The following is a 72,089-nucleotide window of genomic DNA, read 5'->3' on the forward strand; positions in this document are numbered from 1 at the left end:
CAACCGCCAACTTTCTCCTCCGAATGCGAAAATATTTTGTTGTCACCGACCTGCATAGGAAGAAACGATCACCACGATAAAATAAGGGAAATCAGAGCTCGTACGGAAAGATATAGGTGTTGGTTCTTTCCGCGCGCTATACAGGAGTGGAATAATAGAGAATTGTGAAGGTGGTTCGATGAACCCTCTGCCAGACACTTAAATGTGATTTGCACACCCATGCAGATGCAGAAGTCTGCGTACTCGAGAGAAGCTCTCTGATCTTAATTGGACAGTTCTTCCACATCCACCTTACAGCCTGGCTTTCGTACCTTCCGACTTCCATCTCTTTGACGCAATGAAGGATTCACTTCGCTGGAAGAAGTACGTGGGTGATGGAGAGGTTATTGATGCAGCGAGACGTTGGCTCCGACGCCCACCGGTAGAGTGGTAACGTGAAGACAAAAAAATGGTTCAAATGGCTCTGAGCACTATGGGACTTACCTTCTGAGGTCATCAGTCCCCAAGAACTAGTTAAACCTAACTAACCTAAGGACATCACACGCATCAATGCTCGAGGCAGGATTCGAACCTGCGACCGTAGCGGTCGCCCGGTTGCAGACTGTAGCGCCTAGAACCGCTCGGCCACCCCGGCTGGCTACCGTGAAGACATACAGGCCCTACGAGTAAGGTGGCGTTAGGGCTCGCATTGAACGGAGGTTCTGTTGAAAAATAAGGCATTGTAGCGAAAAAAGCGGTGAATAATACTGTAAATCGGAATCCCGAATAAAACCAACATGCTATCAGAAAAAGAAGTGTTGCATTTCTTCTTGAATACCCCTTCGTATTCTACTGGGCTGTGACACAGCATGTGCAAGTTACTTTCTTCTAACGACGGAGAGGTTTCGTCGCCGCCGTAGCCCTCGGTGGTTAACAACCCCACAACAGGCTACAGCAGTCTTCTTTCGATTCTATTACACTGACCCCGACTGTATCTAGATTGAGCCTTTGCATTTAACTTTTCAGATTTTCTAGTTTTCCTACCATGTTTAAACTTATGACATTCCACGCCCCGGCAGGTAGAACGTTGTCCTTCCGTTGATTATTCAATCTTTTTCTCATGGTAACCTCCCCCTTGGCAGTCCACTCTCCGACATCCGAATGGGGGCCTATTCTGGAATCTTTTACCAATAGAGAGATCATCTTGACACTTCTTCAGTAGCAGGCCACATATCCTGTGGACATGTTACCGTGAATTACTGAAATTGGAGAATGTCGACTTTCACTGGTGAATGTCATCAGATACCAAATACGTTGGTGAAATATCGAATATTTCATTACATTGTTGTACATTCGGACCCTCTCCAGTCTGTGTCGACAATCACAGATGTGCTCTGGTGGAGGTCCAAAACAGAAGAGTCAAAGAACAAGCGACTGGCTCTCTCCAGCCAAATCCTTTGTTCTGCTCGGAGTCAATCAGCTTTGTCAGTCTTCTGCAAGCTTTGATAACGCGAGCAACGTTTTCTTAATTTTTTACCGATACCCTAATTTATACTAAATGGATACTGCAGTAAATCGTGACATTTTTCATGGAAAGTTAAATGCATTAATTGCGGGTAAACGAGAGACAATTGTTTTTATTTTTCACAAGAAAAGTATTCTAAAATACTTTCTGAAGTGGTTTCTGCTAAAATTAAATGCAACACACCTTTGGATTACAGACGATTAAGACGTTCTGATGTTTTAAAAATTAATGACGAAGAGAAGTTAATTGTACAATTAGAACCAGGGGAAACGAACATGCAATATTATGTTACCAACGAAAAATTGTACAGTATACTTTATGAAACTCACATCAGAATAGGCCACGGAGAAAGAACACGTATGCTTAAAGAGTTAAAAGTCAAATACAAAAATATCACATACGAAGTTGTATTGCTGTATTTAAATTTATGCAAACAGTGTCAAATGAAACACAGTGCACCTAAGAAAGGTACTGTTGTGAAGCCAATGATTAGTTCTGAATTAAACTCAAGATATCAAGTTGATCTGATAAATCTGCAGTCAAACACAGATGGCGAATATAAGTTCATAATGGTGCATCAAGATCATTTAACTAAGTTTGTCCAGCTACAACCTTTGAAAACTAAAAGAGCTGAAGAAGTAGCGCATCACGTTCTTTCAATATTGTTAGCATTTGGTGCACCAGCAATATTGCAGTCAGATAATGGTAGAGAATTTAGCAATCAAGTCATATCTGAAATATGCGCTATGTGGAAAGATGTTAAAATAGTTCATGGAAAGCCTCGTCACAGTCAAACACAGGGCTCAGTTGAAAGGACCAATCAGGATATATAGAATATGCTAAATGCATGGATGAACGATAACGATACAAATAAGTGGTCAAATGGTTTATCCTTTGTTCAATTTGCCAAGAACACTACATACCACGAAGGAATACGCCAAAGTCTTTATGAAGCCATGTATGGCGTTAAAGTAAAAAGAGGCATACCATCGTCTGTTTTGCCTGGCGAGCAAATCGCAAATATTGAAATTGCAAATACTTCTGAAACCGAAGAACTAGTTGAAGAAACTGTTAATGCTTATAAAAAAATTTGAGCGGTGGTCATACCGAAAACCATATTCCAAAGCAAAATATTGAAGAGGACCTACAACTTCTTCACATCAAATTCTGTCTGAAAAACACGAGTTGATTTCTACAAAAAGAGCGGCCGCGAAAGATAATCTTCTACTGCAAGCAACAAAGATGTTACGAACCTCACAAAAACAATTTCCTCCTGCTCAAATTGGTCATAATGTACGAATACAAGTCCCTGATGTTGACTGTGGTCGTACAGATAGCCGAAATGTGTTAGCGGTTGTTGTTGGAATAGAAGACTCCGACTTCTATAAACTGGCAAATAAAAATGGTACCCTCAAGCAGCTTTACACACGTAATCAGTTCGTTATTTGTAAAGAAAAGTTACTTTCCATAGATAAGATTTCTTTTCAAGAAATGTCGCTGAGAGAAGCAGCTGCAGCTAATTCGAGAAGCGGCGGACAACGCTATGCACGCTTTCATTGCAAAAGGAAGTGTTCCACAAATAAATGCAGTTGTAGAAGCAAGGGAGTCTTGTGCAATTCAAAGTGTCATAATAGTTTAAGTAGTTGCAATAAATAAGATTTGAATCACGTAAGTAAGTAATTTTTTATAACTATTATTTTCTTTTCTCATGTAGAATGTACTGTGTATTTTAAATTCTTGGTCATTGCTTTCAGAAAGAGAGGCGAAAAAGTTACGTCACCCTTGTGACGTTTTATAGCGACTGAACTACGGAGAAGAAAATATAAATCTCCAAAATGTTCAACATTCACCATTAATGCATGGTGAATGTCAGCATTTACCGGTGTAAGTTAGAAGTAAGGGTATTTAGAAAATATTTCGGACGTACACTAAGCGACTATGTGAATGTTGACATTCACCGCTGAAAGTCGACATTCTCCAGATTTCGGTGTTTCACTGTAACATATATATGTTAAGTGTCATTAATACAGTGGTTTCCATTGCCTTCTGCATCCTTATGCCGTTGATCATTGCTGATTCTTCCGCCTTTAGGGTCCGTTTCCCACCCCTAGGAGAAGAGAGTGCCCTGAACCTCTGTTCGCTCCTCCGCCCTATTTGATGAGGCCGTTGGCAGAATGAGGATGACTACTTGTGCCGTCAGTCTTCGGCATCCAATGCCGATTAATAATCAAAAGCTAAGTAGTGGCGGGATCCGAACCCGGGACCGAAGACGCTTTGATTGTGAATCAAACACGCTACCACTTTTTTATTTATTTTTTTAATTTTTAAATCTCATTTTGTTCGTTGCATCTGCTCGGGGCGGACGTCGTAGGACATCCGTTTAAGTTTGTTGTTGATCGATTAACTCAGTTTTTTTTTATTACAGAGGGAACTAACCCTCTGACCGAACACGCTGAGCTGCCGTGCCGGCGTAAAATGGTTCAAATGGCTCTGAGCACTATGGGACTTAACATCTATGGTCATCAGTCCACTAGAACTTAGAACTACTTAAACCTAACCAACCTAAGGACATCAAACAACACCCAGTCATCATGAGGCAGAGAAAATCCCTGACCCCGCCGGGAATCGAACCCGGGAACCCGGGCGCGGGAAGCGAGACCGCTACCGCACGACCACGAGCTGCGGACTGCCACTAGACCACGGGAATTTATGTAAGAATACGCTGTAAATGGCAGCTGCAATTTGTGCAACGTAGAACTAGTTCTGAAAACGGGGAAAGGAAGGAAGCAGATTTTTCTTTTTTCTTTTTTTTCTTTTTTTGTGAACTGATTTGGGAACGCTGTTTTGAGAGACTGCGCGTTCAGAAGCATCTGCTGACATGTGGCACGAGTAGCCTTTAGAAATTATTCCTGGAATTTCAATGTACCAATCGTCTCTGTTTTTATAGCGTCGGCAAATCGCTTTATTGCCAAGTAGTTTATTGGTCTGGCGTTTCTATTTCTGTTTGAGCTCTCTCTCTCTCTCTCTCTCTCTCCCTCTCTCCCTCTCTCTCTCCCCCTCTCTTTGAATTTCTGTGCTCATGTACACTATCAGTCGACTGACTTAATTCTTGTATCCGTCGTCTGCATTCGCTTCGACTCAAAGAGACTCCTCGACTGGCATCTTTCACCGCAGCGAGGCACTGGTCTGAGAGCGACGCGAGACACATCGCATCGAACGAACCGCAGTGCGCGACGCTCATCTGGTATTCTTTCTGTTCCTGACGCCCACACCGTGCTGGCAGCGGGCAGGTCCGCTACGACAGCTAAACAGCAGCGGAGAGAGGTACGGCGTTACAAAGAGGACAGCAGCGAAAGAGCACAGCTGCTCAAAACACACGCAACTTACGTGCTTGCGGCGAATCAGTGTTTTGCCTCTACCCACGCTGAGAGAAGCTAGTTACATTTTATGGTACGTAACGACGTTTCCCGCCATTCCGACTTTGCTACTAACACAAGACTTGAGTACCTACGTCTGGTAGCCATCAACTTTACTAATTATATTATCGAAGGAAATTAATTGGACAACTCCCACAATCCCATGGAGGAATTTCTATTAGGAACTAGTGGCCAGCAAAGAAAAAAGAAAAAAAAAAACTATCTGTTAAACGTGGGTAGGTCTACAACATTGGTCAGTGTGAGGACTCGCACTCTGAAGTTTCAGTGCGAAATTATGTGTATAGACAGTTCATCCATCCCGGGAATCTAGAATCGCGATGATTTTTGCCTGTCATTGACATTGACAATGCCAAGATATCGGTTCTGCGAATTCCAAGTGTTTCGAGAATGTTTTAACTCTAAGTTTGAAGTCAGGTAACAAATGAGAAAAGAACTAATTTTCATTTTCGGTTTTTTTCTTTCGTTTGTTGTACTGTGAAGTATTGCTTCTTGCCAAGTATCACGATTATAGGTCAACGGGAAGTGCGCCATCATTGACTCAGAAGGTAAAGTTCATTACATCGCCAAGAGACCATGGATCTTAGTATGTGCTATAAATTTTATCATGATACATCTACGTGTTCCTGAGAAATGGGGTCTTAACAGACGGAAGGACAGACAGAGAATTGGATAACAAATGACCAAACCTTTTTTTTGTGTCGTATAATTAAAAAATAATCATTTTTCGGATTTTTTCATTTAGTAGTACTGTGAAACATCATTGTAGGTGAACGAGATGTACCAGTTTGCGAGTATCGAAATATGAGACATAAATGGCTGTTTCTTTTGACTGCATTGACGTAGAAGCTTCAGTTTCTTACATCAGTAAGAGACTGTAGATTTTAGTGTATGAAATAAGTTTAGACTAATACGTCTACCGGTTCCGGAGAAAAAGGTTGTTTAACAGTCGGACAAACTGACAACAATGTCACGCGATTAGGGTTTTTTTCTACCGACTGAGGCACGGAATCCGAAGAATAATGTGTTCATTAACTTTAACACTAATTATGTATACATGCCCTGTAAACTATCTCGTTCCACATCATTTCGATAAAAGAATCATTCAAATGATCTGCGAAACATGTAACTAACTGCGACCACTCAACTTGCTCTCCACGTATCCATCCTTCAGTGCCACAAATTTCTTCCAACGACGGATGACTCGTTGTTGAAGCTAGCACTTTGGCCATTCAAATAGTTCTGTCTCGAAAATCACCTCGGCATCTACATCTACATGGAAACACTGCAAATCTCACTTAAGTGTTATTCGAGCCGGCCGTGGTGGCGGGGTGGTTCTAGGCGCTTCAGTCCGGAACCGCGCGACTGCTACGGTCGCAGGTTCGAATCCTGCCTCGGGCATGGATGTGTGTGATATCCTTAAGTTAGTTAGGTTTAAGTAGATCTAAGTCTAGGGGGCTGATCACCTCAGATGTTAAGTCCCACAGTGCTCAGAGCCATTTGAACCATTTTTTGTTATTCCAATCTCGAATAGCACACATAAAACGAACACCTAGATCTTTCTGAGCGAGCTCTCATTACTTACTTTATTATGATTGTTTCTCCCTATGTAAGTCCTAGAATATATTCTAGGCTCAAACATGGCGTTCGTGGAGGAAGACAAACTCCTCTCAAAGAATCAGCTCGACTTCGGGAAATACTGTTCATGTGAAAAACAGTTTGCTTTAGTCTTAAATGACAACTACAAACATTAAATGCCACTGAAGTGGTGGATTTAGTTCTCACAGAATCCGAAAGCCACTCGACGTTGTCACATAGTCGACTACTAATCAAGTTGGGACCACACGGATTAACTTCGTAAACACTTGATTAGACGATGAGTGTTACGCTAATTGAACCTAACACTCTCTACTGGACGGTGAATGTTCCGCAGAAACTTAAGTCACATCCGGTGTGATCCAAGGATGTTTAATACGACTCACCAGGTAGGATCAGCACCTCTGGAAGGTTTCTCACTGATGAAGCTGCTGTGTAAAAGATTGTATCTTTTTTCGACGATTGTAAGGAATTGCAGAAAGATTTGGGAAAAATTTGAATTTGGTGTAATTAATGGAAGCTTTTTTTCTCTTTAAAAGTAAGATAAAGCCACTTCGGTGACTAGCAGTCTGTTAACGTATCCCTGTAATCCTACAGTACGTGGAATCATAACCATATGTCGTTCCTGGAGTATCTTCACATTATTTAGACATGAAGGCCAGCGTAAAGGCATACTGAAAAATTTCCATGGCCCCGCTGATTCGATCTCGCGGGCTCTCGTTTTGAAATCTCGCGAGCTACCACTTTTTTCGAGCGGTTGCCTTATTAATTACTAACCGCTTCTTGTTGTGCGCCTATCTCCGTATTTACGTTAAAAGAAAAGGAAGAGAGAGACAGAAACGAAAGTCAAATCTACCTCGACTGGTCACCACCGCTGTTACCCTATACAGGGTGTTACAAAAAGGTACGCCCAAACTTTCAGGAAACATTCCTCACACACAAATAAAGAAAAGATGTTATGTGGACATGTGTCCGGAAACGCTTAATTTCCATGTTAGAGCTAATTTTAGTTTCGTCAGTATGTACTGCACTTCCTCGATTCACCGCCATGATTTCATACGGGATACTCTACCTGTGCTGCTAGAACATGTGCCTTTACAAGTACGACACAACACGTGGTTCATGCACGATGGGGCTCCTGCACATTTCAGTCGAAGTGTTCGTACGCTTCTCAACAACAGATTCGGTGACCGATGGATTGGTAGAGGCGGACCAATTCCATGGCCTCCACGCTCTCCTGACCTCAACCCTCTTGACTTTCATTTATGGGGGCATTTGAAAGCTCTTGTCTACGCGACCCCGGGATCAAATGTAGAGACTCTTCGTGCTCGTATTGCGGACGGTTGTGATACAATACGCCATTCTCCAGGGCTGCATCAGCGCATCAGGGATTCCATGCGACGTAGGGTGGATGCATGTATCCTCGCTAACGGAGGACATTTTAAATACTTCCTGTAACAAAGTGTTTGAAGTCACGCTGGTACGTTCTGTTGCTGTGTGTTTCCATTCCATGATTAATGTGATTTGAAGAGAAGTAATAAAATGAGCTCTAACATGGAAAGTAAGCGTTTCCGGACACATGTCCACATAACATATTTTCTTTTTTTGTGTGTGAGGAATGTTTCCTGAAAGTTTGGCCGTACCTTTTTGTAACACCCTGTGTATAGTGTGATGTCATTCACAGGTGTTCAATGTCGCGGCGACTTGCTGATGCCAGCCAGGGTCCTAAAGGTGTGTTACATTCATCTTTTGAAGGCCGTTACTATACCAGAGACGTAAATAAAGTCATTGGCCGGTGGCCACCACTCCCTGTGTGAGACCTGACATGTACATACAATCCAGTCGGCTCTCTCAATGTCTGGTAAGATGTGTGTGTCCAGAGTTACTGCTGTGTACTCTATTCCGTGTGTCGCACAAGTGAAGATCTTGAATCATGATATGCAGTTCCAGACAAGCCGTCAAGTGCGGGATTTGGTCCTTGGGATGAAGGACACAATCGACTGTCGAATTCTGTGAGCGCTAATCCCCGAGAAGAGGAGAGTCACGTGATGCTGGTGGCTTCAATGATGTTACTCAGTAAAATGGCTACACTGGAATCTGTGGGACCACTAGGCGTCACATACGTTGCATAACCATAAAAGTTCAGAAGTGCGTTTGTTCACATTTGTTGCAGGAATGCAAAGTCCACTGCTGTGGCTCATATTGTTTTTCTCAGGAGTTGGAGCTTGGCAGGGGAGTTAACCGGGTTGATATTCATGACGTCCAAACAGTAAGCCTGGTGGTTTGGTCGGTGGGCAGGGTTATCTATGGTGCGGATGTACAGAAGTAGACATAACGAGCAATGTCGCATATCCCCCCCTCCCAACCCCCCTCGACCACAGTCCTCCCGGAGTGCTTCAGACGTCAGCAGGCTCCTGATTATGGTCCTGTCCAGTCTCGACGTCCCCAGCCCATGATGTGGGTGAAGAAGTCTGTTCATAGACCATAAGGTCGTGATGGCTCATAGGCAGCGACTGAGTGGTTGCACTGGAGCCTCCTGACCACTGTTCGGCACAGAGGACTGGTGAATGGACTCCACCCATCCTTCCATCCATTCTGCATGGGCGAAGTCAGTGACAATGGTGTCAGCCTCATGGTCGGAGTCTTGCAGTATCAGTTCTTCTTCCTCCTGTGAGTGGACCTGATATGTTCCCATACAGTTCTGCGGCGTCGATTCCAGAGTTTCTGTGAACACTGTTTTCGTGCATGGCCTTACCTGTCGGACGATGTCAATGACTCACACTTCACCAGCACAAAGGCTTCTGTTGGTATTACACTGCCGGAGCACATTGTGGCTTGAACTCGTTTAATGTCTGAAGTAGTGCTGAATGGAACTTAGAACATGAATCCTGCAGGACAGTCCATAAATCTGTAAGAGTACGTGGGGACGGAAATCTCTTCTGAACAGCACTTTGCAAGACATCCCAGATATGCTCAATACTGTTCATGTCTTGAGAGTCTGATAGCCATCAGGAGTGCCGAAGTCCCCACTTCATCGCTACCTCGGATATGCTGGGTCCCATCGCTTGTGCGCCGACTATAACATCGCGTTCAAACTCACTTAAATCTTGATAATCTGCCATTGTAGCGGCAGTAACCGATCTAGCAACTGCGCCAGACACTTGTTGTCTTATATAGGCGTTGCCGACCACAGCGCGGTATGATGCTGGTTTACATACCACTTTACTGGAATACCCATGCCCATACCAGTTTCTTTGGCACATCAGTGTATTTTCAGTCATTTTACTATACAATACAGTTAATATGGGTCACAATACTAGCCCAACACATATATTACTCGTGTTCCTAACTCGTACTCCAAACTCGTACTGAACTAGAATGATGATTTCCTCTAAGAACATATATACACATCAAAAAGTTTTGCATCACCCAGGTTCCCAGAACTCCTGAAGATAGACATTGACTGTCGATATTGTATCACAGACACAGTCCCTTTGACTGTTCATATATGTCACTAAACCTGCCCAAAGATGTAAACAACTATGTATGAGCAGCGCCTATTAGACGGACGCGGTCCGACAGCCGATCAGTTCCAGTCATTCCACCAGGAAGGAGGTTGAATAATGCTTTTCGTGCAGCCTCAGGACGTCGTGTTACGACTCACACTGTGCGCAATAGGCTGCATGATGCGCAACTTCACTCCCGACCTCATGGTGAGGTGCATCTTTGCAACCACGACACCATGCAGCGTGGTACAGATGGGCCCAACAACATGCCGAATCGACTGCTCAAGGATTGTCATCACGTTCTCTTCACCGATGAGTGTCGCATATGCGTTCAACCAGACAATCGTCGGAGACGTGTTTGGAGGCAACCCAGTCAGGCTAAACGCCTTAGACACCCTGTCCAGCGAGTGCAGCAAGATGGAGGTTCCCTGCTGTTTTGGGGTGGCATTATGTGGGGTCGACGTATGCCGCTGGTGGTCATGGAAGGCGCCATAACGGCTGTAATATACGTGAATGCCATCCTCCGACCGATAGTGCAACCATATCGGCATCATATTGACGAGGCCTTCATGGACGACAATTCGCGCCCCCATCGTGCACATCTTGTGAATGACTAACTTCAGGATAATGATATCGATCGACTAGAGAGGCCAGCATCTTCTTCAGACATGAACCCTATCGAACATGCCTGGGATAGATTGAAAAGGGCTGTTTATGGACGATGTGACCCACGAAACACTCGGAGTCATCTACGCCGAATCACCCTCGAGGAGAGGGACAATCTGGACCAACAGTGCCTTGATGGAATTGTGGATACTATGCCACGACGAATAGACATGCAACAATGCCAGAGTACGTGATACTGGGTATTAGAGGTACCGGTGTGTACAACAATCTGGAGCACCAACTCTGAAGGCCTCGCTGTATGGTGGTACAACATGCTACGTGTGGTTTTCATGGGCAATAAAAAGGGCGGAAATGATGTTTATATTGATCTCTGTTCCAATTTTCTGTACAGATTCCGGAACTCTTGAAACAGAGGTGAGGCAAAACTTTTATGATGTATGTAGCAAAGAAAATACGATCCTGTATCGATCTGTACATGCAGAATCATCTTTGGAACATAAATTACAAAAATGTAGTACAAATAATTGTTCATCATTGTTTACCTCTTTAAGAAGTCCATAATCAACATAACAACTACATTAAATGTGTATATATATTAACGTTTACACATTTTCGTATAGCTATATTGTAGTGGATTTCTGGATTTGAGTCTTTAACTTGGGAATCTGTCATTTCATATGTTTCATGATCGGTTAGTACCTTTGTCACACCATAAGCAGTTTTATCACAGTCACCGAACCAATTCAGATGTGTGCTGCTAGACTGGCTACCGGTAGATTCGATCAACAGGTGAGTGTTAGGCCCATACTTTGTGAACACAAACTGAATTCAGTGGCGGGAAGACGACGCTCATATCGCAAAACGGTACTGCGAAAATTTAGATAAACGGCATTTGTCGGAGACTGCAGTGCGAGTCTACTGCCGCCAGAGTACATTTCTTGTAAGGACCGCGAAGACTAGATAAGAGATACTCGGGCTCGTACGGGGGTATATACGAAGTGTGTAACAAAGGCAATGGGACTGACAAGAATGAGAGTGATTTGGCAACGCTGTGTTTTTCTACTCGTGTAGACCGGTGTGTCCATCGTTTGCAGATCCTCAGTCCGAGCTTCAGTTCTGTGCGGCCATCACGTGAATTTTGAGTGCGCCATCAGTGAAGCTGTATTTTTTGTTATATGCTACGAAAATAGAACAGTGGAATTTAGATCAGTGTCACGCATTCACGTTTTGTGTTAAACTTGGACAATCCGTTCAGAAATGGTTCAAATGGGTGTAAGCACTATGGAACTTAACATCTGAGGTCATCTGTCCCCTAGACTTAGAACTACTTAAACCTAACGAACCTAAGGGCATCACACAGATCCATGCCCGAGACAGGGTTCGAACCTGCGACCGTAGCAGCAGCGCGGTTCCAGACTGTAGAGCCTAGAACCGCTCGACCACAGCGGCCGGCGCGGACAATCCTTAAATGTGATCTTTGAAAAGTTGAAACAGACATGTCGGGAACATTACTTCACAAGAGTACAAGTTTTTGAGTGGCGCAAATAATTTCTGGAAGGGTGAGAACATTTTTAAGATGAACATCCCTCAGGGAGACTTTCAACTTCGATAGCCGACAAAAAACGTCAGATAGGCGGGTGCTCGTGTGAAATGAGACCGACGTTTGACAATAAGGATGAGGGATGGTCTGTTTAACTTAAAGACTTTCAAATTTCAATGGACGATTTGCATATACAAAATGTTTGTGCCAAAATGGTGCCGAAAAACCTCGCACCTGAGCAGAGGGGCAATCGAAGAAACACGAGAGTGTTGTTCTTGTGAGGATTGGCAATGACCCGCTAACGGTTTTGTCATGTGATGGCATGTGACGAATCTTGAATTTTTGAGAACGATCCTGCGACAATGTGGAGAGTAGCATACTGGGATATCTCCTCGGCCGAAAAAATCTCGAATGAGCAAATCAGAGAGCAAAACAATGTTGATATTCTTTTTGACAATAGGGGAATCGAGCATAAAGTGTTTTACAAACGTGTCTGAGAAGCACAGGAAAATGGTGAATAAAGAGAGACCGGGCATCGACAAATGGATGTTGCGTCATCACAACACCCCGTGTCACGGAATTTTTGATCTCAAAAGACATTTCTGTTGTTCCACAGCCCCGTACTCATGTGATATGAATCCTTGTGACTTTTTCTTTCCCTAAAATTGAAAAAATGCTTTAAAGAGATGTAATTTTGGGACTATGGAGATCATTCAAAAGGATGTGACTGACATGTTAGAGGCCCCACCAGCTGAAGCCTCTCAGCGCTGCTATCAAGACCGGGAACGACTGCGTTGGTATACAGCTGCGGAAGGGATGTACTTTGAAGGAGACCATATTATTATTTGAAAAAAAATTAAAAGCTTTGGTAGATAAAACATCAGTCTCATTACTTTTCCCACACACTTCGTAGATAGTGGTTTCTCCCTCAATCAATTTATTAATGGAACAGCAGTGGGAACTACTAGTAGTGCTACAAGATACGCTCCGCCACGCACCGTATGGTAGTTTTCGGATTATGTATGTAGATGTAGATACGTGCCTGTATAAAAGATATCGATCGTTTCAGAATTGTCTCTTATCGTTCTAACACTCAGCTGAATCGAGCTGTTGTAACAATTTCTCAAGCGTAAGAGCGGTTTGGGGGGAGGGAGGGAGAGGGGGGAGAGGGAAAGAGTTTATGAGGAGACGGCGCAGAAGACAGGAGTAGGAGAAGCGCCCCTGGCGTATGAATGGGGGCTGTCTTTGTGCGCGTAGGCAGACGGCTGTGGCGAGAGGGGCTCTGCGCGGCTCGGCTCGGCTCGGCGCAGCTGGTGGTGGCTGGCGTGTTTTCGTGTGACGCGGTTCCGCGGCCGGGCGACCGGAATCGATATCTGCGCGCCTGGTGCTGCGTTAGGCGGCGGTCCTAACCGGGACGTTTAATAACGCCGGCTGCGTGCGTGTGTGTGCGTGTGTGTGTGAGCGCGCGCGCGGCTGGAAGTGGCCGGTCTGCCTCCGTCGTCACCAACAATCTCGACCTCCCCGCCAGCTTGCTAGCTGCTTAGGAGAGCAGGTGGTAAAGCGACGTCTCTGCTCCCAGCTGCTGTAATGGGAGAAGTTCTCGCAGAAAAGGTAAACAACGGTTGTCATGTGTACTGACATGGCGGGTGTTACGCACTGTTTTACATTGCTGGCCATTACAACATCAATAGTATTTTTTTTTCTTTATTGTTATTTTCAACACCTTGTACAAAGGTGGGCTGTCAGCAGCATAATACGCTGCTCTTCAGCCGAGAGTGATACAATATAAAACATAACGGTGGTACAGATGATAGAAGACAAATGGAGGGTAAAAAACTGTAGACACTGAAAAACAATATACACGAAGCCGTTCACGCTGGACAAGAAAAGACACTAAAACCTGTTGACACGGCGCACATAACACGGATGACTGCGGCGGCACACGTGAACAGTGGTGGTGGGATGGCGAAAGAACACTAAACACAAAACGAACGCACACACACGAGACACTGATGGCGATGATCTCCGATGCGCGAATGTCCACTGAGTGTGTACGAGTCTGGGGACCTGTCAAGAGGGGGTGGGGGTGGGAGAGGGAGAGGGGAGAGCAGAGATGCCACGGGCAGGGGAGATAGGGGAAAGGGAGGAAGGGGGAGGGGAAGCCCAGGGGAAGAGTGGTGGACGAAGGGGGATGGGGGGAAAAGGAGAGAGAGGGGAGGGAGGGTGCCCAAAGGAAAAGACAGAGGAAGTGGGAGGGGAGGATCAAAGTTGATAGGAGGGGTAGATGGAGGGGAGGAGGACATCATCAGAGAGGGGGAGCTGGCGGAAGCCACCTTGGGAGAGGGTAAGGAGGGTGGAGAGTTGGAGACCGGGTGGGACGTGGGAATACAGGCACGGCAGCGGGCGGGGGTGGGAGAGGATGGGTGAGACAAGCGGGTGAGGAGGATCGAGTTTACGGGGGGTGTACAGGATCCGTATCCTTTCAAGGAAAAGGAGGAGGTGGGGGAACAGAATGAGGTCATACAGGATCCGCGTGGGGGAGGGGAGATGGATGCGATAGGCGAGGCGGAGAGCATGGTGTTCAAGGATCTGAAGGGATTTATAAAAGGTAGAGGGGCAGAGATCCAGGCCGGATGGGCGTAACAAAGGATAGGGCGGATGCGGGATTTATAGGTGTGGAGTATGGTGGAGGGGTCCAGACCCCACGTATGGCCGGAAAGGAGCTCGAGGAGACGGAGTCGGGAGCGTGGCTCGGCTCGGATTATCCGGAGATAGGGGGTCCAGGAGAGGCGACGGTCGAGGGTGACGCCAACGTACTTAAGGGTGGGGGTGAGGGCAATAGGACGGCTATAGATGGTTAGATAGAAATCGAGGAGGCGGAAGGAAGGGGTGGTTTTGCCTACAATGATCGCCTGGGTTTTGGAGGGATTGACCTTGAGCAACCACTGGTTGCACCAAGTGGTGAACCGGTCAAGATGGGATTGGAGAAGGTGTTGGGAACGCTGCAAGGTAGGGGCAAGGGCAAGGAAGGCTGTGTCATCGGCAAACTGGAGAAGGTGGGCGGGGGGTGACGGCGGCGGCATGTCCGCCGTGTACAAAAGGTACAGAAGGGGGGAGAGGAGGGAGCCTTGGGGGACACAGGCGGAGGGAAAAAAGGTGTAGGAATCCGTGCTATGGATGGTGACGTAGGAAGGACGGTGGGGCAGAAAGGAGCCGATCAGACGGACGTAGTTAATGGGAAGGGCGAAGGTTTGGAGCTTGAAGAGGAGACTGGAATACCAGACGCGGTCATAGGCACGTTCGAGGTCCAGGGAGAGGAAGATTGCGGAGCGACGGGAATTAAGCTGTTTGGACAGGAGATGAGTGAGGTGAAGCAGTAGGTCGTCGGAAGAGAAGGACGGCCGAAAGTCACACTGGGTAACGGGAAGGACGCGGTGCTGGCGGAGATGCTGGTGGATGCGGCAGGTGTGGATGGATTCCAGATCAATAGTAATGAAACGGGCGCTTAAGTACAGTTTCATTGTGATTGGAGCCGTTGATAAAATATCGATATATAGATATACTTCAAGAAAGATATCGCTATTCATCGGCGACACATTTTTCACGGATATACAGGGTGATCCATTGATCGTGACCGGGCCAAATATCTCACGAAATAAGCGTCAAAACAAAAAACTACAAAGTCCGAAACTAGTCAAGCTTGAAGGGGGAAACCAGACGGCGCTACGGTTGACCCGCTAGATAGCGCTGCCATAGGTCAAACGGATATCAACTGCGTTTGTTTTAAATAGGAACGCCCATTTTTATTACATTTTCGTGTAGTACTTAAAGAAATATGAATGTTTTAGTTGGACCACTTTTTTCGCTTTGTGATAGATGGCGCTGTAATAGTCACAAACATAGGGCTCACAATTTTAGACGAACAATTGGTAAGAGGTAGTTTTTTTAAATTAAAATACAGAACGTAGATACGTTTTATTTCGGTTGTTCCAATGTGATACATGTACCTTTGTGATCATTTCTGAGAACGCATGCTGTTACAGTGTGATTACCTGTAAATACCACATTAATGCAATAAATGCTTAAAATGATGTCCGTCAACCTCAACGCATTTGGCGATACATTCCTCTCAACAGCGAGTAGTTCGCATTCCGTAATGTTCGCACATGCATTGACAATGCGCTGCCGCATGTTGTCAGGCGTTGTGACTGGATCACGATAGCAAATATCCTTCAACTTTCCCCACAGAAATAAATCTGGGGACATCAGATCCGGTGAACGTGCGGGCCATGGTATGGTGCTTCGACGACCAATCCACCTGTCATGAAATGTGCTATTCAGTACCGCTTCAACTGCACGCGAGATATGTGCCGGACATCCATCATGTTGGAAGTACATCGCCATTCTGTCATGCAGTGAAACATCTTGTAGTAACATCGGTAGAACATTACGTACGAAAGCAGCGTACATTGCCCCATTTAGATTGCCATCGATAAAATGGGGGCCAATTATCCTTCCTCCCATAATGCCGCACCATACATTAACCCGCCATGGTCCCTGATGTTCCACTTGTCGCAGTCATCGTGGATTTTCCGTTGCCCAATAGTGCATATTATGCCGGTTTACGTTACCGCTGTTGGTGAAGACGCTTCGACGCTAAATAGAACGCGTGCAAAAAATCTGTCATCGTCCCGTAATTTCTCTTGTGCCCAGCGGCAGAACTGTACACGACGTTCAAAGTCGTCGCCATGCAACTCCTGGTGCATAGAAATATGGTACGGGTGCAATCAATGTTGATGTAGCATTCTCAACACCGACGTTTTTGAGATTCCCGATTCTCCCGCAGTTTGGCTGCTACAGATGTGCGGATTAGCCGCAACAGCTGCAAAAACACCTACTTGGGCATCATCATTTGTTACAGGTCGTGGTTGACATTTCACATGTGGTTGAACACTTCCTGTTTCCTTAAATAACGTAACTGTCCGGCGAACGGTCCGGACACTTGGACGATGTCGTCCTGGATACCGAGCGGCATACGTAGCACACGTCCGTTGGGCATTTTGATCACAATAGCCACACATCAACACGATATCCACCTTTTCAGCAACTAGTAAACGGTCCATTTTAACACATGTAATGTATCACGAAGCAAATACCGTCGGCACTGGCAGAATGTTACGTGATACCACGTACTTATACCTTTGTGATTATTGCAGTGCCATCTATCACAAAGCGAAAAAAGTGGTCCAACTAAAACATTCATATTTCCTTACGTACTACACGAATATGTAATAAAAATGGGGGTTCCTATTTTAAAAAACGCACTTCATGTCTATTTGAGCTATGGCAGCGCCACCTACTGGGCCAACCATAGCGCCATCTGGTTTCCTCCTTCAAGCTAGAAGAGTTTCGTTCTTTGTAGTTTTTCGTTTGATGCTTATTTCGTGAGATATTTGGCCAGGTCACTATCAATGGACCACCCTGTATAGATGTCGCAGTGGCGATAGTGAGTGCCGATATTTTGATTTTATATTATATATTTTTTGGAATTTTCGGTAAATATTTGAAGTAGTTAATTTGAGATCGTAGTAGAACATAATTTTGCTTTCAGTGTATGAAGAAGTCTTATCGGTTTTTATAGCTTTCATCACGTCCAGTCTTTCTCTTTGACTGTGTGAAGCGAGTATAGATGGCACAAAGAAGTCTGACTGTACTGGGGGGTGGGGGGGTGATGGTGTGAATGGAAGAAGTAGCACACCAGTTGCGTTAATAAGCAATTTTCAACGCAACTGGTGTGCTATTTCTTCACATCGGCATTGTTCAAAATCAGTTGCTGAACCAGATGAACAAAAATCTAAATGACGAAATTGGTCTTTGCGGTGAGCGGGGACGTGTGAGAGGAAATGCCGACGTAATCGGTGATCGGCAATACCAACAGAAACTTCAACGTTTGGTTTCATCATGCAATTTTGACACTACACCTTTTAATAATTTTTTTTTTTGTGGTATTCAAAAAATTTAAAAACCTCTCTCACACCGGCCTGATTTAGCTTCACTGATCAGGATAGTAAAAACATGCGTATATTAAGGGAATTTTCATTCACAAAGCAGGCTTATCACATTCACACAGTTCAATACTGTTCTATCCTGATTAAATTTAGCTTAACTTAAATTTCATAAGGCAGTGAAGCAATTTCGAAGTCTCGGTGCGACGAAAATTGTCAGTCGACCTCCTGAAAATATTTGTAATAGTTATTAACTTTCGGTGATCGCATGGGGAAGACCGGAGATCTACTGGTAAGACCGTGTTAGCCTATTTATTTGAAGTAACTGGATATCTTGAGCATACTAAACGGCAGGTTCGTCCAGTGTAAATCAGACTTTCCCCACTGATCCCGTGCAACACAGCGCAGTAAGCAGACACTGTCAATAATAATCAGTTAAGTAATACGCGAACACACTTACTTTAGTTTAGTTCGTGTATTAAATTCATTCTCATACAGAATCTCATCAAGATGGCGACTAGCTCAACAATACATACACATACATCCTCCTTCTTTCACGGCTAATCGGCAAGCTTTGCCTCATTCTTTTTATAAGAGAAAACAGATAGCAGAGAAGCTATCCCATGGAATAAATGGACGCTCCAAGGAATAATAGGGCTTGAAACTACTTTGCATTGATAATCGCCGTATATTAAAGTTTAGGAATCGGTAAGATAAGAAGAGATAATTCGAGATATGTACTGAGTTATATAATTTATAAAATTTCTGAAAAAATCGCGGAGAGACCGCTGCAAGAGACATTACAACCTGCTACGTCGCTAGCTCTGGCAGAAATGGAAAAACAGGGAAGCCGACTTGAAATGTTCCAGGCAAATCCGATACATGACGAAACCGAACGATGGCCCCATCGGACACCTTTCAGTGTGCCACTGACCTGCAGTTAACATTTTTAGCAAAGTGGTTATCGCCAGGTGTGAACGTGCATCGTTTTCCTTTCAATTCGTGCTCTGAGGAGGATAAGCCAACTGCTAGCTTGTTGATGTACAGAGTATCTAATAATAAATCAATACTTAAATATACAGCTCTAAAACTGGCAGTATATTTACAACGTGCAGCCGATATTGTCAATGTCAATGAAATTCACTAACAGCTGTGTAACTTAAGATGTTATTTTATTTTATTTTGAAGGCTACCAATTTCAGCATTTCGTTATGCCATCTGCAGGCCACATATTTATCTCTCCAAATAAACGAAAATTACATATACAGCCATAAATCACTGGATGTCGTGAATTCAGTCGTTACACTAGTGCTTCATTCGAAGACTTGATGACAAAATAAAATAAAATAAAAAAAATATCTTAAGTTACGCGGCTGTTGGTGCATTTCATTGACAGTGACAATTACTTACCAGCCTGATGTCCCTTGTCCATAAGGGACCAACAAAGATATTTATTTCTGGCTGGTATATCGACAGTTGTTTCGTCGATATATCGATGTATCGGATTCCCGATATTTTTAAAAATATCAACTGTCCTAATTGTGATTACATTCTTTGAAGCAAGCTGCGTATTTGTCACTCTCATTTTCATTTGGTGTAGAGGTAAAGGTATAAATAAGTGCATCCTCTATTGTATTTGACATAAAGGTACCTTCTTTTGGAAAAATTGTATATTTTTTACTTACGTTAACAATTATAAAAATTTGAAAAATGACGAGAGGCAAAACAGTGATCATAGTTTCTATTAGGAAACGAAGGCACACAAAAAGATTGTAAAAGGAAGACAAAAAGGTGGTGCAAATATGGGCATCCAAAAAACGGTGCAAGTAACCTTGTAAAATATTTTAACGAGATAAAACCATACAAAAAGTAGACTAGTCCACGAAAAGAATGATACACACATTTAATAATTTTAAATGAACATCAGAGCTAAAGTCATTTACAGAAATTGCAAACGTCAGTATCTTCCTCAGCGCTGGCACTATCTAAGTGTGCCTATATTTGACACATTACACTTTTAATTCACGTCTCTACTAGAGTGTCTTGAGAAAAAAATTTCATCGCGAAAGATGCAATTTGCATCGCTTGAGTCTGGTGTATTCACATCTTTCATATCCAAGTCATTATTTCTGTGCATCCGCTATTGTATTTGACATAAAGGTACCTTCTTTTGAAAAAACTCTAAGATTTTTTACTTTCATAAAGCTGAGTTTGTTGTATCTTTCGTATCCAAGTCATTATCTCCGTCCACAAGGGTAGGCTCGTAAGAATCTGACGAATCCTATGCTGAACCAGGTCGTTTCGTGGAACAAATTTTCTTTTTCTTAAGGCGTTTGGACTTTCCACCTCTTCCCGCAGGGCGGCCTTTAGCCCCAGGTAAACATGACCTCTTCTTGGCAATACTTTCACCAAGCAACTTGGCCAACTTATCTCTGTATAACGTCCAAGTGATAAGGCCGGCGGTTGCTGATTTGCTTCAGCGAGTGGTGGTTCTTTTGTTAATGTTGGGGACAGGTGACGCTGCATTTGCGGAAGTACAGAACTTCGCGGTGCTAAAGCGGCCTCATCAAGTGGCATAGCTAGAGCTTGATGTAACTGTATATAAGGAGGGGCAGATGATGTCGATGGTCCAGACACAGCAAGTAGAGGTACTTTTGGTCTGTTTTCTACGCTGGAGCAAGTTTTTCCTGCAAGCAACTCAGCAACTGTGAAGTCAGCGTCGGTGAAGATGTGGCGCTTCATTTGGTATAACCCATTTACTTTGAACAAGTTTACTACTAACTCAGCTGATTGCGTAGGAAATTAAGATAGGTCAAAAACCCCCGTAGCGTCATAAGGCGTGAGAGGACGCCAATTCTGATACAACCATACTGCGCTGCCTCGCTGTAGTATGTTTTGAGAGGACCCATGAACGTCTTATATAGAGGCCGTAGTTTGTGGGAGGGGGCAGTGAGATGATAGTCTCATGGTGCTCTTTCGCCCAGTGAACCACATCTGGATTTCGAACGTGGCGATAATGACCATCCAAGTTGAGCAGAAGAGGCCTTTGTTCAGTAAGACATATTTTCTCAGTGAAGTGAACGAACCAATCGGTAAACAAATTGTTTTGAACCAATCCTGAAGGATGAGCTCTACCAGTTGCACCATCAGGGTAGCCTCGTACTAGAGCTTTGGGTATGTTGCTTCTAGATATTAGATTAGATTCAGTTTTAGTTCCTTTGACCCAAAAGATGAGGTGATTCTCGTTGGCGTGGGATATGTCAGAAAGTATAACATAAAAAACATAATGCATTTGAGTATAATACATATTACCCTGAAAATTTGTCAGGATATTGTCGAAATTGGTGAATACAATACAGTATGGAATAGCTAATATGTACAGAATTAGCACTGAGTCAGAATGAAACATTGTTATGCACTATTAATAAATTTATCATACACAAAATACCTAACCTTGACTGTTATGACCAAGTACTGTCAAAACCGACGTATAATAGACATTTTTACTTAAGCTGGACTAACTGTCTCTCTTAAGATATTCATCTATAGAGTAGAAGGAGTTGCCTGTCAAAAAAATCTTTCAATCTTTGTTTAAGCAGTGCTTTACCTGAAACCAAGTTTTTAGTTGTTACTGGCAATTTATTGAAAATGTGTGTTCATGAATATTGGACCGCTTTTTGGACCAAGGTGTGTGATTTTCGGTCTTTATGTAGGTTGTTCTTATTCCTAGTATTGATACTATGTATTGAGCTATTTGTTGGAAACAGAGATATATTACTTGCAACAAATTTCATTAAGAAATAAATATACTGAGAAGCAGTGGTTAGAATACAAAGTTCCTTGAACAGGTTTCTACATGACGTTCTTGAATTTACACCACAAATGATACTTATTAGACGCTTTTCCACGCTAAAAACGTTTGCCCAGTTTGATGAGTTCCCTCAGAATAAGATTGCTTATGACATAGTCAAATGAAAGTAAGCAAAGTACGCAAGTTTTTTTATATTTATGACTGCTACGCCTAACATCTTCTCACTGCAAATACAGACTTACTTAGGTCTTAAGCAGTTATGTGGTATGTCCTTCCCAACTGAATTTATTATCGAGTTGTAATCCCAGAAATTTAACACTGCCAACTTCTTCGATCTGCATGTCTTCATATGATATACACATGCTGGATGGAAATCTCTTACAGGTTTTCAACTGCATATAGTGGGTCTTTTCAAAGTTTAATGACAGTGAATTAGCTTTGAAGCATTTTTTAATGTCAGTGAAAATTTGATTAGCAGCTATTTCTAAATCTGTACTTGACTTGCTGCTTACTGCAATGTTTGTATCATCTGCAAACAAAACAAACTTAGTATCTGCCAATGTAACAAACGAGAGGTCATTAATGTTCACAAGAAAAAGCAATGGAACCAAGACGGAATCTTGAAGAACATCACATGTAATTAATTCCCAATCAGAGAAAGACTGACTGCTTACTGCACAGGTATTTTGTAACGACACTCTTTGTTCCCTCGTAGTTATAGAAGACTCAAACCATTTCACAGCACTGCCGTTGACACCACAATATTCTAATTTACTTAAGAGAATGCTGTAATTCACACAGTCAAAGCCTTTCGACAGGACGCAGAAAATGCCAGTAGCCTATAACTTGTTATCTAATGAATTAAGTACATTCTCACTGTACATGTAAATAGCCTTCTCTATATCATAACTCTTAAGAAATCCAAACTTATTTGCAGTCAGATGCTCAAGGATACGCTTGAACACAACCTTTTCAAATATTTTTTGAGAAATCCGGCATAAGTGAAATTTGGTTGATTGCTTGATGGTATCTCTTTATCCCCCTTCTTGTAAAGAGGCTTGACTTTAGCATATTTTAGCCAGTCTGGAAATATTCCACAGATAAGAGGTTGATTACACAAATAGCTTAAGATAGAAGTCAACTGCAATACGTAGATTTTAAGGATTTAAGATAGAAGTCAACTCGCATGAACACCGTTTGATTAAATTCGTTGATATGTTTTCATGTCCACTGCAATACGTAGATTTTAAGGATTTAAGATAATATTATTACTGGATGGACATAATGCCCTGAAGCACTCTGGCATGCGATAATTGTGATTGTAGCCCCTCTTTCTGTGGACGTTAGACCTGAACTTTTTTTTCCTTTCATCCATGTCACTTTGGGATTTTTGCTCTGGACACTGGACAGGCCTGTCCACGTTATACACTCGGTCTGCTGGGTATGAGTGTTTGCTGAAAGCGTATGCCAATAAATGAAAGAAAGTCATCACATTCTCTAGCCTCTATCATATGATATTCCACAGGGTTTGCGCACTGGGTACTGATCCTGGTGTCTCTCAAGAAAAATGGCAGCCCAAGCTCGTCCTTGTCGTCCTTCTTTGGACGAGGATGTCAAGCTATATCTCTGGAGAGGTAAAAATGCCATCCTTCTCAAATCCAACAACTTGTAACCAAAGAATGTTTGCTCCATCTCTCCGAAATGAGAAATTAAAAGATTTTTGAGCACTGCATTCAAAAACGGTTTCCTTGAAAACATTGTTTCTTGAACCGCTTGCTCAGGAGTATAATCAAGTTCAAGAAATTGCAAAGTGGTTTGAGGAACTCAGAACGTTTTTGCAGCACTTTGCTTTCACAGTTGCTGTGACACGTACCAGCTGAGATTTATCACGCTGATGTTTCTGGTTCTTGCGTTCATAATGCTTGTTCGTTCTCGGAATTCTGCAAGTATCAGGAAAACATTGTTAGTGCAGTTTGAAAAAATCTATTCTTTTGTTGCTGTGTGAGTTGTAAATATCACATTCAAACAAAATTCGACTAGCCATATACCTATAAAAATTACTGAAATGTTTAGTGTTGTTCAAGAGAAATGACAGTGTGATTATAGACTCCCCTTTAACTAAGTACCCAACCCCACAGGTCCACATTTACATCAACCAAACTTAAGGAGCATGGCCACTACCACAACCAACCTAAAGGGGTGTGTGACTAAAAACGTGCTTCTAAACGTAGCTTAAGATTAAGTTTTTCTGGCTATCACTCAGAGTATATTTAAAACTAATGGCAAGAACGTGAATAAAAAGAAAAACTATTTTACATATCTGTCAAACGTTTGAACTACAGAACCAATACCAGTTCGCACGATAACCGGCGCAGTAACCACGCAGCTTGAAACAATGGTTCCAACTGCTCGCTGCTATCCTGTGTCACTAGGCACCATTTATAGCACTTATTACCAAACTGTAGCACTTCCCATATCCTTTTGGTGAGTGCGATAGTACTTAACGGTTACTGCTGAATGTAGTTGGTCTTCCAAACGGCAGTCCATACAAGCAAACCAGTTGTGTCCGAGCAATGCGCGGCTAGCGGTTATGCCGTTTATTGCTCGTCATTTTTGTGGTTCTGTCGCCTCGTTTTTCGTTTAATTCGATTTACTGGCGTCACTGTGTTGCTGGTTTGCTTGCCCGTGAGTGGCAGCAGCAGCGCTTATTGATAAGTGCGCGCTCGTACCATCTCTGGAGCGACCGCTAGTATTTTCCCGGGTCGTCGTCGTGTGTCGGGAGTTCAGTCGGGGGACGGAGCGCTAGTGAGCCGCGGGCAGCCAGTACTTGCCGACCGCTGGCCACACACATGAACTGTCCGACGGAAAGAGATTGGAGCGGGAACGACCGCTGGTTGGTAGTGTCATTGGGCGACGTGTATTTGGTCTTTTGACCGTTTCTGGGCATCGTCAGTTGGTCATCTTGCCGGACGTGGGTCGGTTCCTTCCTTCTGCAGAGATGTCGTGGCCAATGCGCAACAGTTACCTCTGCATAGTTGGGTTCGTCCCAGTCTGCCCGGGTCGCTGTGTCTCCGAGTTCCCAATGGACATAGAGTTGAGTCGGGTTGGAGGTACAGTCAGCTCCGGACAGCCAAGACTCGCCCGACCGTTGTCGACACGCATAATTTGAATGGGGACGACCTTGGTTGGTCGTTCGGTCGGTGGTCTGATCGGACGACGTGTATTTGGTCGCCGACCGCTTGTGGAAACTCTGCGTGTGGACTGTTGTTCCACGTTGATTGGTGTGAGGATTGTCGGAGTTCTTGGTGGAAGTGTTTACGCGGAACTGTTTGTAGCTTCTGTGATTTCCTCTGTTGGTTGTTGGCTGGTTCTTCGGCCGTACCTAGGTCGTGCTACCACTCGATTACTTAGATTTACGCATGGCTGTCCTTCTCCTCCCCAGGCCGACCCTTGGAACACTTCTGAGTACCACTGTTCTGTTCTTTGTGATTGTGATTTTCTTTTTTCACAAGTACTGTGCCGGGCCTTTTGCCGTGTATTAATTTTTATGTTCAGTATATGGCCTTCAGCCGAACCTTATGTGAAGTATTTTAAGATTAGGCCTTCAGCCGTGTTTCATTTAAAATTCTTGTTTGCCCTGTATTTAGGCCTTCAGCCGCGTTTGTTCTAAAATCTGTAGCTTTCAGCCGTAATGTGTAAATTTATGTCTGTAAGGTTTGTCTTTAATTGTCTTGAATTCTTAAAATGTCCTTCAGCCACACTGTGTAAATGCTTATCGTAAGGTTTGTCTTTAATTATTTTGAATAATTGTTTGGGCCTTCAGCCGTCAAGATATTTAAAGTTTTCTTAAGATGGTTTTCTGTTGGACTGTGTAAATGCTTGTCTTTAAAGGATACCTTTTATTATGTTAAAAAAATATTGGGCTTCCAGCCGAGGGCTTAATTTAAATTTTCCTTAATATGGCTTATAGCCGAGATTTGTAAATGCTTGTCTTTTAAAGAATTTCCTTTGCTGATCTGAAATACTATTATGCCTTTGGCTGAGAAGATATTTTAATTTTACTTAAGGATTTCAGCCGTTTGTCTAAATTCTGGTGCCTTAAAAGGAATTATTTAAGGATATTTTAATTTTGCTTAAGTAAGGACTTTAGCCGTTTCTCTAAATCGTTGTGTTTTAAAAGGAATTATTTAAACTTTATTATTGAGAAGTTACTTGGGCCCTCAGCCGTGAATTGATCCTTGTTGTTTTAAAGACAAAACTGTGCATTGATTTTCGAGCAATAAAGTTGTGTTGTCTTGTGTGATTAACAGTAACTGGTCTTGGCCTCTTTCCATAACCTGATCCGCTCTGTCCTGCGCAACCGGATTTCAGTGTCCTTACATAAAGCTACCCGTAATTTACGTACTGGGGTTATGCACGGGTCTGTTTAAAAAGAATGGCTCGATGTAGTCATAGGGCAGAGCTGCGCACGTCTACTTTCATGCCCCACAGCTAATTCGCTGCAAATAGTAACACGTAGCTGTGATCTCGCAGTGAACTAGCCTTTGCATTGGCTAGAGTTGCGAATTAATAAAATACACAGAAATATAACAGATAAACAAATAATTTAATAAAAAGGTTTCTATTATAACGTCTATAACTGATGAAGACGACAGAGAATTATGCTGAATAATGTTTATCCGCGAAAGGACATCTCAGATAAATGGGAAGTGGTCTTGTGATATTCACAACATGATGATTCACAGATTAACACACACTATAGACAGAATAGCTCTGGAGCACATTCAGACCTCTCGAAATATAAAGTCCCTTGAAAAATTAAAGTATGGTAGCGGCAGTTCACTCCCCATAATTTCATTTAGAAGTCCGAATCACGCATGTTACACAGACAGGTCTGTCTTCTTCCACCTCAAGTGTCCAGAATCGCTATCTTGAGCTCTTCACTCCAAAAGTCACAGTCTCCACTTGTCTCCTGAAGTGTTCAGATATTGTCTGGCTTTCCATTGGCTGAAGACCATACCCACCAAAACTACAGCGTTCTTATGTGCTACGTACATAATTAATTAATGTCGTGTGACGATGACCTGCCCTCGGGTAGACCGTTCGCCTGATGCATGTCTTTCAATTTGACGCCACTTCGGCGACTTGCGCGTCGATGGGGATGAAATGATGATGACTAGGACAACACAACACTCAGTCTCGGAGCGAAGAAAATCTCCGACCCAGGCGGGAATCGAAACGTGCCCTTAGGATTGACATTCTGTCACGCTGACCACTTTTTTTTTTTTTTTTTTTTGAACTTTGTGTTTGGTCGTTGCGGACGTCACATGACATCCGTTAAAGTTTGTTTGCTGATCGTTCCACTCAGTTTTTTTATTACAGAGGCCAACCAGCTCTCTGACCAAACACGCTGAGCTACCGTGCCGGCAGCACTGAGCTACCGGGGGCTACATACATGATTTGACTCAATCTTGAAAGTCTCCTCGGGTTTGCTACCGGATCTTAGAACCGACTCGATTCGATATTTCGGGGATCCAACTGGCCGCCATCTTCAGGAGAACGCTGCTTCTGCTGATGAGTCCCGCTGAGAACTGACGCCAGACTGCTTTTTTTTTTCTTTATTGATTTTCAATTGCCCCCGAAGGGGGCGGGCCGGCAGCAGCTTACTACGCTGCTCTACAGCATATAGATTTTTTTTAAATAAAGGAAGAAGAAAGAAACAAGGAAAAACAGGCGATAAAATGGCGATTTAAAGTGTAAAATGGCGTAAAATTGCGGAAAGTTAAAACAGAAAGCAAAAGGGGTTGGCAATGTAGATAAAAGACACAGGAATCAGACAAGTAACATAGTAGACACACAAGTAAAAAACATGGTGACAGTCTGGTTTCTGTTCGCAAGAGATAAAAGGCACACCCAGCGACAGTATGATGGCCGTTCGCAACAAGTCCCAAAAAACACAACACGGAACACTCAATGGAGAACACTCACTGTAGAACACTGCACGAAAGTGGCAGCACAAAGACGACACTCCCGAGCCAAAGGCAGATGGGGGGGGGGGGGGGAGACCTGCAGGAGCGGGAAAAACAAGGAGGGAGGAGAGGAAAAAAAAACCGAAAAGGGGGGTGGGGAACCAAGGAGGGAGAGGACTAATAAAGATGGGAGAAGGGCAGACGTGAGAGGGAATGAGAGGAGGCAGAGGAGGGAAATGTAAAAGGACGTGGGGGAGAGAAGGGGGCAAAGAGAGGGGAGGTGCGGAAGAAAGTGGATGGAAGGGGGGGGGGAGAGGGAGCCCGGGAAAAGGACAGAGGAAAGGAGGGGGAGTGAGGATCAGAGTTGAGAGGAGGGATAAACAGAGGGAGAGAGGGCATCATCCGGGATTGGGAGTTGATGCAAGCCACCTTGGGAAAGGAGATGTAGGGTGTATAGATGGAGGGTAGGGGGACACAACGGTGAAGACGTGGCAGGGGGCGGGGATCGGAGAAGAGAGGAGCAAACAGGGGGTGAGGGGGTTCAAGGCGGCGGGAGGTGTAGAGGATGCGGATATGTTCGAGGAATAGGAGCAGATGGGGGAAAGAAATGAGATCATAGAGGATCCGCGTGGGGGACAGGAGGTGTATGCAGAAGGCGAGGCGGAGTGCATGACGCTCAAGGATCTGGAGGAACTTACAGAATTTGGGGGGGGGGGGCAGATATCCAGGCAGGACTGGCATAACAGAGGATGGGACGGATTAAGGATTTGTAGGTGTGGAGGATGGTAGAGGGGTGCAACCCCCATGTCTGGCCGGAGAGGAGTTTGAGGAGTCGGAGGCAGTTGTGGGCTTTGGATTGGATGGAGCGGAGATGAGGGATCCAGGTGAGGTGATGGTCAATGGTGAGGCCAAGGTAGGTGAGGGTGGGGGTGAGGTGGACGGGATGGGCGCAGACAGTAAGGGAGAAATCCAGGAGCCGGAAGGAGTGAGTGGTACGACCTACGATGATTGCCTGGGCCTTGGAAGGATTGAGTTTCAGGAGCCACTGGTTACACCATGCAGCAAAAAGGTCAAGGTGATTCTGGAGAAGGCGTTGGGACCGTTGGAGGGTAGGAGCGAGGGCGAGGAATGCGGTGTCATCCGCATATTGCAAGAGGTGTACTTGAGGGGGGCGGTGGGACCAGACTGCAAATCGACGTCCTATATAGGCCGCCGTACCGTACACGGCGCATGCGCCGTCCATTACGATTGCTGCCGTCCAAAAGTGGACAAGCGCCGCCTCCCTTAGTAGAACACTGGCGGCAACGATTCATATGTTTGAATGCTTACACAGGTGACTACAGAAGCACGAGGAGGGTATATCCATTGCCTACCCGAAGTCAGGAGCAAATTTGGCAACGGTTGAGGACTAGAAGAGGAATCAGAGATATACGTGAGGTTAGAACTTTGTTGTACGATAGTTGGTCAGGCCCAATGCGTCCTTTCCCCCAAGCACTCTTTCTAAAAAGGAGGCGTTTCTCAGTGACTGTAGTGATCCTCCTCCGGCTCTCATGTGGCAAGTTGACAGACATACTCTGTAGGGCTGTCGTGTCTAAGCTATAGACACCGATATTAGTAGTAGAATAACCTAATTCTTTTGCTTTCAATACAGGGCATTTCCAAGACGACTTTACGACTTTACAACTTTAAAAACTCGTATAAATTTATTGAAAAAGGATATAGAGCTGGGTTTAGCGCTATTTTGTAGGGAAGCACATGTCGTTTTACCTTAAAGATGTTTTATGTGGCTTCCGTTGGTTACCCTGCACACACCCCATCGAAAGTCAGTTTCTTCCCAAACTCGATGTAGCATTGCAGGCCTAACTTGCTCAGTGGCGGCGTAAAGTCTTGCTCTAGGTTCAGGTAGAGAAGCGTGCACAGGAAGTACAGACGCGATATCCTTGACGAATCCCTATAAAAAAAATCGAATGATGTTAGGTATGGTGAACGTGGGGTTCACGCAAATGGCGCATCACGGACAATCTATTGACCTGCAAAACGGTCACTGAGAAAATACCGGACGTCAGCCCAGCCACCTAGTTGGGTGGTGCACAATCTTGCATGGAGTAGACATTTCATTCTGGGTCATCCTCATCTACCTGTGGTATCAAAAATTGTTGTAACATATCCAGGTACACTAGCCCATTGATGCTTTTCTCGCCGAAAAAAGGGCCGTACACTTTGTTCCTGCTCAGTACACAGAAAACGTTCTGTTTAAGGCTATCAGGAACATGTTGCAATGTTTAATGTGGATTTTCACTGCCCAAATCCTACTATTATGTGTGTTAACCTTGCCACATAAGTGAAAAGTCGACTCGCCAGAAAAGATGATTTTGTCCTCATGTAATCGATTTAACATATCCGTACAGAAGTTCTTGTGAGTCAGTTGGAGGCGGTGTAGGAAAGGTAAGCGGTCTACATATTGCAGTTCAGTGATCAGATCTCGGAATCTTTCTGAAAGTACAGAGTGTCTATAAAATACAAATTTTAATAGTTTTAACTGTAATCATTGTATAGTGTTGGTTCTAGATCACGATTAAAGAGTAACTGAGAGTTTTAGATAAGCGCGAGTTCTGGTTTGTAGTTTTCCCGCGTGCAGTGCCTCATACGGAAATGTCGACTCCTGAGCGTAAAGCGTTTTGCGTTCTGTTTGCTAAGCTATAATCTTTAACTACATTTCAACGTGCTTTTCGGTTAATGTTTGATTGCGATCCCTCGTGTGGCAAAAACATCCGTCGACGGTATAGTCAATTCGAAACGACTGGTTGTGTGTGTAAAGGGAAAAGCACGGAACGTCCAAAAGCGATTGAATGATGTTGATCGTGTCTTAGCATCTTACCTTCGTAGTCCTAACAAGTCAATTCGGAAAACAGGTCTTTAACTTCAGTTTCCAAAAACGATACTGTGGAAGATTTTAAGAAATCGCTGACCAGGTGCAGGGTGCTGTGTCTAACGTTAATCAAAGAATGTATAAGGTAGCACGTAAGACGTCTGGTAAAGCGCAACTAATCGTGGAAGAGCTTACTGTCAGAAAGCGTGTCACGCAAGCCGCATGAAAACGATTAGACACACGCATTGAAAACAGTCTCGAAAAAATCAGAAACAGTATGAAGACCTTCGTACAGAACTCAAACAGTGTATCGAGAATCGTACAGAAAACAGTAGCGATGTGACGGGATCGGTGGTATCATCCGAGATAGTGATGGACAGAAATCCACAAGTAAACAAGTCAATTGTGCAATGTTCCGTAGCAGTAGCGGAAACACAAAATGTCTTGAAATTCCAGTCATATCTCCCCAAGAGGTTGCGTCCATATTTACGGAAGCGAAACAAAAGCAAATAGGAAAAGAACAGCAAACAAAGGTGAGCGAAGCAGATAATGTGCGGTCACAGCAGACAAGGGAGCGAGAAACGGTGAACGCACGCATTCCACCATAGCGGCAGCCGACCCTCCGAACGTACGCGAGTGACGCGAGAACAGAGCAAGTTGCAGCGACACGTGTACCACTTGCGCAATTTCCAAATTACAGCACAACAGGTTATAGACCCCAAGACAATATGAACCTAATAGAAAGGCAAAACAGTGAACCATTAACGGGAAATGTAAACTAGTCTTTCAATCCGATACACGAGGAACGGTACGGTGTAGATAACTGCACACCACTGTGTAGATACGTTGCTAAATGGGACATAAATATGTCAGCTCAAGACCCAAATGTGGTAGAACGAGTACAAGAAAATATGACACAAGTAAAAGAAACGGCTCATGTTGTGCAAACACAAACGCCGTATGGTGGAAGAGAAAAATTTGACAACGATCACTTTTTGACAGTCAGAAAATTCCAACATTACAAGGAAAACGGGAGCAGCTTACATCCACGCACTTTTCTAAATCAGTTTCAGATCGGTTTGCGAGAGCATCTGCTTCTTAGCCATAAACTTTACTTCATTTGTGGGCGTATGGGTGGCGCAATAGCGGAAACCATGCAAAGAGTAGATGCAAACTGTCAATCGAATGAGAAATTTAAATCCGCATCTTTGGAGCGATACTGGTCCACATAAATACAAAATAGAATAAAGTATGAGTTATTACAGAAAGAGTCGTTAGAAAATTCGGGAGAAAAGAAACCAGTTCGATTTTTCGAAGAAATGACAAAGAAAAATCAGTGTTAGATAATCCATACAGTGCTGGGGAACTGATAAGGATGTGCACAATGAAGTTACCGTTAAGTTATCATCAGTCATTGGTTCATAGCACAAGCATTTAAACAAATTCTAAGAGAACTTGAATTCATTTTCAGTGAAGATGACGCGAAGAAACTACGTATAGTGAGAGAAAACAATAGTAGGGGGGATAACATCTACCGACCAGGCTTTAATAATAATTACAATGGCAATAGTAGCGTAGGAAAAGGTAATCATTTTGGAAGGAGTGGTAATCGCCCATGGGATAACAATAATAACTATGGTTATAGAAACGCACAGAGGGCAAATAACAATTATGGTTTTGGTGGGCCGCGGAATTACAATGGTGGATTTGGTACTAGAAACTATGGTAGTAACTATGATCCGAGATACAATCACCGTGCAAACGAAGCCGGAAGGTTTAGAGGTTTTCAGCAACAAAGTCCAAGTTATTGAGGTGTAAATGGAATGGCCAGGACACAGAAAGGTTGGGAAAATCAAGCTTCAGAACGACAAAACACTCAAAATGAAACGGTAGAGGAGGTCAAGTCGAGACCACCAAACCCAGGTAAAAGACAGAATTGACGAGATGGACGATACGAAGACCATTCATAAGTGATTCGATCGAATAATGGAGTTAATTTTGTAATCAAACATGTAAATAGACTCAGTTTTGATAAGCAAGATTTTGAAGTAGGTTTAACGGGAGACCGAATACAGACACCAGCATGCTGGGATTCAACTGAGTGGGAATCGACCGACGATGATGAGTAACAGGAGTTATTAACGGTGAATATAGACTGTAGTACAGAACCTGATGAGGACCAAATGGTAAAATATGTAGCATATTTATACGAAGCGGAGGAAGATATGAGGATAATGCAGCATTGATAACACCTATAGTGGTGCCTAAGTTAGAAGTGAAATCCCACCAGTACCTAAAGTAAAACAGCGACATTTTGTAAAATTAGCACTGAGCAATTTGGAAGCTGCTGCGTTAAGGAGAAAGAACCGAGCGGACGGAAGGCAAACACACGAGTATTTTCACTAGGACAAAAGATACTAGTAAAAACCCACAATCTCTCTAGCAAGAGAAAACACCAGAGCCATAAATTCTTTTCTATTTACAAAGGCCCCATGGAAGTAAGTAAAGTAGTACATAATAATGCAGTCGAACTGATTAATCCAAAAATCATTAGGTATGCACCATGTGAGTCATTTAAGAGTATATGAAGGTTAAACAAAAGAAAAAAGAGTAAGCCCACATGAGAATTAAGTCGTATTATATGTCCAGAAATCAAAGAGTATGAAAGATAGCCAAACGCACCCAGATCAAACTTTGAATTTATACTTATCTCAGTTAACTAAATAAAATAAATTTCGTAGGAGAGTAAAAAGAATGATGATGACGAAAAGTTAGGAAAGTGAGAACTAAAGTAACTCTTCTACAAACTAAATGTGTTCTGGGGAAAGAGGTGAAAGTAAGGAGAAAAATAAAGGTCAACCTGTGGATAGTTTGACGAAATAGTAGTAGATTTTCTCTTAAAGATGTAGTGTGAAGGAGGGGAAGTTGATTTTTGTAGACGAAAGGAAGTGACGAAGTAGAAAGGAAGTAGATAATTAGGTGGGAAGGAGATAGGCATTTTTAATTTTTTCCGTTGAGGGCGGTGAACAAATAATTAAGGAAATATTTTTGGGGAGTATGTGAAGTATATACGATTTGTGGAAGGTACCACAAACTGATATTGAAATAGAAATATGAGGGAAATAAATATAAGACGTAGTTAGGAGGTAATAATTAGGAAAGAGAACTCAAATATTAAGCTAAGCAAGAAGCATGTTATTTCGTGGAAGGAGGTAAACAGTGGGAAGAAAAACTCCAGAATCATAGTCATAGAGAAGTTATGGGCAAAGTTTAAACTTGTAAAGTTCTCGGTTTACTTGCCGCGTCCTATCTCGAGCTTTCGATGACTACCTCCGTCATCTTCGTCAGTTTTACCCCTGACGAAGATGCGCCTAGTAAGTGGATTAAGGACAGGAAAAACCCACCGTGGTTTAATAGCGAAAACTGGAAAATGGTGAGGAATCAAAGGCTGCTGCACTCTGTGTTCAAATGAGGACGCGCAAATGACATAAAAAGATTAGTGGAGATTCGTACGCCTGTGAAAAGATCTATGCACGACGCATACAACAGCCACCACCGTCATACCTTGGCTAAGGGTCTGGCGAAGAACCCGAAAAGATTGTGGTCTTACGTAAAATCGGTAAACGGGTCTAAGGTTTGCATCCAGTCACTTGTTCACCAGTCTGGTTTGGCAGTAGGAGACAGCAAAAGGAGGGCTGAAGTTTTAAATTCCACGTTTAAGAAATCGTTCACGCAGGAGAATCGTACAAACGTACCGTCGGTTGACCATAGCAGAGTCCCGTATGGATGACATAGTCATAAGCATCCAGGCTTAAAGAAACAACTGAAAGAGTTGAAAACAAATAAGTAGCCAGGTCCGGACAGAATGACAGTTCAGTTTTACAAAGAGTACTCTATGTTATTGGCCTCTTACTCAGTTCGCATTTATCGCGAATCTCTCGACCAGCGCAAAGTGTCAAGGGCATGTGACTCTTGTATACAAGGCGGGTAAAAGAACAGAACTACAAAATTACAGACCATTACCATTCTGGAGCATATTCTGAGTTTTAGAGGGAGTCTTATATCATTGTTCCTGCCAAATAATGACACGTTCAGGTAAAGGTGATGGAGTAGACCGCAAAGTCTCAGTGACAAAGATCATTAATCCTCGTGGTCCCAGAAACAGTCCTGGACCACTTGAGCCGTGTTAACAGCGGCCCTGTCGTCTTGAACTTGGCATCACCATTGAGGAACAAAGATTGTATCATAGGGTGGACCTGATCAGCCGAAATGGTCACATGTTCCTTGGCAGTAATGCGGCCTTGCAGAATAACCATGGAGTCACTGAAACACCACTACATGGGTGTCCAAATCGTCCACCATATATTACTCTTGGGACTCAAACTCGGCCGGAAGAGGGAAACAGTACGAAACAAGACTTAACCGAAAAGACTATCTTCCATTGTTCCTTAGGCCAGGTCTTGCCGCTTCGGCACCACGCTTTGCGGTTGCCACCGATGAGTAGTTCTGAAATTCCACCTCGCCCTACAGTTCCCTGCTTATGGAGGCCCCGTTGTGTTGTTTTGGTGCTGACAGGGTTCGCGAGTGCGACATTCAGTGCTGCAGTGACTTTTGCAGCTGTCGTATTCTTATTTTTTGTCAGAATCCTCTTCAATGACCGTCCGTCACGGCCGCTCAAACCACGCTCTAGTCCGTGTTGTGACTTAGCGGATGATGTTCTTGTTCGTGGCCTGTATGCGGAATTAATGTTAGATACGGTGGCCCTTGAAACACCGAACACCTCGGGTCCCTTGGTCACGGAAGCACCCACCATATGAGCACCAACACTTTGCCCGGGTCCGAATCCACTTAACTCCGACATAACGCACACACAAAACACTGTTCTGACTACGAGTGACGCTTGCAAAATGTTGACGACTCTGCACAGGTGCCGTTCGTGGCCAAATACAACTGCGCAACCTGCAGGCTTGGCCAACATCTGTGTTTATGTTCAAGCATGCATTTCTTGCGGTGTTTTCATTTTTTGTTGAAGTCCTGTATATTTGAGGCAACGGCCTTGCCGCAGTGGATACACCGGTTCCCGTCAGATGACCGAAGTTAAGCGCTGTCGGGCGTGGCCGGCACTTGGATGGGTGACCATCCGGGCCGCCATGCGCTATTTCCATTTTTCGGGGTGCACTCGGCCTCGTGATGCCCATTGAGCAGCTACTCGACCGAATAGTAGCGGCTCCGATCAAAGAAAACCATCGTAATGACCGGGAGAGCGGTGTGCTGACCACACGCCCCTCCTATCCACATCCTTATCTGAGGACGACACGGCGGTCGGATGGTCCCGAGGGGTCACTATTGGAGTGCTGTATATTCGCCTTTGTTATTTATTCACTAGCTCTCATGTTGCATATCTCTACTGGACAACTGAACATAAAACATGTGTGAATATTGATAGACATAGCTTGATATTCGAGATCTCAGTTTTGGAAAGAAAATGCCTTGTGTTGTTACTGGTATTTCATATCATTAACTCTGATAATCACAGCTCTTATCCAGCGCAATTCTGTGTATACTGTTATTGTTGTTATTTACACCATTATTACACTAGTTGGAATTCGCATCACCGCTGTCCACCCATTCGCTAGCCGAGAATGCGTGTGCTTTGAAGTGAGATTGTTTGTAGCATAGTATTAAATGATGGAAATTAATCTTCGAGCTAAGCATTTGTTTAGCACTGCTGAGCTACATTTGTCTTCCGATATTACATTTCTGCTTCAGTATTTGCCTAGAGCAAGCAAGGAATGTCCTTGTGCTTCCCCGCTACCGACGATGAAATGAAATACTGCGGATTATCTCCTCCTCCTCCTCTGTATCCAGCCGGGGTGACCGAGCGGTTCTAGGCGCTACAGTCTGGAACCGCCCGACCGCTACGGTCGCAGGTTCGAATTCTGCCTCGGCCATGGATGTGTGTGATGTCCTTCCGTTAGTTAGGTTTAAGTAGTTGTAAGTTCGAGGGGGCTACTGACCTCAGAAGTTAAGTCCCATAGTGCTCAGAGCCATTTGAACCTTTTTTTTGTCTATACTATGTTTCTGTGGAGCGCCACGTTGTTTCCATCGGCGAAGAGTAAAACCTAACATACGTAAAGTGGCTGTCTTTCACTTAGCCTATAAGCACTACGCCACTGTGTTCTAGCATGTGTCATACGGCCAGAGTGAAGATGCTCTTTATATAACCGTTATGTGCTTTTGGGGGTGTTGGTTTTTTTTATGGAACTTTACTCACCATAGAATACGAGTATCTATGGAGGGAACATAGGGTACTATTCATGTATCCAACATCAAACTCGGATTGTTGCATTGCAGTCGTATTACACTAACTACTTAAATTTTTGCGCTAGGACCGAAACTTTAATATTAAACGTATTTGCCTTGTTTTCACACATTTATTCATTAGTAACTGCGATGGCGAATAACTGTTGCTGCTACAGATGGAAGTCGAAATTTATGTCAAACGAGGAAAAATGACTTTCCACGGATAAGTAGGCTACCATAAATGTCTAATTATAGTTATACTGGTAAGGAGCACTTTGTGTTGAAAAATATCAAGCGCTTGTAATAAAGAACTGAGACTACAGGCCAAATTTATGTAAATGTATGGAAATTTATTTACGAGAGAAGTTTAAATTCTGTTCAAAAATGGTTCAAATGGCTCTGAGTACTACGGAACTTAACTTCTGTGCTCATCAGTCCCCTATAACTTAGAACTACTTATACCTAACGAACCTAAGGACATCACACACAACCACGCCCGCGGCAGGATTCGAACCTGCGACCGTAGCGGTCGCGCGGTTCCAGACTGTAGCGCCTAGAACCGCTCGGCTTAAATTCTGTATTATTAGAGTATGCTGCCAGTCAGTCCGTAGAATTTATACACATTTCGATCAACGTTCAACTGCAGATAAGATTTGTATGTAACAGTTTAAGTAATTTCCTCTGGACTATACACATATCCAAGACATTCTGTTTATTTTAAAACAATCAAAATAGGAAACTGTAAGCTACTTGTACTAGTGGCGTGAGAATGATTATGTTCGATTGATATTTTAGTTTCTCTAAAGATGCACGGAGATGGAAAGTAAACATGGAAGAATTTGGACCTAAAAATATTTCAAAGTGTGATAAACCGGTAATTTGTTGCATGTCATAGCTCTGAATTCGGTTTTCCGGGACACTTTCAGTTTTGAATACTAGGAAGTTATTTTGCACTACACCACTGAAACTCGCATAAAATCTGAGTCTCAGAGACAGGCAAAGTGACATACGAAACGGAAAAACTGCAAATGATTTCCGTTCTCTTTCTGCAACAAAAAATGATTTCTGATCTGTGTTACTTGTTGCAAAAAAGCGAAACGCCGCTGCATTTACCTCTCCGAAACTTTAACCGAATTAATTCTAGATACAGAACGCAATTTCATGATTCACTTGAATGGGAGCTGTGTGTACTAGCTGTGTAATTACATTCAAAGTCAGCAGGACGGTCACTGGCAGACGTTACGCCATGCCATAGTCACTTGACTGTAGAGGCGAGTTATGCTGGCCTCTCCATAGACATTCCAAATTTACGATATTCAGAGGTGACGTTATGCTGCCGGCCTGTAACTAGAAAGAACAGCTACGACGTGATACAATCTACTCTTCGTACGTTTTGCAAAACATCTGATAGCTGTGGAATCAAGTTATTTAAATAGCTTTTCACTAATAGTTACTGTAAGTGAAGTTGTTTGTATAAAGTACCTCGACACGACGTAGTCTAGAATATATATTGATTGTTGTGCTATATCCGTTTGATTTGGTGCTTTACTTATGTGGTTTCCAAAGAAAAACTGTGTGTAAGTGAATTTCTGGTGTTCTACCAAAGTTCTTACAGTTTCATACTTAAAGTAATTGTTCTGTGTGGCAGGTCTACTGTGTTGAAAATTGTCTAACTTCGAATGGTCATCACAAATAAATACGATATTGGAGATATATTGCTTAAGCATCTATGGAAATTTTAGAGTGTCAGTCAAAACTTTAAAAAGTTCTATTACAACCATTCCGATCTAGTGAAAATAAACAGTAATATAGTTCTAGACCTCAAAAAAGTAATGTGAAAATACGTTATTCTTCGAATTACGTCAGGTATAATATTACGAAAAAAATTACTGTTCTATTTTTATCACAGTTTTACTTACTTAAAAGCTTATAATTTACACTTGGTGTCTGCTGTTGCAGCTACAGTGTTTTATTTTTATTTTTTAAGTTTGGCAAATGCTGATAACGATCATACCTTTGACTCTCTTTTCCTCAGTATTAAATTTAATGTCTTTTGTTGGTACTAGTGCCTGCACAAGTTGTAAAAAAAAAAAAAAAGTGTACAAAATCTGAGTGTTTAGAGGAGATAAAGAGAAACACTTTTCTGTGGCAAAACTGTCGGTGGTGCACCGTTTCCCCACAAGGAGTCAATGCAAGTATGAAAGTTTTGACGCTAGTGATATTCAGAGATAATGTTCACGTGTTAATGCTGCAGTGTAATGAAAATTGTTCTACACATGTTGCTGAAAACGTCATCCGTTTACATTACGCTCAAAAATACTAAGTGTTTCACAAATAATAGCTGCACCTTCAGGCAAACGGTCAGCCCCCAGCTCTTCTGGGGTGGTCTATCGCTGTCTCGTACAGCAAATGCTTATTCACCCCCCCCCCCCCCCCGCTCCTCCCCCCCCCCCCAAAAAAAAGGAAAGAAACCAATAGAAGTTGGTGGCCTCATCGTTGCCTGACTGTCAGCAGGACATTTCCAACATTTGAGGTAGTGCTTCACTGAATGAGATACGGTAATTTGCTCAACCGCCCGTGTGAGGCAGAAGATACGGCCCAATCAGATAGCCGTGAACAATATCAGGCCACACATTTGTGTGAAACTCTGTTGATGAAGGGACACAGACAAAACTATTTGCGGCTGTTGAATGTTACGTCTCTTGTGCAGTCACCCTCATCAGTAAACAAAACACACGTTTGGAAGTCAAGGATATTTACAGTTTGTTGTACATACCACTGGCAGAATTCCACGCGCTTGGTAAAGTTATCTGCTGATAGGTATTGTAACTTCTGATAAGTGAATGGATCCATGCCCGTCTCGTGCAGGACGTTCCACACATTGGTTTTGCAGGTATTTGGCTCCTTGGCTATTGGTCGTTTGCTGGTGTTGGGACTCTCCACAGTTAGCTGTAACACAGCTTCCTGAAACTGCAAGGCCTAGCAGATTACCGTCGGTCTGGTCTAAGATAACCTGTTTCGCGAATATCACCATCGAGTCTTAGTAATGTGACATCCTTGGAAATTGTTCTGCATGCACTCTTCTTGCTGGTTAACTGTTGTGTCGCGTCCCCCCATAAATGATGTGCATGTTAGTTGAACCGATTGTAGTGTAATCAGAAACTGTAAACACAACACAAGCTCAATATAACATAACAATAATAATATCATTGTTTATCCAACGACGTGGACATTGACAGCAGTAATGACAATCTATCCTTCCTCGCAGTAAGATGTAGCTGCGTTACAGATGAGATGCCAAAAGCAACGGATGCCATACGAAGCAGCCAAAACCACCGTGACCATTGGCCTGATGGAAGTCCAATGTTAAACCCTTCAAGGGCCCGTAGCCTGGGAACACTACACTTGTGACATCTTTATGACATAACAAAAGTGTTTCTTTTTCTCTCTTCTACTAACTCTACAAATTTGTAAATGTAATATTTTTACGCCCTGTAAATGTGTACGTGGTTTTAGAAGTTTCACAAATTCAGGACGATGGCTTTTTATATAGTCAGAATTTGTAGTTCATTTGCCCAGAGCTACGGTAACATTCTTTTCTTGTGGGTTTGGTTGATAATTTTTCGTTTCCTACACTGTTGTCTATTTCGTTACGCGAGTGTGGTGTGTTGGACTCAACACAGCGTCCTTCGTAACTCCACAACAGAAGTGTTAATTTTACAGTTGCTCAGTTGTGAAAGCATTATAGTCTTTCTACTGTCATTAGTTGGTCGATGATGTAGCGTTAGTTCTTTTCTACTTGATACCACTTTAAGAAAAAAAAAGAAAAAAAGAAAAAACTGACGCACAGCGAAGGAATTGTCAGAATGGGACAGAAATTGGTAGATATTATGTACATGCCCAGACAAAAAAATAAGTACAATTTCAGAAAAATTAGATAATCTATTCAAGAGAAAGATCTCCACAAACTGAGCAAGTCAATAACGCGTTGTCCACCTCTGGCCCCTCCAACCAGCTCAGGGTTTTCACAATCTAAGGTGCCAATTGGACAGAATTTGGTACAGTATTGGTCAGGAGGGCATCCATACAACTCTTTCAATCGAAGTCAAGCCGAATAATTCTCGCTCGCGGGCAAGACGTGGACCAACACGTTACTGACTTGCTCAAATTGTGGAGCTCTTTCTCTTGAATAAGTCACTCAATTTTTCTGAAATTGTAATCATTTGTTTGTCTTTACATTTAGGTTACATCAACCGATTTCCGTCCCATTTGGTAAATTCCGTCGTGGTGTGTCGTTCGTTTTCTTTCTTTTCTTATACAAGGCAGGAAGGCGTGCTGCAGTGTACGCATAGTACGTTACGACCAAGTATCGCTCTGCGATGATTAATCTGTTACTGTTGGCCATATTAGCCTCGCCAGTGTTGCTCGAGCGTCCTGCTGCACTGGTGCAGCAAAAGTTGTGTATTCACATATAGTGGTTGCACTAGTGTATGCATGGAATTCTTTTATCATGCATTAGTCTAATTTTCTGAATGACGTAACTGAAGCTAATCTTAAGCCTGAGATATCTGTGTAGATGTACTTCCAGTATCCAAAAGCATCTGTCTTATTTTGGAGTGGTTACCACCAGCAGAAACTGAAAATGGACGGATCGTTCTTCACACATTGATGGATTGCTTTCTGGAAAAAGATCTGTTGTGAATTTGAGTTTTGTATTGTATTGTGTGTTGTGCTTCGTCCCGCCATAGCCCTCAGTGGTCCACAACCCCACAACAGGCCACAGCAGTCAACCCACCACAAAGCCGCCCCACACCGAAACGAGGGTTACTGTGCAGTTTGGCCACCAGTGGACCCCCCACCCCCCTCTTCCAAGTCAACGTCTCATACCAGACGAGTGTCGCCCCAATGTTTGCGTGGTAGAGTAATTATAGTACTCATTTTACTAAGGTTTGAAGCTCCTCTTTTCGTTTTTCCGTGTTCGCGATTTGAAAACTGGGTTGTTTCGGAAATCAGCCTTATGCAAACACAATTTGTTTATTTTTACATTCACCCAGACATGTTTGGACACCAGTGTGTAATCCTCTGTGGGTCAATTTTTTTTCTGTGAAGTACAATATCATATTTGTAATAATTTAACTGCTGTAGGCCTAAGAAATAAAATATTTGCAATTTGAATCGTTTGGCTTAGACACTCGCCTTAAATTTACACATCTAACTGAATTGCATTATCATACAATTGTATTATTATACAATTCAGTTAGAGATGTAATTTTAAGGTGCGTGTCTAAGCCAAGAAATTCAAATTGCAAATTTTTTTTTCTTAGGCCTACAACAGTTAAATTATTACAAATGTGATATTGTACTTTATAGAAAAAAAATTGACCCACAGAAGATTACACATTGGTATCGAAACATGTCTGGGTAAATATAAAAACAAACAAATTGTGTTTCCATAAGTCTGATTTCTGAAACAACCCAGTAATTATGGTGTACGCGTACGTGGAGACAGTGTTCGAGCAGCAATCACCGACATAGCGTAACTGAGGCGCAATAAGGGAAACCGGCCTGCATTCGCCGAGGCAGATGGAAAACCGCGTTAAAAACCATCCACAGACTGACCGTCACACCAGACCTCGACACGAATCCGCCGGGCGGATTTCTTGCCGGGGACCGGCACGCCTTCCCGCTCTGGAGGCAGCGCGTTAGACCGCGCGGCTAGCCGGGCGGGCAGAAGTTGAGTTACTCCAAGACATTCAACATGGTAAATGCGTTCGTTTTAAGTGCAGTCGACAAAAAAGTATTTAAGGATGGTATTGTTGAATAATAATCAGCATTGGCGGCCGAAGACTTCCGGCACATGAAGTCACCCTCCTTCTGCCAGCTGCCTTGTCAAAGAGGATGGGGGAGAGGATAGAGATTCAGGGCACTCTCCTGTCCTAGGGGTGGGAAACTGCCCCTAAAGCAATTCTCAATGGCATGAGGATGCAGAAGGCAATGGAAACCACTGCATTAATGACTCGTCACGTGTATCCCCAGGATATGTGGCCTGTTTTGAAGAAGTGTCATGATGTTCTCTCCATTGGCAAAAGGTTCCGGAATAGTCCCCCACTCGGATCTCTGCGAGGGGATTGCCAAGAGAGGAGGTGGCCATGAGAAAAATATTGAATAATCAACGAATGGATAACGTTCTACGAATCGGGGCATGGAATGTCAGGAGCTTGAACATGGCAGGGAAACTAGAAAATATGAAAATGGAAATGAAAAGACTCAATCTAGTTATAGTAGGGGTCAGTGAAGTGGAATGGAAAGAAGACGAGGATTTCTGGTCAGGTGAGTATAGGGTAACACAACAGCAGCAGAATTCGTTATGAATAGGAAGGTAGGGCAGAGAGTGTGTTACTGTGAACAGTTCAGTGATATTGAAAGGGTAATACAATACGCAAAGGGAGACTAAAATCTAATAGTTATGGGGGACTGGAGTGCTGTTGTAGGGGAAGGAGTAGAAGAAAAGGTTACAGGAGAATATGGGCTTGGGACAAGGAATGAGAGAGAAGAAAGACTAATTGAGTTCTGTAACAAGTTTCAGCTGGTAATAGCGACTACCCTGTTCAAGAATCACAAGAGGAAGAGGTATTGTTGGAAAAGGCCGGGTGATTCGGGAAGATTTCAGTTATATTACATCATGGTCAGACAGAAATTCCGAAATCAGATACTGAAATGTTAGGCGTACCTAGGAGCAGACGTAGAATGATATCAGAAAAGAGTAGTGATAAAGAGTATGCTGAAGCTTAAGACATTAGACAGGAAGAAGCAATACGCAAAGAAGTGGGATACAGAAATACAAAGAAATAACGAGATACGCTTGTAGTTCTCTAAGGCTGCAGATACAGCAATAAGGAATAGCTCAGTAGGCAGAACAGTTGAACACGAATGGACATCTCTAAAAACGACCATCACAAAAGTTGGAAAGAAGAACATAGGTACAAAGAAGGTACTGCGAAGAAACCATGGGTAACAGAAGAAATACTTCAGTTGATCGATGAAAGAAGGAAGCACGAAAATGTTCCCGGAAACTCAGGATTACAGAAATAAAAGTCGCTTAGGAATGAAATAAATAGGAACTGCAGGGAAGATAAGACGAAATGGATGTAGGAAAAATGTGAAGAAATCGAAAAGGAAATGACCATCGGAAGGACCGACTCAGCGTACAGGGAAGTCAAAACAGCCTTCGGTGGCATTAAAAGAAAGGGTCGTAACATTAAGAGTGGATTGGGAATTCCACTGTTAAATGCAGCGGAGAGAGTGGATAGGTGGAAAGAATACATTGGAAGCCTCTATGGCGGGGAAGATTTGTATGATGTGACAGAAGAGGAAACAGGAGTCGACTTAGAAGAGATAGGGGTTACAGTATTACAATCCGAATTTAAAAGAGCTTTGGAGGGGTTAAGGTCAAATAAGGCAGAAGGGATAGATAACATTCCGTCAGAATTTCTAAAATCTTTGGGAGAAGTGGCAACAAAAAAACTATTCATGTTGGTGTGTAGAATATATGAGTGTGCGGCATACCTTCTGACTTTCGGAAAAATATCATCCACACAATTCCGAAGACTGCAAGACCTGAGAAGTGGGAGAATTATGGCACAATCAGCTTAACAGCTCCTGTATCCACGTTGCTAGCAAGAATAATATACAGAAGAATGGAATAGCAAGTTGAGGATGCGCTAGGTGACGATCAGTCTGGCTTTAGAAAAGGTAAAGGAACGAGAGAGGCAATTCTGACGTTGCGGTCTTTCGCCCCTAGTGTTCAATCTATGCATCGAAGAAGCAGTGATGGAAATAAAAGAAAGGTTCAGGAGTGAAATTTAAATTCAAAGTGAAAGGATACCAATGATGGGATTCGCTGTTGACGTTGCTATCCTGAGTGAAAGTGAAGTAGAATCTGCTGGACGGAATGAACAATCTAATGAGTGCAGAATATGGATTGAGAGTAAATCGAAGAAAGACGAAGGTAATGAGAAGAAGTAGAAATGAGAACAGCGAGAAACTTAACATCAGGATTGATGGTCACGAAGTCAATGAAGTTAAGGAATTCTGCTACCTAGGCTGTAAAATAACCAATGACGGACGGAGCAAGGAGGACATCAAAAGCAGACTCGCTATGGCAAAAAAGGCATTTCTGGCCAAGAGAAGTCTGCTAATATCAAATACCGGCCTTAATTTGAGGAAGAAATTTCTGATGATATACGTCTGGAGTACAGCATTGTATGGTAGTGAAACATGGACTGCGGGAAAACAGGAACAGAAGAGAATCGAAGCATTTAAGATGTGGTGCTACAGAAGAATGTTGAAAATTAGTTGGAATGATAAGGTAATGAACGAGGAGCTTCTGCGCAGAATCGGAGAGGAAAGGAATATGCGGAAAACACTGATAAGAAGAAGGGACAGAATGATAGGACATCTGTTAAGACATGGGGGAATGACTTCCATGGTACTAGAGGGAGCTGTAGAGGGTAAAAAGTGTAGAGGAAGACAGAGATTGGAATACATCCAGCAAATAAATGAGGACGTAGGTTGCAAGTGCTTCTCTGAGACGAAGACGTTAGCACAGGAAAGGAATTCGTGGCGGGCCGCATCAAACCAGTGAGAAGACTGATGACCCAAAAAGACAAAAAACAAAAATAGTTTCTGGAAGAGGAACAGAAGAGATCACTCGGCTGCTTGCCAAGCAGACGATATAGTATCCGTCTGCAGCTGGAACGGCACCCGAAAACTAACGACTTGGCGTCCCAGTAGAGACTGCCGAAAAAAGAGACTCAGGATAAACTGGTTCACTGCGAAGTTCTTTATTCCTAGGGTACATAGCGTAGACACTAACATTAGGAGACTGTACAGTAGTCTAGCAGAATCAGTGGCAAAAAAGTAACAGGAATGGTGATGGTTCTTCTTTAAGAATATTTCTAAACCTTAGTGGAGTTGTAAACGAGGTGTTGAATTGAAGGATAGTACTAAAAGATTTAAACGAACTTTCACAGTAATAACTTCTTAAGGAGAGTAAACACTTTCCAGTTGCTGTTTATGGCTAAAAGGAAACCTGTTGAGAATGTTTGGAGAACTAATGCAGACAACAGATTGCAGAAAGATTCTACTAGTTCCAAAGCACATCTTCTGCAATGAACGCCAGTACAAAATTTGAGAAATTAAGGCTGACATAGAGGGATAGACTATCTTTTTACCTTGCATCTACACGTGAGTCAAAACAGGAGAGAGAACGACAAGGATTTACACAATACTCTCTGCACAGAGAGTTCCGGTATCTGTACGGAGATAGTGACCGTAGTACTAGCGTAAGATGAAAATCTCTCCGTCTAGCACTGAGATACTCTTGATCTCCATGAAATTCAGTATTATATTCATACACGTTGAGAACAGTAGTAGGTGTCAAAGTGGACTGAAGAATAGTTTTATTTGTAAAATGCGTGCGTTTTCTTCAAATGGATGGACTAGCCTACCGTATCATCATAAAATTCAGTGTTTGGATGGTTTATCGTCAATGAGAAGTATCCCAGAGTGGACGAATATTAACAGGAAGTCCGCTCATTTATTTTTTGTAGTTAAGAAAGGAGTAGTTAAGTTCAAATATTTCCACTCTTGTCTGGAAAATAATGAACATTAAGGGTAGCCCAAAAGTACTACCTTCCATGCTACGGTTCGCCTATGTAAAAATTGAACTATTGGCGTTTAGAGGCATTGTGAAATAGTAGATGATCTAATCACATCGTGAATATGGTACATTTTAAACGAAGCATGAACTATGACAAAGCGTTGGGCGAGATGTACGAGTATTACATATTTACTAATACAGAAACGAAGTTCCCATCATGGTTTGGACGGTTTAAGAAGAACCCAGCAGATATTATGTGCTGAATGATTACTGTGAATGAGTTTCGGGCACATCACGCCACATCAGAAACGAAACAGCAGTCATTTCGGTGGGCTGAAACCGGTGAGCGTACTTCTAAAGAAGCTAAGTCATTTTATCTGTCGGAAATAGATGGCCAACGTCGTCTGGAATTGAAACGGAAAAAAAGAAATATCAATATTTCTTGAAAATGATGCACCTGCCTACATAACTAGTCTGGCAGTGGAAAAGCTAAGGAATTTGAAGTACGAGTTATTGGACCAGTCTTCAGTTCAGTAGGCGTGGGAATCTTTATCTTTCATCGCTTCCCACATCTGAAGACATTTTTGGCAGAGAACAATTTGAGTTCATTGATAAGGCCATGCCAGTTGTGGTTCGAAATACGGAACATTGTTATATAACATGGAAAACTGTAAAATGAACGACCTGCTTTTTAAAATAAATAGTATGTCTTTCAATATGCAATAAATGTAATGGAAAAAAATGAATGCCAACCGTAGTTGTGTATAACACGGACCCAACAGGTACAATCTACGGAGGTGGGGCGTAATCATTGGAAAAAGTTGTATTATTGCAAAAATGAACTAGTCGAAAACCAATTGCTAGTTAAGAGAAAAATAATCTTCCACTACCTCTTAAGGAATTTATTCTTATTAATATATATTAAGCTAATTGCTTAATCTACTCATTGCAAAGTACGGAGGACGTTTCATCGAACTTTGCAAGCTTACTTTCCTTGCTGTCTGTTTCACCTGTCCTCTCACTCTGGCAGTAGAACGGGAGGATGTAACAGTGTAACGTCCATCCGTACATTCTACGCTTCTCGCTGTAATTTTTAGAACACTCTGACTCTCTATTTTAACGAGACAAGTGACTTGCATTTCGCTAGCGTGTTACTTTTGTGTCGGCATCCGCAAAGTGCTTTAATATTTATATGAGCGATGGCAGGCCGGATAATTAAACTAAAAGCATGACGGTGTGAGCCGCGGGCAGGCGTCGGATTTGTGTGACGTAGAGAGTCCTCCAGAAAATTGCCCGGTTTTATTTCCAGCAAAAATCCACGTCCTGCCGGGAGAGGCCAGACGTTTAGAGCCGCGGCGCTGTGATGAAAATTCTGTCTTTGGCAAAGAGGGAACGGTGCTGGCACAGAGCCAGTAGAATTCTTTAGTTCTGCAGTTGCCTCGCGTTGATTTTCCCTCTGAGCCACACACTTTCGGGAAATATCCGTCCTTCCCTCGAGGTACCACAGAGAAGCAGAAACATCGCTTCGAGATTTCGTTTTTACTGAGAGTCTGCCTTTGCACATATGGGTCTCAGATAGAGTCGGGGTCAACGTGACCTCAAATCTGTGTTATGATATTATCAAACCAATTATAAGCTGTTACATTAGTTTAACACATACACTGGATGTTAAACACGCAGGAAACGTTTTGGCTTACAGTGAGTTAGTTGAACAAAGCTGTATACATCTGTTTCGAAATGTGTGATTACTAATGTCGTGCTGGACATTTACAAGTATATATGTTCTATATATTTGCTAAAAATTTCAATAGTCTTGATCGCCAGAAGAAGCTACACTGAAGAGCCAAAGGAACTTGTAACAACAACAACTGTACATATAATAATTTTTCTTCTGATTTTCGATGAATTAATGTAAGCAATGTTTTGATTTCATTTCTTTTTCTTTTCGTGTCATTATGTTAAAGAAAATGTAAGCAACTTTCGATGTGAATATTAATATTTATGTCAAATTTCAAGAAATGCTATAACAGAATTGAAGTGTAACCCATGTTGAATCTGTTGTAACATGTTTAAAATTGTAATTGTGCGCCTGGTCCATACGTAGGCAATGTATTAGGATATGTGGAATGCAAAACCTTTGGTGAATACCCTGTCTGTAGGGGAGCGGTAAAGGGTGGATGGCAGGCGAGCGCGGGAAAATGCACACGGGCGCGGCACGGCATAACGGGCTCAGCAATACAGTCGGAGTTGGGCATCGGTCTGAGGAACACGTTCCGGATCGAGGAGGCTATCCTGGAAAAAGTGGTTTCATTGAGCCTCGGATGTGCCGTTTCCGACGACTACACAGCATGGCTATCTTCTATAGGCACTGAATTGAAAAGGATTGCGACGCTAAGAAGAAGCAAAGTGCCGATACACCAAGAGCCATAGCTGTGATTGTATGTGTGCTGTGCGCCTCGCCATCTCGCCGCCCGCCAACCGCCGCATCGACACGAACAGGTTGAATCTTTAGAATTGTATTCGTGTGGACCAGTGTTAATTTTGTTCCTGACTGTTCAATAACAACTTAACTTTTACCAGAATTGTCCTATCAATTAATTATCCTAATCACTAACCTAGACAGGGTCCTTTCCACATGTTGTGCAATCCGAGTGCCCCGAAATGAAGATTTAAAGTTTATGATAATAAGAATTTCCTGCAGACCTTTTTATGCTAGAATGAATTTTAAGAATCTTTATTGTTAATGAAAATATAAGCAAAGAACAAAGGTCTGACAAAGTTGGAAGTTAATTTTGGAACTGGTTTAGTAATGAAGCTTAAATAATTTGAGACAAAAATAATGGTAGTTAAATGAGGAAGTAATAAGACAAAAAGAGTAGTAACTCATATTTTGTAAATCTTGAGTGATTAATGTTTCCAATAGTTAATAGTTGCAACACAGTGATCATAGCAGTTTCAGGCCCCCCCCCCCCTCCACTCTTTTCTTTTCTATTCATTTAAATTCTGGAGTGTACTGAACTGATTTGACCTGCAAAGTTAAAGTCAATATAAAACCTAAATTTATCAGTGTTTTACCCTTATTAAAATTGACATTGTTTGCGTGTTTCAAAAGTGCTATTTCTAGGGTAACCTATGCCCGATTTCAGTCAGATCAGTAGACAAAACGCAGTTTGTAGTAATCATTATAGTGTAATGTTGTGTATTTATAGCTTGTCCAAATTAGTACAGAAAGGGAAAATATTAGTTCAGTAGATTTTTCTGGTTCTAAAATTTACCATATAATGCAGTATTACTTCGTGTTGTTATGCTTGTACGTACATCCACTTGTACAAGGAAAAAACTCACTTAATGCCTAATTAGGCTGGCGACCCTATTATTAATAATTGGTTGCATCTGCTGTGTATGTTTCTTGCCTGTCCTAACGTGTAGTTGCACTTTAGACTTGCTTGACGTATCATTGTTGTTACTGAGTGGGCGTAAGTCTGAATTTGCCTCCATTCAGGTACACGCGGTCAACATATTTACTAAAATCCTTTCTTATAAGGTGAAGCCCGTCAACTTATCATAGTGCAGGCTTTAAAGAGTTGACGTACGCCCGAGCGCAGACGTTACAAACTGGTACACATGATAATATCGTGTAGGGCCCCTGCGAGCACGCAGAAGTGCCACAACACGACGTGGCATGGACCCACTAATATCTGAAGTAGCGCTGGAGGAACTGACATGAATCCTACAGGGTTGTCTTAAATCCATTAGAGAACGAGGGGGTGGACATCTCTTCTGAACAGCAAGTTGCAAGGCATCCGAAATATGCTAAATAATGTTCATATCTGTGGGGTCAGTTTGCCAGCGGAAGTGTTTAAACTCAGAAAAGCGTTCCTGGAGTCACTCTGTAGCAATTGTAGACGTGTGGGGTGTCGCATTGTCCTGCTGGAATTGCCCAAGTCCGTTGGGATGCACAGTGGACATGAATGGATCCACGCGATCAGACATGATGCTTACGTACATGTCACCTGTCAGAGTCGTATCTAGACGTACCGGGGATCCCATATATTCCAACTGCACACGTCTTACGCCATTACAAATCCTCCACCAGCTTGAGCAGTCCCCTGATGACATGCAGGGTCCATGGATTCGTGAGGTTGTCTCCACACCCGTTCAAATCCATCCGCTCGATACAATTTGAAACGAGACTCGTCCGACCAGGCAACATGTTTCCAGTTATCAACAGTCCTGTGTCGGAGTTGACGGGCCGAGGGGAGGCGTAAAGCTTTGAGGCGTGCAGTCATCAAGGGTATACGAGTGGGCCTACGGTTCCAAAAGCCCACATCGATTATGTTCCATTGAATGGTGCGCATGCTGACTCTTGTTGATGACCCAGCATTGAAATCTGCAGCAGTTTGCGGAAGGGTATTACACTTCTGTCACACTGAAAGATTCTCTTCTGTCGTTGTGGGCCCCATTTTTGGAGGATCTTTTTCCGGCCGCAACAATGTCGGAGATTTGATGTTTCACCGGATTCCTGACATTCACGGTGCACTCCTGAAATGATCGTACGGGAAACTCGCTGCTTCATCGCTACCTCGGAGATGCTGTGAATACCACGTTCGGTCTCACTTAAATCTCTACAACCTGCCATGGTAGCAGCAGTAACCGATCTAACAACTGCACCGGGCACTTGTTGTCTTACAGTATACAGGGGTTGCCGACCGCAGCGCCGTATTCTGACCAGTTTACATATCTCTGTATTTGAATTGATGTGTCTATACCTGTTTCTTTGGCGCTTCAGTGTAAAATTACAACTTCTGTGGCAGTTGATTAACAGTCATCTTCAGTCTGTGAAAAGGAAAAAGAAACTGCCTTCCACTTCATGCGAAATTAAGAAACTTAAAATAATAAGTTTTTTAAGAGGTATTCAAGCGTCAAAGTAACAGCAAACGTACCACTGATACTGAATTATCAGTACCTATTACAATGTTGCGCACATCATCATTGTTATTATAAAAAATGAACTGGAAACTGCCTTGTAGTTGATATGAAAACTTAACAATTTTTAAAAACATACGTTATTAGTAAAGGTATTAAAACCAAGAACAGATCAAGGAATACGTAATGAGCCGTGGCTGGCTCCTGTAATGCGTTGGAATAAACCTTGTTTGCTATTCTGTGTTTAGTCTCCCGCAGTTATCGCGATTATGCTGTTACCCTCTCTTTCCGTGGGTGGCAGCAGCGGTGTGTGTCGATATTCGCACTTTGATTTATCTTTGGCATGGTGGTTATAGTTTCCGGCTGGGTTGTGTGCGTGCAGTTTGTCGGTTGGCGTGGAGCAGCGAGGAAATCGCTGCGCGTAGTTTGGCCGTGCCGGCTGGTTGCCTCTATGCGGTGCCGGAGTGTGTGACGCTGTTCCCATTGCTACGAGGTTCGTGGCTCACCGATCCTGGACATGAAAGTTGAGTTTTGACTTAACCTACCAGCAAGTCACGACTGTTCACTACGTGTCGTTTGGAGTTCTTTGTCAGCTGTTAGGATATTCCCGCGAACAACGCGTGTTTTCAAGTTGGCAAATTTTAGCCACCCTCCGGTGGAGTTTAAGTGTACTTGGTAATCTGAATTGAAGTGCACCAGCGGAATCTTCTGCCTTGTGGCTGTTAACGTTCCGGTTAGCTGCCCTGGCCGTTGATGTAAATTCAGGCAGTGTATTTCCCTCATCGTGTTGTCGCTGTCCAGCACGGTGTGTAGTTTGACGGCTCAATGTATAATTGGTTGTGGGCGCCAATGCCTTCTACGTTGTTCCATTGAACTCCCTGTTGTATGGTGGTCGTTCGAAGCAGAGGTTATCTTGTAGGTGGTTCCGTTGACTGTCCGTTGGGTTGTCGTCGGATCGACAATGGTTGGGCCGACTATCTGTCTCAACTAAGCGAGCGTTAGTGTTTGAATTCCAGGCCGACGCTTGGAACTTCTGAGCACCCTTTGGTGTACTGCCTTTTCTTGTTTGTTCTTGTTGTTTGTACTTGTATGGCTTCTAGGCTATATTTAGTTTAAGGTTGTTTTGCCCTTAAGGCGTCAGACGGTTTGGGCCTTCGCCCTAATTTAAGAATTGTTTACGTAAAGCCATTGGCGCTTTTAAGATTAACGTTATTGAGTCTTAAGTGTTGAGCTTTCAGCCGATTTTGAATTTAAGTTGTTTGCTCTTAAAGTGTCAGATTCTTTTGGGCTTCAGCCTAATTAAGGAACTGTTTTAAGATAAGGCTTTGCCTTATTAACTTCTGATTTTGGTTGAGCTTTAAGTTATTGGCTTTCAGCCGTTTTTAAATTAAAGTGGTCTCGCCCTTAAGGCAAGCTGCTCATTAAATTCCAAAACTAATGCTGTGTTTTTTTTTTTTAATTTTTCTTGCTCTTATAATATTTGATCACATAAAAGGTTGTATGTTCGATTGTGACTGACAACCGCTTATTTTGGCCCGTTTACACAACTTAAACTACACTACTGGTCATTAAAATTGCTACACCAAGAAGAAATGCAGATGATAAACGGGTATTCATTGGACAAATATATTATACTAGAACTGACATGTGATTGCATTTTCACGCAATTTGGGTGTATAGATCCTGAGAAACAAGTACCCAGAACAACGACCTCTGCTCGTAATAACGGCCTTGATACATTTGGACATTGACTCAAACAGAGCTTGTCGAACTGTTCGTGCAGATGGTTGTTGTGTTGCAAACGTCCTCATCTGTTGACTCAGGGATCGAGACGTGGCTGCACGATCCGTTACAGCCATGCGGATAAGATGCCTGTCATCTCGACTGCTAGTGATACGAGGCCATTGGGATCCAGCACGGCGTTCCGTATTACCCTCCTGAAGACACCGATTCCATACTCTGCTAACAGTCATTGGATCTCGACCAACGCGAGCAGCAATGTCGCGGTACGATAAACCGCAATCGAGATAGGCTACAATCCGACCTTTATCAAAGTCGGAAATATGACGGTACGCATTTCTCTCCTTACACGAGGCGTCACAACAACGTTTCACCAGGCAACGCCGGTCAACTGCTGCTTGTGTATGAGAAATCCGTTGGAAACTTTCCTCATGTCTGCACGTTGTACGTGTCGCCACAGGCGCCAACCTTGTGTGAATGCTCTGAAAAGCTAATCATTTGCATATCACAGTATCTTCTTCCTGTCGGTTAAATTTCGCGTCTGTAGCACGTCATCTTCGTGGTGTAGCAATTTTAATTGCCAGTAGTGTGCCTGTCCCGTGCTGCGGGTTTAGCGGGACGTCTCACGTAAATAAGTAGAATGTTGATCACATCATGGTTACTAAGTACACAGTCCAACCACATAAATGCAAGCACTCGTTAAAATCCTGAATGAGCCGCTGTTATACCTGCAGGAAGAGAGTCAGTAAGGTTCTGGAAGGTACCAGCAGGGTTCTGAAGCCATGTTGGCTCCTGTACCATGGCCAGCTGCTCTAGGTTTCTCGGTTGAGGATTCAAGGCGCGAACAGCCCGATAGACGTTGTCCCACAGATTCTCGATTGGGTTTGTATACTGTGAGTTTTGTGCCCGGCGGAGTACGGTAAACTGATCCGGGTGCTCTTCGGACCACACGTGCACTGGGAGTTGTGTGTGTCCTGCTGGCAGATGCCGATGTGCCGACGAAGAACCGACTGCATGCAGGGGTGGGCATGGTCCCCAACGACAGACGCATAATGGTGTTGATGCAATGTGCCTTGAAGAATGACGAGATCGCCCAGGGAATGTCAGGTAAACATTTCCCTCCTCTGGCCTGGACCCTTCCGACGATGTTTGCTTTCGTACATTTCAAGCGGTATACGCCAAAGGCCATCTGTCCGATGGAGCGTAAAACGTGATTCATTTGAAGAGGTCACCTGACGCCAGTCAGTAGACGTCCAGTGGAGGTATAGCCGTGCAAACTCCTGTCTTCGTCGCAGGTGAACAGCAGTCAGCTTGCGTGCGTGAACTAGGTTCTTACTGTGAAGGTCCGTAAGCAGCAATGTTTTCTGAACGGCCATTGAGCAGGCACTACTGGCAGCCCCTTGGTTCATCTGGGTGGTCAGTTGTTCAACAGTCACACGTTCATTCACCCGTACACACCTCCGCATCCGTCATTCACTCCGGTCATCTATGACGCGTGACGTACCACAGTTGAATTGGCTCCCGTTTTGGATAGCGCCGTTTTCCCATACACAGTACACTTTAATCACGACAGTCTGTGAACAGTTTGCAAACCTAGCCGTTTCGGAAATGTTTCCATCCTTGGCCTGAAAGCCAATGATTATTCAGTTTTAGAGGTCAGATAAAGAGATCCGTTTCCGCATGACGACAACGACAGTACTGTTTTCCGCGTCCCCCCGACACGCCTTACATATCCTCCACTGCTAGTGCTGCCACGTGCCGTCTGCGAGTAGTTATTCCACGTTGAGATCCAAAAAAAAAAGGTAAAATCAAAATAGTTAAACTTGAAAACCATCACAAGACTATTCTGTGCGCGCTCACCGTGGTTTGCCGGTTATGACTCACAGGTGGCGTGTAACTAACCACTCCTAAAATTTTAGAGGACAAACAGAGATAAATATTACCGCCATTATAACATTTGTAAAAAATTTGAGACAACTCCGAAAACACATGAAAATTGTAATTGCAGTACGCCTATAAATACAAAATTCACCTTAGCTATGAAGGTATGCGTGTGGCTCGAAGGCTTTTTAAGTAACAGACCCAGTTTGTTGTCCTCGATAGCGAGTGTTCGTCAGAGGTAAGGATATCGCCAGGTGTGCCCCAGAGAAGTGTGATAGGACCGCTGTTATCTTCTACATACATAAATGATCTGATGGACAGGATAAGCGACGGTCTGCGGCTGTTTGCTGATGGCACTTTGGTGTATGGGAAGGTGTCGTCGTTTAGTGTGTATAGGGGATACAGGAAGACAAAATTTCTACTTGGTGTGATGAATGGCAGCTAGCCCTAAATGTAGAAAAATGTAAGATAATGCAGATGAGTTGGAAAACAAACCCATAATGTTCGAATACAGTATAAGTATTGTGTTGTTTGAGAATGTCACGTTGATTAAATACTAGAGGTAGCGGTTCAAAGCAATGTGCAAAGGAATGAGCACATAAAGACTGCACTAGGGAAGGCGATTGGTCGACTTTGGTTTATTGGGAGATTTTTAGGAAAGTGTAGTTCCAATGATTCAAATGGCTCTGAGCACTATGGGACTTAACATCTGTGGTCATCAGTCCCCTAGAACTTAGAACTACTTAAACCTCACTAACCTAAGGACTTCACACACATCCATGTCCGGCGCAGGATTCGAACCTGCGACCGTAGTGGTCGCGCGGTTCCAGACTGAAGCGTCTAGAACCTCTCGGCCACACTGGCCGGCAAAGTGTAGTTCATCTGTAAATGAGGCCACATGTAGGACACTTGTACGATCCATTGTTGAGTACTGTTTAAGTGTTTGGCATCCGCACCAGGTCGGATTAAAGGAAGACATCGAAGAAATTCAGAAGCGGGCTGCTAGATTTGTTACCGGTAGGTTCAGACAACACGCAAATATTACGGAAATGCTTCGGGAACTCAAATGGGAATCCCTGATGGGAAGGCGATGTTCTCAACAAGGAGCACTATTGATACAATTTAGAGAACCGGCGTTTGGGGCTGAATGCACTGCCACCAACGTACATTTCGCATAAGGACCACGAAGATAAGATCAGAGAGCTTAGGTTTCATGTGGAGCCATACAGATAGTCGTTTTTTCCTTGCTCTATTTGCGAATGGAACAGAAAGGGCTACACTCCTCCACGCACCATATGGTGACTTGCGAGTATGTATGTAAATGTAGATGCAGACTAGAAGTATACATATGAAAAAATATTGCAGCACGCTGTTGTGCTAACAGTGTGACATAGTGGTTAGCGTCATTGGTTCAAACCCCCGCACCAGCAAATATTTGTTGTTTAGTATCTATTATTGCCGGAAAGTTTGTGAAATAATTTGCACTTCTATATTGTGCAACATTCGATGGGTATATAAATATTAGCATCGTGAAACATTCGATGTTTGAATAAATAACTGCACTTTCCGTGACGGATTTCAGTTACGTTCGAACTGTACGCCGATGTTGGTAAGAAACATGTTTTCCATGGTAAGTGATATGTTTCACTGACGACACTGTTTTTGCATCTGGACTTGACTGTGGTTACGGCGTGGCTGTGTTTTGTGGAGAGCCGCTTACTTCAAAGCATCAAAAAAATCGTAATTCCAGTTAGGCTCCAGACGGTATTCCCAATGACAGGAAAACCACCACGACCTCGACTCCCGAAAGTATTTCCAAGGAGAGTTGTGGAAAACCACAACCACCACGACCTCGCCTCTCTCGTACACCATGCAATGAAAGAAGAGATACAGCATTTAATGGCAAACAGAATTATGGGCAGAGCAAGCAAAAGATAGCAGAAATGAATGTCGACCTGATGCGTTTGGACTAATAAAAAATGTTGAAGAGGTGTATCTTTCTTCAGCGCCAATCACAGCTATCAGCTCAATTCGCTCCGAAGAATGGACTTCTACTCACGCTGCAGTCATCAAAAGACAACCAAGAATCCAACCAATGCAGGTACCAACAACTCCTACGCCACGTTAATGCCCCACAGAAGAACTGGCGTGTTGGGGACAGAGGACAATACGCTGCTGTGTTTCCAGGGTGTGTGCTCTGCACACATCGTACGCTACTCTCAGTGAAAGAAGGCGAGTTTTCGCCGATTCGCTGTCCAGCACTCCGTAGCCCCATCGGCATACACGTGTACCAGCCGTTCGCCGAGCTGCAGACTTCAGAAAAACTGGACCATCTGTGGAGATAAGGCCGCCACAGATGCAAATCCTCCATGGACGACAGTCACCGAGATGTAAGAAAATCTCACTGACGTATCATCGATGGCCAACTTCTGTAGGCGCAAATCGAAACAGTCTTCCTTTTATTTAATGTCAGATGCCTATCGTTCGCTAAAGACTACTGTATTCTTTGGCATGAAATCGATTGTGAAGAAACTACTAAATGGGAAATACGTTCAGTCGACAGGAACATGTTTTGCAAGAATAAATATCAATGACAGAACACAGCTCTTCGAGTTGTCCTTTTAACATTATGTAGTCATAATGTCACTCTTGAGTGGGACTTGTTGCAGGCATCACAAGCAAAAGTTGTGGAAGGTCAGACCTCCAGACTGAAGAAGCTATTACAACAAGCACACATAACAACTATTGCCCCGGCCGCTTGTTTACCATTGAAGACGTTGTTATCCCATTATCATCAAGAAGACGAATTGCGGTCGTCAGTCGAGATGCTCAGTTAAACTTTGAAGCTATTGTTGGTTCCAAAAAGCGAATCAGACTTACAAAAGAAATCTGTATGCAAGCGACGATCATTAGCATAGTAAGTGACCAAGGAAATCTTTGGATCTCTAATAGTCACGAAGAGCAACCACTCATCTCTGAAGGTATGAGCTTAAGGCCAAACGATCCCGTCCACGAATAGCAGCTTAGTGTTATAAACGAACAATCGTGCTCCGCTACTACTACAGACGACACAGGGGAAGTTTCTACCATCGAACTGTCAACAGGAACTGGCCTGAACGAGGAACAACGTCGGCGATTGGTAGACGTTCTGCGTCAGCTTTCAGATGCTTTCAAATCCGCAGTGGAGAAAAGACAGACCGAGGGGCCCATGGCCAGATACCGTATTAACACTTGTTGACCTTTCACCAATTATCCAGCGTTCGTGTAGAGTGTCTCTGGCTGAACGACGGATAATTCAGGAGGAAGTGGAGAAGATGCGGTAAGTTGACATCACTGAACCTTCAAATAGTCCTTGGTCCTCACCTGTTGTGCTTGGGAAGAAGACTGACGGCACATGACTATCCATTACGGTGGATTAAAGACGCCCTAGATGCTTAAAAGCAACAAAGTATTTCTCAGCTATGGACATGCAGACAGGCTACTGGCGCACGGAGGTTTACGAGACTGACTGATAAAAGACAGCCTTCATAACTCCTGATGACCTCAATGAGGTTAAAGTTATGCCGTTTGGAATGTAGAAAGCTCTAACCACCTTCGATCATATGATGGACAACCTGGTTCGTCACTTTATAACCGCAATGTGTCCTTGCGGGCCGGCCGCAAGTGGCCGTGCGGTTCTAGGCGCTTCAGTCTGGAACCGAGCGACCGCTACGGTCGCAGGTTCGAATCCTGCCTCGGGCATGGATGTGTGTGATGTCCTTAGGTTAGTTAGGTTTCAGTAGTTCTAAGTTCTAGGGGACTGATGACCTCAGGAGTTAAGTCCCATAGTGCTCAGAGCCATTTGAACCATTTTTTTATTGTCTTTGCGATCTGAAAACACTGTCGTTTGATCGAAGACATTTGAGGAAAATCAAACCACCTGGCAATCTTGTTGAAGTTTTCTGAGATTGCAGGCTTCCGCCTGAATCCGCAAAAGTGCCTTTTTTGGTCGCCTCTGAAATGAAAACCTCGGGGCATCTTCTGAATGGCGATGGAGTCAGTCCAGTTCCAGAAAAAGTAAGAACAGGCATAGACATTACAACTAATGCGTGATGCGAGTTGTTTTCTTTGAATGTGTTCAATTTACCAGCAATTCATAAAGGAATTCTGTACCAAGACAAGTCCGTTGCAAGAATTACTGCAGGGAGACTCCAAATTTTTCTGGAACGAGGTGCGAGATAGATCAATTGTTGTTCTTAAGGTGCTAACATATGGTCAGTCCTAGCAGTTTGTAAAGTAAACGGTCAGACAAAACATGTGATTTGGATGGAGTTCGCCTTTAGCAAAACACAATTTTGTTTTTATATCCCAAACATGTTTCACTGCAGTTGCAGCCTTATCAGTGGGCTTTTATTTTATGGCTGTTAGGCATGTAGAATGTTCTTTACTGTTTGTACACATGTAATTACATGGTAATTACACATTTTTGAAGAACACCTAAAATTATGTATTCATACCTTCTTACCACGTGGCGTGATTTTGCTAAGTATTATGTTTTTAAAGCTCCAATTTTCTTTCATAATTTGTCTTCAGCAGCCATGTGCAACGTAATGTAGACAAATTATTTAGTTCTGTATACTAAGCCGCCACTGCCAGTGTTTCACTATTCATCAGCTGTAGAAACAAGATGGCGGACACCAGAGTAGTTGAAGATGCTCCTGGCGCTTCCTTTGAATCTTTTAGAGGTGTGTGTGCCATTTGTGTGTGTGTGTGTGTGTGTGTGTGTGTGTGTGTGTGTGTGTGTGTGTGTATGTTCAGATGTACTAACAAAACTAACGGGGTTCCATTTAAAAAAACGTAGGTTTGTGTTAAAAAAATACTTCTGTGCATTTTTTTATGGTTTGTATTAACCAGTTACACTAGCCCCTCTCCTCACGTTCGGTCTGTGGAATCGATTCGTCAGTATTTGATGTGGTTTACGAAATATATACAGCGGTAATGTTAGGTGACTCACCCTGTATAGGACAGACAAGCAGAAACGTTAATAGCAGATACGCCAGACACAGAAGAGCATTAAAAAGTAGTAGCTGCCATTCCAGTATTGCTGAACACCTTATGAACAAGAAACATAGCCCAACAGACATCAATACTGACTTGAAAATTCTCAAATGCAGCACTTATTATGAGTTCAGACAAGGGCAGCACCATGATAATAATATAACAGGATGAATACAAGGATAAATCCTTAAAGTTTCTTGAAGACAACAATGTGACAAAGCTAACCAAAGACCCAAGACAAAGATATCAGAAAAACACACAAACAGATCTAAAAATTATCTCATACGTATTCAAAAAACAGGAAGCGAAATGGCTGAAACAAAAGAATCCCCAAGCACCCACACTGAACAGCCTACTAAAACTACTCCACAAGGATGTCATTCTGATACACCCTGTTGTCAATTTCAGAAGTGTACCCACATATGACTTAGCCAGAGAAATGCACACATATTTACAGAAGCATTACATATACAGAAATAACAGCACCATACACAACACCAAAGAGCTGATACAAAAAATCAAAGACATCAACATACCAATAATAGCCATACTCACATCTTTTGACATCACATCCATGTACACCAGTATCCCCACCACAGAAACCATTAACATCATTCAACAACAATTAAAACAGGTGGAAATTCCCACACCCCACATAAAAGAAAGAGCTACCATTCTAAAATTAATCACAGAGCAAAACAATTTCACTTTTGAGAATCAGTTCTACTCACAAGAAGATGGGCTTCCAATGGGGTCCACAGTCAGTGAACTTCTAGCCAACATTTTTCTCAATCACATTGAAAATAAAACATTTGAAACAATAGTAAGACCCAAACAATACTGGATAATATATTTGTATCGTTATGTAATGACATCATATGCCTTCAGGTGAAACACCTAGTCACGTCCAAGTACTCCACAGTGATATAAACAAAATCCGCGCAAAAATGAAATTCACCATAGAACCAGAAAACGGCAAAATGTTAAATTTGCTTCACCTCATAATGCACAGACACAACAACCAACACCAATACTCCATATTCAGGAAAGTGACCACCACAAGCACAGCCATTCACAAACTTCCTAAATCATCCAGTTGCTCACAAACTAGCCAGTTTCCAATATACGCCTCATAGGTTGAACAAGACCCCACTCACTGAAAACAATTATATCAATGAATTCCAGCCAAACAGACAAATAGCTGTAGAGAATGGAGACGATACAAGCATTATAGATAGACTGAACCACAAAATTAAAATAAAATTAAAAAGTACACCCAACACACAAAAACAAAAGCCTTCTCACCAACATACAAACACACAGAACACACATGTGAGCACACATGAACAACAAACACCCACAACAACAAACAAGTGGTTCACTCTCACTTACAACAACAAAGCAGCCCACAGAATAGGCAACATACTGAAAAACAAGGGCTACAAATACCCTACAAGACAGACAACTCAACACAGAGACAACTAACCAACACAAGCACAGACAAACACAACACACCTGGTATCGGCCAACTAACATGACAGGACTACAAATTAGTTTATACAGGACACACAAGCAGCAACTGTAATACCAGATGCACAGACCACAGAAGGTCATTAAAAACTATCAGCTGTCATTCCACATATGACGAACACTTATGGACAAGAAACATAGTCCAACAGACACCAATACTGACTTGAAAATTCTCAAATGCAGCAACAGCCCCCACAAAAACTAATAATTCCAGAAAACTGTCAAATACAAAAAGGTTCTCTCCAATGGAACTCTGTTCGCTACCCTCAAAGAATTGTTAGATAACGCCAACGCCCCCGCCCCCTACCCCCGTTACCCTTCTCTCTCTCTCTCTCTCTCTCTCTCTCTCTCACACACACACACACACACATACATACACACAAACACCCTTCCACATAGAATTAATTACATTCAGGTCCGGCATGACATGTCTACATTAAGTTGTATAGCTCTTCTTCAAAAATCTGAAATTACGATGTAAAACCTAATATTTACATGTGTACAAATACTAAAGAACGTTTTTTATGTTTAACAGCCACGAAATAAAAACCCACTGATGATGTTGCAACCGGAGTGAAACATGTATGGGATACAAAAACAAAATCGTGTTTTGCCATCGAGGGACCCCATCCAAAACAGGGAAAAAGAGCTTCAACCTCAAGATGATTAGCAGAGACAGAACTTGATGGCTTATGCTTCCAAAGTACTCTCCAAATGTGAGATCAATTACTCTACAACCGAGAAAGAACGCCTTAGTTATTTGGACCCACATTCTACAAAGCTGTACCAACTGCCGGGGCCCCAGAAGTTGGAAAGTTTGTTATAGAATACATCATTTTGAAGCACGGAGCATCCTGTGTGAAACGTTACTCTATAGAGAGTAGTATCAGAGGTAATTTCACGTTGCAACATCAGCCACGGAATGGCAACTGACCACCAAACACAGACGAATGGCCTCAGAACGCTTTAATAAGCCGTTGGCAGATGTGTTCTCGATGTACGTTGACAGATTGGGATACAATACTGACCATTGTGGCATTCGGATACAACACAGATGAACAACACACTTCACGCTGTTCTTTCTACTCCATGGTCGTGAGGCTGAAACGACAGTGGGTACACCGTTCTTGCAACAGGACTACACTTGGGATGACTACTTGAAACATGACATTACTAGGACGAAGACCCTGGGTGGTCAGGAGAAAAGCAAAGTTCTGTGTAGAAGACATCCTGCAACAGCATGTATAGGACATCCCGACCTACTTTCCATAGAATGATTTATAATGCAAGACAATACAGGACTGGTGTGGTGGACGAATAGCCGCATCATATGGAGATGCTGTGTCGGAAATCTTATTCACCATTCCCAGAAGGCTAAAGGCTGAAGCGAGTATACTACTGTATACTATATTGAAAGTGGAAAAATCGCTAAGTCACAGTTCATTCTGATAAGAATTTGTTTATCTGTACATATCATAACATTACTTACTGATTTGTTACTTAACCTTGCATTTAGATCACCAAACAAAACAACTTGATGCTTTTGATTATAATGGTATATAATTTTTTTAAGAGTGTCGTAAAAAAGAACTGATTCCTCACTCTTGCCTTCCTCCGGTGCATAAACTGCGATCAGAGTTACGTTTTCGTTTTCTTTTTCTTTTTTGTCGTTGTTGTTATAACTCTTTCGTTTATGTATTCCTAATTCTTGATATAGTTTCCCATTTTCCGTTCATTTATTTCGCTTTTCTTTTACTTGTTATTTCTTTGTGTTTAAAAATGGTTCAAATGGCTCTGAGCACTATGGGACTTAACTGCTGTGGTCATCAGTCCCCTAGAACTTAGAACTACTTAAACCTAACTAACCTAAGGACAGCACACACATCCATGTCCGAGGCAGGATTCGAACCTGTGACCGTAGCGGTCGCGCGGTTCCAGACTGTAGCGCCTAGAACCGCTCGGCCACTTCGGCCAGCCTTTGTGTTTACTTTACTATAGAACATTACATATTTTCCAACATATATACGACTTTTCTGCTTCTTCTTAGTTTCTGAGTTAGCTCCAAAATGTATCGGGTGTTGTGAGAACGTGTTTGGTATTATTCTTCTTTGTAAGTATTTTATCTTCCATTCCATGTAGCTAATTTTACTTTTTCAGATCCATTTTCTATTGTCCTTGGAGTGGTCACAGATAATCAGCCCCGGATTTCGGAGGCAAATTTGGGATCTGGTAGCCTTTTGAAATGTTACTGACCTGGTTGCCAACCCGGAGCAGGTGATACCGGTGATGTCGCCGCCATATTAGAGCTTACCAATTACAGCTCTCTCTCTCTCTCTCTCTCTCTCTCTCTCTCTCTCTCTCTCTCTGTCTCTGTCTCTCCATATCCTTAAATTAATATTGGAGCAACATTGCAACTGCTCTCGATCTTAAAATTTTACCACTGATACTCAGTCGTCAGAACTGCATATGTGATCTCTGGATTTCCAGCCGAAGGTGTACTACAGGCTACGCACAACATCAGAATTCCAGGGCAGGTCCATGACCACACAGTGGTAGCACTGCGCGTGATGAGACTGGGGCTGCAGATAAAATATTCGAGCTGTTCCACGTCCCACGGCTGTTACTGTCACTCCGAGGAAAGGCGGCAGTTTCGCTGCAAACACCACCATGTTGCATCAGGCGTCTCGTACTATTCTCATGTACTAACCTGTTTCCTTTGCACTGTACTCTTCTCTGCTGGAATGAAAGATATCGGGCAGGACTATAGACGCATATTATACCAATTAAAATAAGTATGAAGTGAATTTAGAGAAATGCGACTTGCAAAATTCGTTGCACAGCAAATATGTTTAAAAATCCGAATATTACAGGGTGAAAATATGAAAAAATAATAATGCAGTGGAGGGAATTGGTCTTCCCGCAGCGATTCCACTGCTGAAGAACATTTCTTTCTAGCACTATTCATGTTAAAAATGTTTTGATTTTCAGTTGTATCCACGGAAACTTAAGGTTAGGATATCCTTACGTTTCGTGAACGTTACAGACATGCTGTTTTCCCTTCAGTCGTTAGTGCTTTTGGCCAACGAGTGACGTTGAAGCCCTGCGTTGGGCTTCCTCTGCCCCAAAGCAAGTACGCACATTAGTGATCACTCCTTTGCCCGTGTTTTTGATCACTGATTGCCCTTTTCATAGCTGCACAGTACTTCTCTGCATTGTTCTAAAAATAATACATTAAGTATGTGTTCAACCGCACTTATAATAAATCCTCCGAACGAGAAATTAGTCATCCCCAGGAGATGTCACGCTAAAACCGTCTGACACTGCCCAAGCCTATCTAAGTACAAGGCGAGGAACAAACTCGTTTCAGATATAGAATATCCGGGCAAGGACGTCCGCTGACGATTAGCTGCCATAGGGGTCACCATACTGGGGGATGTTGACTGCTAACTTCGCCCGCTGTTCCAGATAACTCTCCGACATTCTCTGTGGGCTCAAGACTGCATGATTCAGCAGGCCACTCCTTGTGGGACGGTGTAGCTTAGCGTTCCTCCAATCAGGAACGTACGCATGCAGACACGGGTTTTGTCATCCTGGAAGACGGGAGTCTCCACAGCATACTGATCTGGAAGCTGTGTGAGGAAGGCTAGCACTTGGTCTCAGAGAACAGGTAAACAGCAATTCCTTGGCTGTTTGGAACCGATTATCATTGGCAAAGTTTCGCATTCTTTCCCAGTCCCTGTTGATTGCGATGTTTTTATGACCAGTGTTCTTACTTAGAGATACCTGGCTGCGAGTGGTACAGGACTTCTTGTCCGCGTTGAGACACCAACAAATCTGACAGTTTCATTCCAGGTGTAGTCGCGGCCGTGTTCAAACACGACAGACCTTTTCTGCCATTGTGTCACGTCTCCATGTCGACCTATCTTACTGCGCTGACTCCATCCAGCTGTTTGTCACATACAGACCACTTCACGGCGTGACTTAAGTAACCGATGGAAAGCACGTCACCGACTGGTACCAGTTCTACGGTATCCAAAGCGCTCCAAAACTGCCAGTATGCTGCTTTCAGCGGATGGCTTATGAATTGTTTGGCGAGCTTATTTAACTAAAGTGGTTGGGTGCTCCTCCAATAATTAGCGTTAGAACTCCGATTCGTAATGTCCAAATGCAGTCCTGATTATACTAATGAACACTTCTGTACATCATACAGCCAGAACCAACGAGTCACCCAAAAACAGTGGAGTGTTAACAGTTTCTTACTTCCCTGCATTTCTAGTCTCTTTTAAGCAAATGTTTTTGTGGTCGACAGTCCGAAGAGTGGTTTGATGCACCTCTCCACACTGCTCTGTCCTTCGGAAGCCTTTTCATTTGAAAACATCTATTGCAGTCTTCATCTGTTTCTACGTTTTAACTGTATCCATGCCTTGCTCTCCCAACACAGTTTTCAATCCCCCCTCCCCCCAATCACATACACATAACAGACTTCCAACCACTGCCAAATTTACAACCACATAATGCCTCAGGATATCTCCTGTTAAATTACTCCTTTTAGTCAAGTTGTGCCGTAAATTTCTTTTTTCCCCAATTCTGTTCGACATATTGTTACTCGATCTATTGATCGAATCTTTATCATTCTTCTGTAGCACCACGTTTCAAAAGTTTTTGTTCTATTCATGTCTGAAGTGCTTCACTTCCACTTCCTGACGAGGCTACACTTCAGACAATTACTACCAAAGAAGACTTCTTTACACTTAACTTTATGTTAGTGTAGCGACCTGTTCCGGCTTCGTACTCTTAGCCCTGTGTCTCTCTACTGCCGGGGAACTTCTCTGTCGTAGCGGTAATAATTTATACAGCGTGCTTGACTACTACAAGAACAAACGAAAGAGGCGACTAGAGGATAGTGAAATAAGTAAATAATCCTTATAACCACAGGTCCGGAAACCAAAAGTTTACCCAGTAAGACGTACTACAACTGAGTACATGAGCACCTTCCAACAGAATATCTGAATATGCAAATGCAGATACTAACTTGATGACAAATAAGTATTGGACATGGGCACCATTCATGTGAAGGCATGCTTCAGTACATCCCCTCATCGATGTCGGTACAGGTTTAAAAATGCCAGCCGTGTTGCAAATGCACTGGCGACGACCCACAATGCATCCCTGGAGTTCATCGACTCCACCAGCAGGCTGGAATACACGAAAGCTCATAAACATCCCTACACGAAAAAATTCAACGGTTAAAAGCCGGGGACCTGTTAGGCCACATTACCGCCGAGCTGCAACCGATACACTTGTTATGTAAAAGCTATTAAACAGTACTTACGTTTCCTGTTTGACAATGAAACCAAACGGGGGCGGTTTATGACATTGTAATTTATGCCTTAGTTTCGGTGTTTCGCAATAAACACAGGCTTAGACATTAACAGTGTTATAACATTGGCATGACTGCCCTTGTACGTATGTCATATAGAAAAAGCCAATGTTTTCCTAATCTATGTTTTTTAGGGTCTCTTGTTTGTGTCATTTTCCTCTAATCGCCCCTTCCGTTTACACCTGTGATAGTCAAACGCCACATAGACTGTTTCGCGATCAAGATTTGTGTATATGTCCTAGTGAAAACCTTGTTAAGATCTTTGCAGTAGTTTCTGAGACTAACCTTCACATACAGAAAGGAAAACGCTGTGGTGGGTTTTAATTTATAATATGTGTAGATGTCAAACTATTCCATGTCACTAGAAGTGATTTTCTTGGTTTAGCGTTTTATATCTTTTCGACTTCGGCCATCATCAGTTACTTTGCTGCCTAAATAGCAGAACTCGCCTACTACTTTTAGTGTCTCGTTTCCTAATATAATTACCTCGCTGGACTTAATTCGTCTACTTTCCATTAATCTCGTTTACTTTGTTTCATGTTCGGCTTGTAACCTCTATTCAAAACACTATTCATTCCGATCAGCTGCTCTACCAAGTACTTTGCCGTCTCTGGCAGAATTACAATGTCGACGGCAAGGCTTAAAGCTTTTGTTTGTTCTTTCTGTTTCTGAACTTCAATTGCCCTTTGCAAATTTCTGCTTGATTTTTTTAATTTTTAAATTTTTATTTTTTTTACTGCATGCTGAATGTACAGTTTGAATAACATTGGGGATGGGCTACAAAGCTGTCTCACTCCCTTTTCCATCCCTGTTTCCCTTTCATGTTCTTTGACTCTTACAACTGCAGTCTGATTTCTGTACAAGTTGTAAATAATCTTTCGTTCCCTGCACATTATCCCTGCTACCTTCAGAATATCGAGGAATGTGTCTCAGTCGGATACAAATATGAAAATCCCTGAAGACTTTTGTATAAAAATGTATTAAAAAACTTCTGACAAAATAGAGGTCAGTCAGCTGGATGCAACTATTCGAACATTCCGCTCTTCTTGTGCATCCACAACTAGTCATAGACGCTGAATCATAATGGCGAGAAACCACCTGCTCTGTAAAATATTGTCCGTAACCATCATTTCCCGCCATTCTTACTAAAAGTGAATAGACACTGCTGCGCGAAGAGCCGACAGTACACTTAGAAAGTGCTAACCTGAATACTAAAATCCCAGTACGAATGTGCAGGAAAATTTCCAATTTAATGCGTCATGAAAACGAAACAGCATTAAGAGCAAATGCGGTTGCTTTGTATACGTCTATTGTGTATCTGAACTCTGAGAACAAATTCTCAAATTCAAGAACATGGTAGAAGTCGAGAAATCCGCTCCAAGGTGACTACTTCGTACTGAATCATTACTATGCAGGTTGTCCCACTTATCTCGATCCCCCCTCTCTCCACCAAGAAATATATTTTAGTCCAGTTAACTTGACCGCAATAGCATAATGTATTCTTATCTGCAAATCAAGCACATGTAGAACAAAAAATGGTTCAAATGGCTCTGAGCACTATGGGACTTAACATCTGTGGTCATCAGTCCCCTAGAACTTAGAACTACTTAAACCTAACTAACCTAAGGACATCACACACATCCATGCCCGAGGCAGGATTCGAACCTGCGACCGTAGCAGTCGCGGACTGAGCGCCTAGAACCGCTAGACCACCGCGGGCGGCATGTAGTACAGTACGGTGGTATTTTAAACAGCCTGCTTCTCATTGGTGTACACTGTACCCACACAAACCTTCAGCTGAGGATGGTTGACTTAATGACTGGAATGCATTTACCTACTATCCTCTTACTGTCAACTTTAGAGGGTGAGTTGCGTTAGTCCGGGTAACTGCACTTTGTGTTAGTACAGAAGTCATTTTTGTCTTACGTTTTTGATAACATGTTTACGTGAATGGTACACTGTGATGCGTTTCTGAACAAGTCATGAGGAGAAGAAATGGATTACGAAATACAAAATATACGGTACTATTTAAAAAAGACGTAATGCTGTTCCTAACAAACAAACTTACACGAAAGGCAATCATATTGGCTGATGCCCCCGGGCATTTTATTTTATATTTTGATTCTATACAAAAAGTAATTTGGCGTGGTCAAGACTAAAGAGATGCCCTGTATAATATTCTCTAACGAAGCGATGGGACGAAAGCTTGTATCATATCATACGACGCAAGGTTGAAAGAAAACAAAAAAATTCACTTGTGCTGAATTTTAGTGAAAAAGTTTTCTATTACAAAAGCATTTAACTTTTTGGAAAGAGGTGAAATAGTTTAGCCTTTCCTCGCGTCAAAATGTTTGTGTTACATTACTACAGCTACTACAAAGTAACTTCCTGGCAGATAAAAACTATGTGCCGGACCGAGACTCGAACTCGGGACCTTTGCCTTTCGCTGGCAAGTGCTCTACCGTCTGAGCTATCCAAGCAGCTTGGGTAGGTCAGACGGTAGAGCGCTTGCCCGCGAAAGGCAAAGGTCCCGAATTCGAGTCTCGGTCCGGCACACAGTTTTTATCTGCCAGGAAGTTTCACATCAGCGCACTCTCCGCTGCAGAGTGAAAATCTCATTTACTACAAAGTAGATTATGGAGCTGTAATCGAAAAAAGCATATTTTTGTAGCTATAATTCATTACGGGAAAATTACGAGTGTACTGTAATTGATTATTTCGTCCACTAAACTATCTGTTTAAAATTTAACATATTCTGCTTTCAAGTAATGAGTGCAGTTTACTCTTCGACAATGGCATTTGAAATTTCATTTGTCTCTCTTTGGGACATCATTTTCATTAATTGATTATGGTACTGAATATAGAAAGTAACCCTTCGTAAATCAGTATAATAGGAGCCACTGAATTACTCATTTTTAGTGGCCACATTACTCTCCTACCCGTGGTTCGTCTCCCAAAGCAAATTATGTGCTCTCAACTTCGTGAAGTACGGGGTGTACAAAAGTAAAGAGGCACAACGCTTTACAGAAACGTAACGTGCAGAAATACGTTATAAGAAGTGAGAGGCCACTGCATCAACACAGTTGGTATGGTGAGGCCTTCTGCACCAAACACAGGAAAGTTCGAACATCAGAGTCATGGAAATGAAGGCCTTAAATTAATGAAGGGGAATCTGGAGAGAGAACCTCTTTCTCTTTATGTACACGGTTTCAACACTGTAGAAGTCACACAGACTTATAGCTGGTCTGCACTAGAACAGATTGGTAAACAAGTTCAGTTCGTGTAAAGTAAAGGGAAATTTGATAACACTGTGCAGTTGCTTGTAAGCGTGATTGGTGTTTATTGATAGTTCCTAAAAGAGACTATGTATAGTACATTGCTGAAAACTAATTGAATTGCGTGTGAAGCATATGGCAGAGAAAATGAAGAAGAATAAGTTTAATGCTGGAATGAAACATTTTCTTTTGGTATTTTAACAGCTGCACTGATCAAAATCGAAGTCGATCGAGTTCATGAGGACTCTATACTATCATTTGAGACTAGTTAGCTTTGCGTTAATCAGTCTACACATGGCAGCAGAAGAACCAAAGTTCCAGAATGCTGTAACAGAATAGACCCTAATCTCTACACATGAAACTATTGCAAAAGTTGATGATATGTTAATGTAAAATCCGAAAATGAATGTACTGTTCATGATGCAAGAAAATCAAATGATAGAGTACAATTTACCGTTCACACAAAAATGCACCTAAGAATTTCAAACGTGCGCTTCGCGCTGCGGTTACTGACTTCTGGCAAAAGACGGCTCCATAGGACCGTTATAAATCTATTAAATTCATTGTGTATGACGAGCTGTAACTGTGATTTAATTTACCGCTTTGTGTAATTGTGATATCCAACCAATAACTTTTCGCATTTGACATGGTTTGTTGAACCATTAACTGATTTTTGAGCCATTACTGACTCGTCAGGTGGGGGCGTTACAGGAACATTTTATGGACTATGTGCAGCTATCCACTAGAGTCGTACTGCTGGGGAAAATAACGAAAATTTAAGCGTAAATTAAGGAAATGTGTGCGGAACGAAAAGACCTCGTCTCAGCATACTTACGGGGGCTCTTCACAGATTAACCTCTAATTTTCTATTAAAAAAAGAAAAAAAGTGATATTTTTTAATACACAATCTGTATTTATATGTTGATCACACTTCTCCACATAGTTGCCACTCAAATTCAGACCTCTGTCGTTCAGTCACACCAGTTTCAGTACCCTGTCATTAAAGAATGACCCCGTCTGGTGCTACAGCCAGTTGTTGGCAGCATTCTTGAGTTTATCATCGGTCGTGAAGTGCTGAGTAGTCAGTCAGGCATTCTTCATGGGCGAGAGATGAGTCGCTTTGTGCCAGGTCCAGAGTATAGACAGGATGCTGAAACATCTCCCACGCAAAAAGTTTGAGTTGTTACTTCGATTCACAGTGTGAGGTGGCGGACTGTCGTAAAGGAGACTATTCCTTCAGTAATCACCCTGCACTATTCTTTTTATTGACCCTTGGAGTTTCGTAAGAGACTCACTACGAATCTGTGTCACATTATCCTCTAGCGTTACTCTCATAAAATATGCTGTGAACGTTTCTTTGCGATCTCAAAAGACTATAACTTATTTTTTCGTTTCGCAGTTCCGGCTTGAATTTTTTGAGATTGTTGGGAGAATAATACACTGTTTGGACTGTTCCTTAGTTTTAGAGTTCACGTGTTGCACTCGTGTTCCCAGT

This window comes from Schistocerca americana, chromosome 5 (genome assembly GCF_021461395.2).
Source record: "Schistocerca americana isolate TAMUIC-IGC-003095 chromosome 5, iqSchAmer2.1, whole genome shotgun sequence".
Classification (NCBI taxonomy): Eukaryota; Metazoa; Arthropoda; class Insecta; order Orthoptera; family Acrididae; genus Schistocerca; species Schistocerca americana.